The 66,388-nt window shown below is 44.1% G+C and overlaps 1 protein-coding gene across 1 annotated transcript; it reads left to right on the top strand.

Annotated features, from left to right (window-relative positions):
- The first annotated feature begins 10,793 nt into the window (after window positions 1-10,793).
- Fbxo28 (F-box protein 28) lies at window positions 10,794-39,711 on the top strand. The gene is made up of 5 exons (XM_051148043.1): window positions 10,794-11,095; window positions 23,782-23,891; window positions 25,474-25,612; window positions 36,550-36,745; window positions 37,249-39,711. The coding sequence occupies exons 1-5, from the start codon at window positions 10,829-10,831 to the stop codon at window positions 37,641-37,643; spliced, it is 1,107 nt and encodes a 368-aa protein (XP_051004000.1). The 5' UTR covers window positions 10,794-10,828; the 3' UTR covers window positions 37,644-39,711.
- Window positions 39,712-66,388: the final 26,677 nt, after the last annotated feature.

The raw sequence follows: 66,388 nt of genomic DNA, 5'->3' as shown, positions 1-66,388 counted from the left end.
CAGCAAAAGTGTTCAATACATGGTAAATGGACAAATTAATTATAGATAATATTGTAGCAATTTATCGCTACTGTCTGAATAATTGTGCCCTCCTACAATTTATATGTCAAAACCTAATCATTGGCAGGATCATACTGAAAGGCGGGAAGAGGCTGGGGAAATGACTCTACTGGCAAAGTGCTGGCTCTGTGAGCATGAGGGCCTGAGCATGGTTCACCAGCATCCACACGAGAAGCCCAGTGCTGGGGTGCACACCAGTGATTCCTGTGTTGGGAAACCAGAGGCAGGAGCATCCCTAGGGCCTGCTGCAAAGTCAGTCCAGCTGAGCCAGTAAGCTCCAGAGACCCTGTCTCAAGCAATAACATGGGTAACACAAAAGTGAAGGCACACACTGTCAAGCCTACGAACCTGAGTTCAACAACCGCTGGGACCGCATGATGGAAGGAAAGAAGCAGCTTTTCTATTTGTTGGTTGCTTCCTTGCTTTGTTTTTTGAGACTTTCCTGGAACTCATTCTGTAGACTTGGCTGGCCTCGAACTCAGAGAGATCCACCTGCCTCTGCCCCTGAGTTCTGGGATTAAAGGCATGTGCCACCACCGCCTGGTTGAGAACCAATTCCTGCAAGTTGTATTTTGAACTCCGTATCCATGGCAACAAATGCATGTGTGCACCTGAGCATGCATAGACACTCCCACATGCACACACAAATATATAAATAAGCGTAATTTTAAAAATCGAAAACATAAAGGCCAGGCACGGTAGTGCACACCTTTAACCACAGTGCTTGGGAGGCAGAGGCAGGAGGATCTCTGTGAGTTCAAGCCCAGCCAGGGATATGTAGAAAGACTGTCTCAAAAAGAAATGTTAACAACAACAACAATAATAAATAAAAATAAAGTTGATGACATTGAGAAAGACAATGGACATCAAAATTCTGAACTTCACATGCACACACGTACATGTTTGCACACACATGAACATGCACACATATGCAAAAAAAGGTGAGGGCCTTAGTAAGTTATTACCTTGTGAGTGTGGAGCCCTCATGAATAGGATTGTTGCCCTATCAAAGGGGCCCAAGATATAGTGATGTACATCTTTAATCCCATTACTTGGGAGATGGAAGCAAGCAGATCTCTGTGAGTCTGAGGCCAGCCTGGCTTACACAGCAAGTTCCAGACTAGCCAAGGCTATATCGGGGGCCTTGTCTCAGAGCATAAAACACAAAACAACGATGACAAAAAGAGGCCCAAGGAAGTTTGTTTTTCCATTTCACTATGGAGGGCACGATGGGAAGGCATCAGCCATGAAACGGTGTGGGATAGCTGTAGACACTGGCTCTGCTGGCATATTTAGCTTAGACTCCTCAGCCTCCAAGACTGTAGGAAGTACCCTTCTGGTGCCAGGGAATAATCCAGGTTATAACACTCTGTTACAACAACCCCAGTAGACTAAGTCGCCAGCTTTATGTGACATCAAAGAAAAAGTATTTCTGATGTTTAATGTAAAATAGAAACAAAGGCTAGGGACGGAGCTCCGTTGGGAGAGTGCTTTCCCAGCATCCTCAGAGGCTAGGCTTCTGTTCAGGGCATTGCATAAAGCTGGCTTGGTTGAGCGTACTTCAGAAATACAAGGTCAGCCTCACTACAGAGCAAGTTCAGGCTATACAACAAGTTCAAGGCCAGCCTCTTTTCTTTAAAAAAAAAAAAGAAAGAAAGAAAGCCTTGAAAGAGTCTGAATTTGCATCTTTTTGTCTTTATGTAGACATATGAATACAGTTGAAAATAACCACGGAAAGGCGAAACTGATATAGCAGAAATATCCTTTAATGTTGACTCGATACATTTCCATAAGAAAAAAATGCGTGCCAAATAAAATACATACTCAGCTCCTGGGGCCACTATTCAGCCATGTACTCCTAAAGACAGAGTTCTCCAAACCTGCTGGGACCCAAGACTTTCTTCTACTTCAGTGCAGGTTCCTAGGACCCAGACCAGCCAGATCCACCAAACCTTAATCTCCAAGGGAGGGACCCAGGAAGCTCTGTCTCTAATAAGCACCGATGACTTGGTAACCACTAATTTAGGGCACCAAATGACGTCATGGTGACTTGAAAGAGTCAATATAATCTTCAGTTCACCAATGGATTTCCCCACTAAGTATACGTTTCTCATTCCACTGCGTTCCCTCTTATTAAAGAAGCACATCCTGGTTCTCCCAGGCGCTCACAAGGTAGCAATGTTCTCAAGTAATACTTGGTGACAGGAGAAATCGGAGCTTGACTTGGGTTACTCGGTGAATTACAGGTATGGAGTATATCAAAATAGTACTTAAGGCGTCTGAAGGCAGAGGGGGAAAAAAACCTACTTGTTCCCTTAAATGGTGTTAAAATGGTCGCACTGGGAGATGGAAGACAGAGGGCTGCAACAGGAGTAAATATGAAAGCAGAACTGATCTTCCTGTGAAGAGGAGAGTCTGTCTCACTTCCTCCACATCCTCAACCCGAGGCCAGTTTGAGTGGCCAAGTGACCAAAGCCTGCCCAGCCACTCACCTCAAGGCCTACTACGATGAATTCTGTGCTGCAGTTCCACTGTGTGCTCATGTGGCAGTATGTCAATTGTCTGCCAAGTGAACTGTGAAAGGCTGTGGATGTAGCTTAGTGTGCACAAAGCTCTAGGGAGGGGCTGTGTGGTATATAATAGGCGAGTCAAGAGAAAAAACAGGTCTGGATACTCAGTGGTTAGGGCCTCGAAGGAAGCACTCCCCTTTCTAGGCAATGGCCAAACTGACGGTAAGGGCCACGAGTCACTTCATATCTTTCACAGTATTGTACAAGACCGTCCTGTTTCTTTTATCTTTCTGGTTCAGCCAGTAAAACTAGATCTTCTCCTGCCCTGGTTGCTACAAACACCCATGTTTGTTGTCAGAGTCCAGACTAGAACATGTGCTTTTTATCATCATCATCGTCACAGAATTTCATACTTGCATAAAATGTATTTTTATATTCACCCCCTACTCCTCTAACTCCTTTCATAGCTACCCCTAACTCCCTCCTAATTCTAGATCCTCTACTTTTATGACCCACTGAGTCCAATTTGTATTCCCTATATACATATGAATATATATATGGACATATATATTCATGTGTTCAGGGCCATCCACTGGGGCATGACAGATCTACCAGAGGCCATACACACTCCCCTCCTCCAAAAGCGATCAGCTGTTAAAAGTCCCTCACACAGGGTTGGCGCTCAGGAACGTCTCCTCTCTCGGTCCATTTTGGAGCGTTAACTGGCTTGATCTTGCGCAGGTCCTGTGCAGGTGACCACAGCTGCTGTGGTGTGAGTTCATGGCTGCAGTGGTCCTGCTGTGTGTGGACGACACCGATTTGCTGCATTCCTCCTGGACCTCTGGCTCTTACCATCTCACTGCCCCCCTCTTCTTTGATAATCTTTTGCACTTTTTTTTTTTTTTTTTTTTTTTTTTTTTTTTTTTGTGGTGGGGAGGATGATATTGTCCTACTTGTGGCTGAGCATTCTTAGTGGTGACTTCTTACAGTTTCATTCTGACAAAAGGTACTCCCAACCACTAGGTAAAATGTCTTGCGAAAAGAATAACGTGGTTAAGACTGTGAAGCCCTCCGGGCGGTGGTGGCGCACGCCTTTAATCCCAGCACTTGGGAGGCAGAGGCAGGCGGATCGCTGTGAGTTCGAGGCCAGCCTGGTCTACAAAGTGAGTCCAGGACAGTCAAGGCTACACAGAGAAACCCTGTCTTGAAAAACTAATAAATAAATAAAAAGATTGTGAAGCCCCCTTACACTATTGGATTGCCAGATGTTCTATCCTAATACTTTAGTCAGCATAAAAGATAACCGATACACTGACACCATTTGAATGACATTCAGACTATGAGCCCCCTACATGCACCAAGCATTTTGTAGCAGTGCCGTGCATAACAATACCCTTTGAAGGGTAATGATTCTTTTCTCTTTTGGAGAAAACAGTGCTGTGTAAGAGGCTCAGAGCCTGGTCAGGAAAGGAGGCATCTAGCTCTTTAAAAGGCTCGCATGGACTCTGTTTTCTAAGATACATTCATGTCCAATAGTTCAGACCCCCAACAGCCAAACCAAGAATATTTCAGAGCCTGCAAAATGGCTCAGTGAGCAAAGGGGCTAATGCTGGCGACTTGAGTTCAAGTCATAGGATCCGTGTGGCAGGAGGAGAGAACTGACTCTTGTAAGATACCTCTGACTTCTGCACATATGCTGTAGTCAGTGCCTGGCTAGATGTGTGCGTGTGTGCGCACAATAACACACACACACATGCACTCACACATGCACTCACGCACGCACGCACGCATGCACACACTGAATGAAGGTGATTTAATTAAAAAAGAAAAGAAAAAGAAATATCTCAGGCACCTAGTTTTCCCCATCGCTTCTCTTATTTCATGCCTCCAGCTCTGCACGCCACCATTATCAGCTCTTGGCTTTTTCTGTCCTGATGTTTGGTGGACTCACTTGGCTTGACTGCCTTCTCATGTATTCCTATTGCTCCTGTGTTTGATACTGAAGTCCAAAATAAGCCCTTCCCCCCACCTCCCATCCTCCCCACTTCCCCATCCCCCCCACCCCCACTTGAGGAGGACAGTGAACAGAAGACATTAGAGACACTGGAAGTGCTGCTGTGGGATTGTGTCCACTTAAAGCCATGCAACATTTCCAGTCGCTAATTCTTTATTTCTGTGTGGCTTTAGCATCCCAAGCAATGGTGGCACATTTAGAAAAATATTAAGCAGCTAATGAGACCATAATTTTTTGTCAAACTTTCAGTAGAGGCCCTTTCTAGTCAATCTTTTTCGAGACAAGGTTTCTCTGTGTAGCCCTGGCTATCCTGGAACTCTCTTTGTAGACCATTCACAGCGATCCGCCTGCCCCTGCCTTCCAAGTGCTGGGATTAAAGGCGTGCGTCACCATGCCTGGCTGGTTAATCTTAAATCAGAAACACTGTGATCCTGAAGTTTGATTGGTTAGGACTTCTCTTGGAGAATAATGTCCTTCAGGTTATTGATAATTTGTGGTTCATACTGCTGACAGCAACTCTACCATTGCTCAAGTCTTGAAAAGGGTAGGCCACCGTGCTGAGCCTTCCACTGTTAGGTAGCAGTCACCCCATCTCCTTTCTAGAGCAACAACTAATAACCAAACATTCCACCAATGGACTCATAGATATTTAAAGGTGTGTGTGTGTGTGTGTGTGTGTGTACACATGTGTTCTAGGTTTGCATGCATGTTCTCCTGTGCACCTGTGTATGTTTCTGTGTATGTGTGTGTGTATAAGTGTATTTGTGTCTCTGTGTGTTTATACTGCAGTGTGCAAGTGGGAATCAACTTTTCAGCGTTGGTTCTCTCTTTCCTTGTTCTGAGGTAGGATTTCTTTGTTTCTGACATTGTGTTGCATATAGGAACTTCCAGCGGATTCTTTCTCTGCTTTTTTTTTTTTTTTTTTTTTTTTTTTTTTTTAATGCTAGGAGCACTGGGATTCAGGCACACACCACTGCATCTCTCTTTTCTTTTCCTACCACGGGTCAGGGCTCAAATTTATGTCATCAGGATTATACAACAAGCACTTTTATCTGCTGGGCATCTTCCCAGGCTCAAATTCATAGACATTTATAAGCATCTACTATACCAGTGTGTAGAGGAATTTTAATCCAGCAACATGGCAACAAGACCGTCTAGGCTTGTGTGATCTGGCTGGAATACAGATACTCCCTTAATACACACCTTTAATCCCGAACAATGATGTCTAATTGAGGAACAGATGAAGTGACGAATCAGAGAAAGATTTGGCAGAGTAGGATGCGTCCAGCTCTCAGGAGAAAAGCACAGGAAACAGAGGCTATTTAAGAGAGCAGAAAGGGGAGGCAGAGTTGAGGGACTGAGTTGAGTTGAGTCCAAGTCAATCAGTTGGCAGTCAGCAGGGAGTCAGTTGAGAGGCAGTGCATCCAAAACCAGCAGCTCCCCAGATGGTAGGAAGCAAACACACACTGGACTCTGCAATGTGCTTATGAAACAGGTATAGGCTTGTGTACACTCAGGGAAAACATGAAAAAGTTCCAGTTCCTGATTTAGTAGATCTTGAGCAAGGCCTGGGAAACTTAACTTTAAATAAACACTTCAGACACATCCGGTGCTAATTTCTGGCCACATTTTTGAGCAATACTAATCTTTGGACACAGGGACACGTTGTGCCTAGTTGGTCTGAGGTTAAATTGAGATACTGAGATTCAAATATCCATTTATGATTCCTTATTATCTCCAATTAAAACACTCTTAGAACTGAGAAATAACTCCCTATTCTTCATAATTTACTGTCTCATATATGCATCACCACTAGCCCAAAGCAACTGGACCAACTAAGCATGTACTGAAGCCTCAGAAACAGTGAGCCGAAATCAACTTTTCCTTTTTATAAGCTGATCGACTCAGGTATTTTGTCACAGTGTCAAAAAGATAACACCTCCGTCTTTTGAGACCAAGTGAACGTTTAACCTCCTTTGTGTAGGCTCTTCTATTTCCGTGTGGTTTGCATTTATACACCTTTTTAAAGGGAAACACTGTTAGCTGAATCATTTTCTGAATATATAACTTCAGGAGGATGCTCTTAGAGAAATAAGGAGATGTCAGTCCAGCCAGATCAACAAGACCAAGTCAGCTGCTCCGTATGGACCTGATATTGCAGCCAGACTCCTCCCACCCCTAGATGCAAGAAAAATTATTTATATCTTAGCATCATCCTAGTGTTTCACCCTTTAGCAGCCAGCCATGTCTCCTGAATTGAAGTTTAGTGGATTCTTTTCTCCGTAGTCACAACTTTAATATAAAAAAATACATCTAATAATACATTTTTATATATTAGTGAAGATAGGAAAAGTCATTTAGCCAAAAGATTAGGTGTGTGTGTACATGTACATGCAAGTACATGCACAACTATACATATATGTGGCGCCAGAGGTCACTGATAGGTGTCTTTCTCAACACCTTATTTTTTAAGACAGTAGCTCTCACCAAACCTGGAGCTAGCCTGGCTAGGCAGCAAGCCTCAGGAGCGCTGCTGTCTCTGTCTCCCACTGCTAGGATGCTGCAGTGCCTCACTTATCGTGTGGGGCCTGGGGGTCTAAACTGTAGCTCCTGTGCTTGCTGGCAAACTCAGTTTAGCAACTGATCTATCTCCTCATTCCCAAAAGATGGATATGGGTGGAGCTGGAGAGATGGCTCAGCAGTGAAGAGCACTGGCTGTTCTTCCAGAGGACCCAGGTTCAATTCCCAGTACCCACATGGCAACTCACAGCTGTAACTCCAGCTCCAGGGGACTGCATGAACATGGTGAACAATCATATACACAGACAAAACACCCACAAATAAATGAAAATAAATATTTTTTAAATGTAGGTGATCAAATTCACAAAAACTTAAAACCTCATATTATTTAGGATAAGAGTTCCTTTATTCCTTCCAAATACATTGCGAGTCTGCTAACACGTAGCAGGAAAAAGGTATGGCTGCAGATTTCTCTTTTATACATAAACCCAACTCCTTCTGCAAGTGTTGTTCAACAGGTCAGCTCTCTTCTCGTCATATTTCACCAGACCCAGCCTCACCATATCCCCCAACACACACCCTCATCAGCAAGACAGAAAGATGGGAAAGGATTGAGTGGAACGACACAGTGTCAACATTACAGTACATTGATTTTTAAGGCTGTGGACCAGATGAATACAATACCTCATGCATAGCTGTGTATGGTGGCGCAGGCCTGTGTCCTAGCGCACAGGAGGACTGCAAGCTTGAGGCCAGCAATCCCTCCCTCCCTCTCTCTCTCTCTCTCTCTCTCTCTCTCTCTCTCTCTCTCTCTCTCTCACACACACACACACACACACACACACACACACACACACAAAGCCAAACTAAATTGATAAACAAACAAAAAGGCCAGGGGGTAGCTCGGTGGTGGAGTACTTTACTTGGCTATCATAAGCGAGCTCCTGGATTCCATCCTCATCACCAAACAACTAAGTACATGCGTAAAAAAACTAAAAGTACCGCTCGCTTCCTGTCTCGCTTTATCCTTGTATCAGCTACGGAGGAAGATGCTGTCCTCTTTTGCATTTTCACAAACCGGAAACTGGAAGCATATGGCTCTCAAGAAGTGTGTGTCCCTTCCCTACTTGAAACCGCTGTCTTGTGAAGTACCTTTGAGAGCCAGTCGACAAGTGCTTCCAAAACAACAACAACAATACTACCCCAAACAAGCATGGGAAAGGTAGGAGTGGAAGTCAGTTGGGGGAGACTATAAACAGTCCAAGCCCACCCTTAGGGACATACCTCCTTCAGTAAGACTCCCCCCACAAAGGAACTCCAAACAACAGCACCAACTGGGAACCAAGTGTTCAGATATCTGAACCTCCAGGAAACATTCTCATGCCAACCTCCACAAGGTCCGGCCTGAATTTGCTTACTTCAGATATGGACTATGCGTTTCTATGTGTGAGCACTACGTTACGTTGGGTTGCTGAGAGAGCACCATAGTCAGAGGCGCATGACGGTGGCTGCTCCCACAGCTGGGGTGGTACACTCTTAATCATGTGAGTATGAGCCTGTTGCTTGAGTTTCTGTTTTTGTTTTCTGTAATTAATGTGTGGCATGAGGTAGGTTATGTTGAGACTGTGTGCTACACCTCACCTCATGTCTGCCTCCTTTTCGGCATCTTTTCTGTGGTTCTGGTCTAAATTGATTGTTTTGTTCAGTAAGTCACATTTAATAAAAGGCATTGCTTTTAAAGTGCACATTTCAGGTGCTGGAGAGATGGCTTAGAGGGTAAGAGCACTGGCTGCTCTTCCAGAAGACCTGACTTTGGCTTCCGGCACCCATATTGGTCAGCTCACAACTGCCTATAACTCCAAATCTAGGGGATCTAACATCTTCTGGAATCTTCGAATACCCATATCCAGTGAGTAAAGACATGTATACATAAATCAAAGACAAAATGAGCCAGGTGTGGTGGTACACGTCTTTAGGCCCAGCACTCAGAGAGGAAGAGGTAGGTGGGTCACTGTGAGTTCAAGGCCAGCCTGTTCTACAAAACTAGTACAGGACAGCCAGGACTACACAGAAAAACCCTATCTCGAGAAAGAAAAACAAGATACATCCGTAAAGCACGAAATTTGGTGGTTTTAAATATTCTCACGAGGTTATACACCACCACCACTATTTAATCCCATTAAAATATTTTAGATTTATTTCATGTGTATGAGTGCTTTGCTGGCATATGTGTCTGTGCAACAAGCTGCCATGTGGGTGCTGGGAATGTACCACAATTCCTCTACAAGAACAAGTAGGTTGGGTGTGGTGGCACACGCCTTTAATCTCAGCATTCAGGAGGCAGAGGCAGGTGGATTGGTGTGAGTTCGAGGCCAGCCTGGTCTACAAAGTGAGTCCAGGACAGCCAAGGCTAACACAGAGAAACCCTATCCCGAAAGGAAAAAAAAAAAAAAAAAAAAAAAAAGAACAAGTGCTCTTAACTGCTAAGCCATATCTCCATCCACCAAATCTCATTTTAAAATTACATTTATTTGTCTGGGTATGTGTCAGTTCTCTCCTTTCATCATGTGGGTCAAGGAAATCAAAACTCAGGTAGTCAAGTTTGGTAGGAAGTGTCTGTACCCACTAAGCCATCTTGCTGGCCCCTAATTTCACTTTCTCATCACCCACAAAAAGAAAGAATGTACACGTTAACTGTCATCTTCCACACTTCCCTTGTTCCCAGCTTCCAGCAACCACTAATCCATTCTGTTTCAGCTAATCAATGGTAAGCTGCCCAATGTGGGTGCTGGCAACCAAACTTGGGTCCTCTGGAAGAGCAGCAAGTGCTGTAAGCGCTGGGCCATCTCTCTGGCTCCTGACTCCATGGATTTGCTTATATGAGACATATCATACGAAAGTTGCCATATAGTATGTGACTCCTTGTGTTTTTATTTCATTAAGATGTTTTCAGGGTTTAACTACTGTCATGTAGTTTGTTTGCTTGTTTGTTTGTTTTTGAGACAGGGTCTCTCTGTGTTATCTTGGCTGCCCTGGACTCACTTTGTAGACCAGGCTGGCCTCGAACTCACACCAATCCGCCTGCCTCTGCCTCCTGAGTGCTGGGATTAAAGGCGTTCGACACCATGCCCAGCTTCTGCCTTGCAGTGTTTAAATAGCAATATTTTATTCCTTTTTATATGCTGAAATTATTACTACTTGTCTTGGTAAATGCTGAGCTAAATACAATTTTCCATCTAAACTTATAAAGGTAAAGTGGCTTTCATCATCCTTTGTCGAGTTGCTTTTCAAGAAAACTGTTCCAGTGTCATTCATTTTAACAAGAAAAGCTCCGTTACTCTTCTACACGGTAGTTCCCAATCAGATAAAAGGGACTATGAAGACCGCCTTTCTTGGGGTAGTTTCCGACTTTTTTTTTTTTAAAGATTTTATTTATTTATTATTTATACAGTATTGTGTCTGCACGTGTGCCGGCATGCCAGAAGGAGGCACCAGATCTCAGAATAGTTGGTTTCCGATTTTAGAGAGCTACAAACGACCACTTTTCTGAAGACCCTACAGTACCTTCCCTCCTTTCCACTGAACACAGAGCAAGCTAACGCGATCATCCCACGAGCTCCTCCCTCTCCTTAGGCTCCCCCGCCCCGGGGAGGCAGGAGGAGGAAGTGACGCGCGGGAAGTGTCCTGGTCCCCTTACAGTGGAGGAAGGAATCAAACTCCCAAGATGGCGGCGGCGTCTGAGGAGCGGATGGCTGAGGAAGGAGGCGGCGGCCACGGCGACGGTGGCTCCGGTTCGGCCACCGGCTCCGCTCAGCGACAGGCCCCGCAGCCCCCGTCGCAGGCCCCGCAGCCGGGGTCCCAGGCCCCCGCCGCGCCCGCGCTGGCTCCGGACCACCTGCCTCAAAACAACACACTGGTGGCGCTGCCCATCGTAGCCATCGAGAACATACTCAGCTTTATGTCCTACGACGAAATTAGCCAGCTCCGCCTGGTGAGGCCCCCGCGGGACCCCGCCTCTGTGTCCTCCGGGCCTTGGACTGGGGAGGGCCGGCGAGGGCGGCGCGGTCCTAGGGGAGGGAGCCCCCCGCGCGCCCCGGGCCACCGGGAAGTGTCCCTGGCGACGGTCGGCGGGGATGCTGCTGCACTGGCACCCCGACTCCGGGCGGGCGAGGCTCCGCGCCATGAGGGGGGTCTCCTGGGGGACCCCCCAGCCTGGGACGCGCCCGCCAGCGAGAAGTGAAGGAGTTGGGCTTGGTGCCCGCCGCCTGGCTGAGCCTAGATCCCCGAGGGGGCTGGGGGCTGCTTGCCTCGACTTACCGCCCTAGCCCCTCGCCGGGCTTTTGAATCCCGCCCCCCCTCAAGCTGGCAGATGATCCCAGCTAGGCTTGGGTTGTGTTCAAGAACGGTGCATTCATTGTTCCTCCAGCCCCCCACCCCCCAGCTTCCTAGTTGAAAAGGATGAAGTAGGTTTGGTCTTGCTCTCCTCCCCCTCCCACCCCCCCGCCCCCCGCTTCTCCCTTGAGCCCCAGTTGAGGTTCCAACATTGCAATTGTGTTTTGGAGGCTTTAACCCGCAGAGCCTTAGTTGACCACTAAAGCAGAGCCCTGGGGAAATGACCTGTCCGGCTTTGCCTCCCTGACACTTCCTGACCATAGCAACTTGCCCCTTGACAAGCTGTTAACTCCCTCTTCCCCAGATCTTGCCATGATTTTTTTTAAACTAGTGCTTCAAGCCCACCCTCCTGCAGTCGGAGTGGTTTAGTTGCACCCTAAAAACAACATGTTCTATCCAAGATGTAAAAAGAGAGAAAAAAAAAAGCGTTTGGAATTTTACTGCATCCCCAGAGGTTTGACTGAAGATTTGATAAATTCCTTGGTTCAGGAAGATATCTCACTTCCTTCCAGGGAATTTATCCTTAAGTGGTCAGGAAATTGGAGGTGGTGGACATTTTGGAGTGATTGTGAGCTGGTTCTGTGTAGTCACTAACTGTGCTGGGGATTGTTTATAAAAGGACAAAGACATCTGTCTGAATGTGCTGCGTGTAGCATTTTCTTGTGAATCGATATCTTAGACTTATACCTTCGGCTCAAAATTGACCATAATTGCATTTCAAAGGAAATCATCCTTAAAAACAGCCTGCAATCATTCATTCAGACGCTGGGCAGGTTTTGTGTGTGTGTGTGTGTGTGTGTGTGTGTGTGTGTGTGTGTGTGTGTGTGTGTGTATGTATGTTTCCCTTGGTCTGTAGCATGGAAAATTTCTTCAGTTGGAAGTAAGTATTTCTGAATACAGTGCCCTCCATTTTCAAAACACCATCCTGGATTTCATGTAGAATCGTAAATATGTCTATATTTTATAAAGAATGGTGTTTGACCAAATTTATGCTGTATTTACATGGTGCTTGGTGATTGGGCATAACATTTGATTGAACTGAGCCAGTCGGCCAGACAGTGGCTTTAGAAAGCTTGGAATGTTCACAATCGTTTTGTTACATGTTGAGAAAAAAATGGATTTTATTTGCTTGTTAGTCATTTTCCTTATTCTTTCTTCTTTCATTCATTTTTGTTTGTTTGACTGTTCTGGAGTTCACACTCAGCCTTGCACCTGCTAGACAAATGCTCTATCGGCTCTAGCTTTCACATATCTCCCCCCGCCCCCTCTCAAGACATGTTTAAAACAGAGAAAATAGACTGTGCTTGAAGACCTGAGATTAAAATGGATCCCACAATTTATTAATAACTGGCATCTCTTTCATGTGAAATGTATAGTTTTTTTTTTTCCTCCTGGCCTTTAGTGTTACAAATATGTAATTTAAAACATTTTCTTTAAGGACTCTTTTTGGCGCTCCCTTTCCCACTTCCAGCCAGTTTTATGCCTGCACTTGCACATACGGCTTTAGGAACAGAGAGGCCGCGTTCCTCTCTTTACCTAATGCTGCTGGGCCTTTATGGAAATTAGGATGCATCTTTCTTGATTTTAGATTCATTGGTTTCAGAAAATGCCACTTAAGTGGCATAAATGTTCTTCCTTGTGACTAGGGGTCAGCATGAATTTATTTATGATCTTTTTGTAAGACTGCTGGAACAGAGACGTTGCCTGGTCAGGCTCTCTGTACATATCTTTTCAATTTACGTGGTTATTTTTATTCAAATTGTTTGCCAAGAAATCAAGAAACTTAAGTGCACATACTGACATCTGCTGTGTACATTACCTAGGTTTATTGTGCTCTCTTGAATAAGAAGTAAGGCTGGCCAAGCTCGAAAGGGACCGATATTAAGAGCACAATTGACTTCCATTTAGCATAATTGTGACCCATGGTCTAGTTTATACATATTGAAATAGATACCTTGCTTTTTTTTTTTTTTCTTCCTTCACAGTTTTTTTTTTTTTTTTTTTTTTTTTTTTTTTAGTTTTAAAAATAATTTATTTAATTGTATGTGCATTGGTGTGAGGGTCTCAGATCCCTTGGAACAGGAATTACAGACAGTTGTGAGTTGCTATGTGGGTGCTAGGAATTGAACCCTGGTCCTTTGGAAGAGCAGACAGTGCTTTTAGCCAGTGAGCAATCTTTCCAGCCTCCCTTCCCACTTTTTAAAAAATTTTATTTAAATAATTCATTCCAATTACATCTCAATTGTTATCCCCTCACTTGTATCTTCCCGTTCCCCCCTCCCTCCCTCTTTCACCCTATTCCCCTCCCCTAGACCTGTGAGAGAAGGGGACCTCCTCCCCCACCATATGACCACAGCCCATCAGGTCTCATCCGGATAGCCTATTTACCCTTCCTTTGAGTGCCACCAGGCCTCCCCTTGTAGGAGGCACCAGAGTTTATGTCAGGGTCTGTCTCCACTCTCCACACAACTGTGGAAAATGTACTATCCATTGACTAGATCTGAATAGGGGATCTAGGTTTACTGCATACATTGTTGGTTGGAACAGTAGTTTCAGCAAACCCCCCCACCCCCCCACCCCCCACCCCTCGGGTCCAGATCCGCCAGCCTTGATGGTCTTCTTGTAGGGTTCCTGGACTTCCCAGTTTTCTTTCTTGCCTCATCCTATAAGGTGTTAGTGTTCCCTATTCCTAGCACCTAACTTAAAGGGCAGTTAGATAATCCAAGTACTTACTATTCTGTGTTTTTTGTAAAAGCTCTCTAACCTGCAGTTGTTACAGTAACATTTCAGTTATTTGTCCAGGTTAGTCAGTAATAGCCTTGGCCTCCTGTAACCATCAATAATTGAAATCTGATTTTCCAGTCTGCTGATTTCTAAGGATTGGTCTCAATACCTTATTAAATTGGCTATTTTTCTACCACTAAAGTTTGTTGCCCAAATGTGCAGCCTTGAAATCCTGGTTCCACAGACATAGTTTTAAATACTTGATTCCTACAATGTATTAAAATGTATTTAGCTGAATACAACTTTTCAAATGCCAAGATGTATACTTTGAGTTGATTGCTCTCCCTGTAAGATAGACAAATTAATACTTGGTGTGTCACGCAGACTCCTTAATAAGTACCTGAGAGACTTTGAAACAAGTAGCCAAGGGTAAGAATTGAAATTCTACCCTTAGGGAGCAGATCAAAGTTAACTTTGAACATGTTAGTTTGGTTCATGAGCCCAGTGTTCTGTATAGGAGGATTTTCAAGATTGCAGAGACACTGTCATGGGTTTCCCCGGTAATTCAAGTGGTGCTCATGCAGATGGAGTGGAACTGTTAGTATTTCAGAACATAAATATGACTGCATCAAGAATTCTGGTTTATTATCTGGGATAGAAATTTGCAGTCAGTAACCAACACATAAAACCATGCTCTGTCCTGAGATATTGTCTAGATCACTCTAGAGAGTTGAACCTGCGGCTTACAGTTCCCTTTGTGGTTTTTCCTAGAACATTAGAAAGCTGTAGTTAGAGATTGGGTTGGCAGTAGACTACGAAGGAAACGAAGAAGGCTTTGGCTTTGAGTTGGGCGTCTTTGTCAGCCTTATTTCTCACTGCATGCCAGATGTTCTTGACCTTTTTGTCTCCGTGTACCTTTCTACTCTTTAGAAGTCATTGATGATCCGAGCTTATCTTGGAAAATTCTATAAAACACAAGAATACAAAGCACATATCTATTAGCCATCAGAATAACAGTGCATCACAGGATTACTGTATTGCTCTAGAAACCTCAACTGGATACCTGTGAGTGAGTGAAAGAGTCACCTCTTTCCCATTCTGAGAATAGTTGGCCATGCAAACTCCTGAAAGGGTCTTGGAAACTCCAGGGGTCCCGCTGCAGACCTTGAGTGCTACCACCCTGTTTTACAGAGAGTGTACTGTGTTGTGGATTTTGGTTTTCCTCCAACTTTTCTTCTTCAGACTGTTGATCTTTTGAGGACAGTTTCTCCCTTCTGCTAATTCTTCCTGGTAACTCAAAAAGTTCAATCAGCAAGCCTGCCCCAGTGTCATTATGGAGACGTAATGGACATAGCTTTCCCAGCACATGTACAAAGCACCAGAATCATAAAGGCACAAAGCATAAATGAGAGTGTTGAGTAAGAAACACTTCTTCAGGACCATGGCTTTCTACCAGGTAGTACAAGTGGAACACTCCCCCCAGGAAAATCCTAAATAAAGCACTGAAGAAACGGGGTGCTTGATGAAAGGGATTGGGATGAGCTTGGATCTGGAAGTGGAAAGTTTTAAGTGTCTACTAGGTAGTTTCTGCCTATACTTGAACCTTATTCCACAGAATAGTGAAGTATAAGAAGAAACTGATGCTCTCCAGGGTTGGCGTCTTTGATGAGGAGAAACGTCTAAAAACATTAGCAGAACAGGGGTTGGAGATGGGGCTCAGCAATCAGAAGAATTGGTTGATCCTCAAGACCCAGCTATATGTCAAGTGGGTGTGATGGCCTACTCGTAAGTCTAGCGTGTAAAGGTAGAGATCCCTGAAACAAGCTAGCTATCAGGCCTAACTGGGGTTGGCAAGCTCTGGGTTTAAGAGACAGTGCTTCAAAAGAATAAAGTGGCTGGGCACTGTGGTGCACACCCTTAATCCCAGCACTCAGGAGGCAGATACATGTGAATCTCCGAGTTCGAAGCCAGCCTGGTCTACAGAGCAAGTTCTAGAACAGCCAAGGCCACACAGAGAAACCATGTCTCAAAAAAACAACAACAACAAGAAGAAAGAATAAAATGAAAGAGGAATTGTAGAAATTTACCAACAGTAACCTTATTTCTCAGCTGGACATAAGCCTAGACAAGACCAACAGTAACCTTATTTCTCAGCTGGACATAAGCCTGGACAGGTTAACACACATGCACACAAAACATGAAAAGAAGGAGATTTTTAATCATTTCATAGATGAAGCCAGATATATTTGTATCCCTTGTACCATCATTTGGGTCTGGAATGTCTCCTAAAGGTGCATAGTCTCCAGTTTGGCACTGTTAGGAGCTGCCTAAAACTAAGAAGTGGGACTTGCTATGGCGTCTTAGCTCAGTGGAGCTGTATCCTGGAATGGGTACAGCAACCCTCTGGACGGATGCCCTTCTTCCCAGCAAACCGTCTGCCAAGTCTGGCTTATCTTTTATGACCCACGGAGTTTCATTTGAGTCGCTTGCAAAAGCATGGGCTTTTAAAGTGGGTGCTGGCCATCCTAGCTCAGCCTCTCGTGCTTGTGCACTAGGCCAGCTCCCCAGCTCACCAAGGTCATTTTTTTAAAGTGAGGTATTCAAGCAGAGTTTGTTTGTTTGTTGTTTTGGGGTGGGTGTTTTTTTGTTTTTAAGTAGGGTCTCATGTAGCTCAGGCTAGCTTCAAACTTTCTGTATAGCCAAGGGTACCCTTAAGCCTTAGGTCCTCTGAACCCTTCCACCCTCATGGAGCTTGAACTTATTGGAAAACAGGCCCTTTTAAAAGTAATTCTAATACAGTAAGTATAGTCAATTAGAATACTGAAGTCCAAAGGAGAATCACAGAAAACCTTGGTAAGGTGCCATCCCCTCACACATTGAAGACATGTTTTCTACTAGGGAAAAACAGGAGGAAATTGCCTGGTGAAGAGAATGGCTTGTTTTGTATCTTGGGGTTGTAGTTCCTTACTATGCAAAAAACCACTGGGGCTAGTGCAGCAGTGTTCACACTGTAGTGGGCGAGGAGAAAAGCGGCTGGGTTCCCACAGCCCCCTTACAGCTTACAGCTCCAGCAATCTACCACACACTCGTGGGCCCTCCTCTTCAAGGTCTGGGCAGTTCCTAACAGTGCCATGCTGGAAACCAAGTCTTTAACACTGGGGCCTTTAGGAGACATTGCCAGTCAAATGACAGCACAAGGTGTGCAGGTGCTTCTGAGTTCTTTTGCGAAGTAATTTTTTTTCATGTTTCGTGTGCGTGTATGTTTACCTGTGTGGGAGCACATGCCTGCAGAGAAGGTCAGCGTTGGTAACCCTCCCCATCCCTGCTTCGCCTTGTTCACCTTGGACTGTCTGAGCCTTAAGAGTCTGACACAGGGTACGCTTTCAGGGTTTTGAACAATGTAGTTCTTAAAACATTTCACTGTTGCGAGCAAACAGTAGAAAGTCACGTCATTGTGAAATAAAGGGGTTTTCTGAGTAACTTGCACCAGCTACTGAAAAAGTGGTGCTTTTTGCCTGAAACAGATGAGCTTTTTTTTTTTTAATTTAAGGTTTTTGATTTGCCCCAGCATGAAGTTAATATTTTACAAGACTTTAAACTTCTTTGTGAGCATGTGTGTGGGTGTTATGCTTATATATACCAGTGCATTCACGTGTGTGCATGTGAGTGTGAAGGCCAGAGGTTGACAGGTCCTCCTGCCAGTACCTCCCATGTTCCACTACTCTTAGTTCAAGGAAAAATATTTTAAGATTTATTTTGCGTGTGTGTGTGTGTGTGTGTGTGTGTGTGTGTGTGTGTGTGTGTGTGTGTGTGTGTTTTGGCCACAAGCATGCAGGAGCTGTAGAGCCCAGAAGGTGTTGAATTCCCTGGAGCAGTTAGGCACGCCCATCGTTTGGGTGTGGGAACCAAGTTCAGGTCTTCTGGAAGAACAGCAAGCACTTTTAACTGCTGGGTCATCCTCTCTCTAGCTCCGCACACCCCGCCCCCCAAGACAATTCTGAGACTAAATTAGTGTGCTATAAACAAGACAGTCCAGCGCACCCTCATTTGCTGACATAAGTCATCAAAGCGTCTTTCTCTTTGGATTTTGGGCTGCTTAATAGGAGTCCTCTTCCTAACTGTTTCTCTCAGGCTAATGTAAAATGAATTCTTTCAAGTGAACTGGGACAAACCGTACAAGATAGACTATTTCTTATAATTCTATCTGCTGATGATTGAGGAGTCTGATCTACTTGTGTATGTGTAATATAGCACAGAGGCTAGAGACTGGGTGGTTAAGTGCACTGACTACTCTTCCAGAGGACCTGGGCTTGCGGCCCAGCACTCACTAGGCTGGCATCTCATAACCGGCTGTGACCCAGTTGCGAGGGATCTGATGCCCTCTTCTGGCCTCCAAGGACACATGGTGCACAGAGATGCATGCAAGCAAATCACCCACATGTATAAATACACTATATAACAGCACGAGTGCACAGGCAGTCTATGTAGGGTGGACATATTTTCTAGGAAACATTAAAATACTGTTAGTAAGACTTGGTAAGTCAGTCCTTCTTAGGGTGAGGGGAAGTGAGTTCCCTGAAAAAGTAAGTAGGAAAGACAACAGATAGAATGGATGTACTCATTCATGATTCACTTCCTCAATGCCTTTCACCTGGCACTAACTTCAGGCATATTTGCCTTGCCATCGTCACTTGTGTACTCATTCTCTTGCTCCAAATGGGGGTAGAGCAGTTTCAGTGCTCAGGCACAGGCAAAGATGTGCCCCACCTTTTACTGACCCATTTGAAGAGCACAAAGATAAAACGTACCTCTCAGTGCTTGCCCCGTATATCCACAGTATCATCCATTTCCAGGGGACTTCGCGTCCCAGCTTATAGTCAGCTTTCTCCGGTTTCCTCAAAATTGTCCTCTATAGCTCTTTTTTGTGGGAGAAGCACCTTAGATCTAATGAAGAGTTGAACTCTAGAATATTCCACATTTTCATTCTCCTTTGCTATTGATCTTTTGAAGAGCTCAGGGCATATAACGTGTAAAGCTATTTCAAGTCAGGTGTAGTAGCACATAATTATACATTTATTTTTCCTTCTCAATAAAATTAGAAAACTGGGACTCGAGAAACAGCTCAGCAGTTAAGAGCACTTGCTGCCTTTACAGGGGACCTGGGTCCCATTCCCAGCATTTATGTGGCAGCTCCCAGCCATCCGCAACTCCAGTTCCTGCGGATCATCTGGCCTCTGGAGGCATCAGGCTTACACAGAGTACACAGACACACATGCATGTAAAAACCCATACATATAAAAATTTAAAACTATGGAAATTACTAATTAACAAGTATATATCTGCTATGTATACTTGGTTTTACACCTGACATGTTTAAATTGACGGTGACTTCAAAACCATGAGTCCCGCCAAAAGCTATTTCCTACATCGTTTGGGGTTGTTTTTTTCAGCCTTTATTCTTTTTTAAGCTGATGCATAAATGTTGTATATACTTGGAAAACTATTAGTTAGCTTATTAAGACAGAGTCTTTCTGTGCAGTCCAAGCTGGCCTGGACTTGATATGTAGCCCAGGCTGGCCATGCACTCTACACTGGCTCTTCTTCCAACTGCTGAGATTACAGGCATGTACTACCATGCTTGGAGCAGGTTTGGGCAAATATGTCTGTTGTGTAATGTCCAAAATAGGATAAACATGGACCTTAAACCTTTATAATTTCTTTCATAGTGGAAACATTTTAAATCTTTTTGTAGCGTTTTGTAAGTGCACTCACTGTATATGATTCGTGTCTGTAGTAACCTTGCACTCCAGGACATCTGTCTGTGCCTCAAAATGGATCTTAGTGCCTGTCGATCAGCCTTTCCCTACTCCACTCAACCCTTCTCAGCCCCTCCTCCTTTCCATTCTAGCCAGTTCCTGTGAGCCCTGATAGTTTCTAACTTATGCTCTATATTTTTAATTTGTGTCTTAGGTAAACTACCAATTTGCTAAGATTAACATTATGGTGTTAATAACCAGAGAAACAACATTTTCCCCCTTGAGCCTTGGAAAACTATTAACGTACCCCTAAATTTATAGGTATACTTTAGCTGAGGCAGCTCGGCAATTGTGCTGTGCTGTGCCGCGCTGTGCTGAAGCCCCTCTGCGCTCTGCCGCTGTGCTTGTCCTCCTCCTTAGTGAGGTAATTAGAGTTGCAAGTTACCCTACATTGGCAGCAGTGATCATTAAAATGTTTGCCATGGGGAAATTCAGTATAGTCCAGTTTTCCTAAAATGATTTGCCTCTTTTTGAATCCTAAACAAAAGATATGTGTGTCCTGCTGTATCTTTTTGTCTGTGCTGTCAGTGTTTATTGAACATGCATGAAAGGAGAAGAAGCAATAAAACACTGTGGGTCACATGCTGTTGCCTAATGCTTCGCGTGGTTTTGATGTTGGCTTCTGTGGTGCTCTTCTCATTTGTCTTTGTGACGTGATTGGTTTTCTTTCTGTTTTTTTTCTGTTAGCTTCCATCTACAGATGTCAGTGGAGACTTCATTTATAAGCAGTCATTTTTGTTTGTTTGTTTGTTTTTTGTTTTTTTATCTTTCACTATTTCCTCTGGGGTTTGTCCATATCGATTTTAGCTGTCTCCAGTGAGTTTCCAGAAGTACATATTTAACCCTAATACTACAGTATTTATAGAAATAACCAGCCAACTGCCCCAGTATCTTTGAAAAGTTTGCAGACCCTCTTTTTAGAGTGACTTCTCATTATCTGATTTCCAAGCTCAAGACTCAGGAAATCTTCACCGCCCCCTTTCCCTGTGTACCTGATCTGTCTTCAGAAATATTTGCTTGATGCTTTGCTCATTCCAAATCTTGTCCCTTTGCAAACACAGTCGCCTATAGTGTTATATGCAGTCTTGTCATTTCTTCCTTCAGAGCCTAATTCAATCTTTAGTCCTGTTCCTTTTCCCTTGGCTGACTTTTGTGTTTACTCAGGTTCTCATTGGTGACTCTTAATCTACTCAAAGTACTAAAACACTGTAATTGAACGTCTGCTTGATTAAGGAAAGACCATGGAACCCTTCGAACTAGCTAGATCCAGTGAAACAAAACTCATAGCAAATAATTTCAACAATACCTTAAAATTGTTACAGTAATAATCGATTACCTTGGGGATTTTGTAAACCTGTGGTTGTTCAAAAATTATTTAATATCAGAACTTAGCAGTGTTGCAGTCTATAGAGTCAAGTTACACCACTTTGAAATCTCTTGACTACTCTATTTCACACGTTCTCTTAAATTTTTACCATGAAAGATGAGAATTTGGTCCTCTGTTTCCATTTCACACATAAATATATTATCTTTCTCTTACACACACACACACCAGTACTCAGGTTTATTCCATCTTAGGTGGGCTAATGTCTAAAGTGTGTTCTGGAGAGCCCACTGAGATTCCCAGAATGGGCTCTGTAAGATCACAGATCATTCATCCTGTGGGTTTGTCTCTGCTCTTTTATGTGTATGGATGTTTTGTCTGCATGTGTATCTGTGTACCACATGTGCGCTTGGTGCTCAGAGAGGCCAGAAGAAGACGTTAGACCCCCGGAACTGTGTTAGCGGGTTGTGAACCACCATGTGGGTGCGGAACCCTGCAGGTCCTTCTGTTACAGTGCTGAGGTACTGTGCTGCTCACTCCTTCCTTCACAGCTGTGCCTCAGAGGTTTCCAGTACTCACATACACCTTGTATATATGTTCCTAACTACTGAAATATCTACTTGTATATTCTTGTGGAATTCATTTGCAGAATTTTCTTTTATCAAAGAACTTTTAAAAATGTAAAATAATGCCCCTCACCAAACATATGGTTTTAAAGGAAATTATTTTTGATTTGAAACATATTAAGGGCCAAGTGAGGTGTCACATGCCTTTAATTCCAGCGCTTGGGAAGTAGGAAGGTCTCTGAGTTTGAGGCTAGGCAAGGCTATGTAATGAGTTCCAGGTCAGCCAGGGCCACATAGTGAGATTCTGTCTGACTGTGAGCAGGCATGCCCATGTGTTAACAGTCAGGTGAGATGTACATGCCTGAACTTCCAGCACTTGAGAGGTTGAAGCAGGAGGATCAGGAGGAGGTCAAAGCCATCTTCAGATACATACGTTCAAGCACAGCCTGGGTTGTGTGAGATTTGTCTCTGTCTCTTTCTCTGCGTGTGTGTAACACTGAACCATCCCTCCACCTACTTTCACAGTTTATTTAAGGTATAAATGGTTTACTGGGCTTTTATTCAAAAAATGTTTTTGCATCTCACTGGAAAGTAAATCCCAATTACTCTTTTCCTTTGGATGAACAGACCCTTCACTGGGTTTAAAAAGCAGTGGTTTGGATTTTGGGGATAGGTTCTGGCTCCGTAGCCCTGGCAGGCCTGGAACTCACCTGAAATAACCTTCCTGCCTCTGTTTCTTGAGTGCTGGGATTACTGGTGCATGTCACTACCCTCAGCTTATTTTTTACTTTATTATACAGTTGAAAATAACTTCCTTAATATGTTTCATGTGTCATGCTGTGATTTAATGTTAAAACATGAAAGTCTTCATGAAGTTGAGCTTAGTGTGTAGGAATTTTTGTCTTCCTGTGTTCCCAGGAGAAATAAACTTAGGGATTTCATCAGCATTTCATCTTAACAAATGCATAGCAAGTACTTATGCACAGATGCTCTAATGGGATAGAACAGATTAAAAGCACGAGACAGCTTCTGCTGATTGGTGTGGCCTTGGGAGGCGTCTAGCCCTAGACAGTGAGAGGTAACCTTTAGGTTGATGACCAAAGCATTGCAACACTTTCAGAGTTGGGGGGACGACTAGGTTTCATGTGCTGGATTTAAAATATTAAAAGATAAGAAAGATACTAGGATTACTCAGAAATATAAAAATTAAATCTGCAGAACAGCAGCTTCAAGTTCATTTTAGGAACATTAGCGTGTGTGACCTCATCTCGCTCTGTGATTGTCTCAGTTGTCCCCGGGCTGTACAGCTCAGGCTTCCCGGCTTTCAAATGGCACACTGCTTCTTATGAAAGACCTCTGGCTTCAGCACCCCAGTGGTTGCCTTCCCAATGTACACTAAGATGCTTTGGAGAGTGTAACTGCAGTAGTCTGAAAGCCTTGGACATCATGAGACAAATCACTAGAAGAAATAAAAACTCTTACATTGCTTATATTGTTGAGATTAGACTACAAGTTGGATTTGCCTTTTTTTTTTTTTTTTTAACAAAAAGGAACTTTTCAAGCTATGAAAATATTCACGTGCGTCATTTTACTGATCTTCCACACTAAAGACAGAGTATTCACATCACACCTGAGTAAGTGGTAACTGCTTGTCGCAAACATTAATTTCCTGGTGAGATGCCATAGTGATTCCATGGCACTTATGGCACTAGCAGTACTCAGGTTAGATGTCGCTCTGGGAACAGAGGCCTTCCCACCTCCGTCATCCCTCCCGAGCTCATCAGTAATGACTTGGTTACTGGTTTTATTTATCTATTTATTTATTTATTTAATTCTGTCTCCTTTCTGCTTATAGGTTTGTAAAAGAATGGACTTGGTCTGTCAGAGAATGTTGAATCAGGGGTTTCTGAAAGTGGAGAGGTACCATAATCTGTGTCAGAAGCAAGTTAAAGCACAACTCCCGAGGTACGTTCTAGCTAGCCTGGCCCACACTGGGGACAGGGTGGGCTTGCTTGTTGTTTCCCCACAGATTTCTCATATGTAAGTTTCAACTCTTTATAGCAAAGGACATCCCATCACAATAAATGCTGTCACTTGTCATCTGTTCTTATTGCTAGTTTTGTTCAGCATTTTATTGGTTGTTCTAGCCAGGGCAGGAAGCAGAAATGAAGAGGACTATGTGTCCCTCAATGTAAAGATGACATGTTCTTGGATACAAGGAATGTACTAATAATGTGTTGTTAGAGGTAATAAATTCAGCAAGGACGTTAGGTTCTAGTACACAGAGAGCAGCTTTATTTCTGTGCACTAGAAATGAATAGCCTTGCTTGGGTGTGGTGGCCCACACACTCGGGAGGCAGAGCTAAGTGAATCTCTGAGGCCAACCTGGTCTACAGAGTGAGTTCCAGAACAGCCAGGGCTACACAGAGAAACCCTGTCTCAAATTGTTTAAAAAAATTTTAAAAAGAGCTGCAGAGGTGGCTCAGCAGTTAAGAACACTTGCACATATTACACAGACATGTTACAATAAAATAGTTTGCCCCAAGTGTGTATTTAAGAGAAATTAAAAATGTGTGTTCCTATAAAAACTTGAGAGTAAGAGCTAGTTAGAGCTCAGCGGATCTCTTGACTGGCATGTACACTTGACATCCCTAGCACAGCAAAAACACATACTTGCACACAGATGGTCTTGGGATCTGTATTCATAACCAATATAGAAACAGCCAGGTGTGCGATGTCATGATGTCTGACAGGTCAGTGAGCTCTGAAGCACAGCGACTGTGAAAAGCCAGGGGCAACGAGCTACCCATCTTGATCCCATTTGTTCCAGTGTTCAGAGTAAAGAAAGCATAGAAGCAGGAAGTGGATGAGGAGTTGGCAGATGTGTACAGCTGAGGAGGGAGGGGTACAGGCTTCCTTGCTGTGGCGATGAAGGTGTGCCGGATTTAGGTGATGGTGATGGTTGTGCCGCTCTGTTTAGTACACAGAATCTACTCTGAATAAACTACATACTAAATAGGGTATGGCGTTGGGACAGTGTGTGTACAGCTGCCTTCTAAATAAAGAAATATTGAACTTTACATGAGCTACTTCTGAATAAAGCTGTTAGAAAAGATTGACGGAGATAAATTGTATGGGGAAAACAGTCTTGTCTGTGTGTCCATGTTTAATTCCTTCACTTAACTGTTTCCTCTGATTTAGTCACCGTTGGGCTTGGTGTAGGCAACAAAAGAAATGTAATGTTTGTGTGTAGGTATGTGGTGAGGAGGTCAAACAGAGCCTGGTGGATACTGGGCAAGGAATCTACCACTGAGCTATACTGCCAGCTGTCACCGTGTCTTCAAACAAAGTGATTTTTTAAAAAACAGTTGTCTTGTTAGCAGTGGTTCTTGTTAAAGATAGCTGAGCATTACAGTTTCAACCCAGTTGTAGATGTCTAAATTAGCATGTTAAAGTTCATCTGTTTGAATAAAATGTTCTGATTGGTTGACATTTTATTCTATATTACTGCTTTAATGGTTGCCACTGACTTTTATTGTTATTTTAGGAGAGAGTCGGAAAGGAGAAACCATTCGTTAGCTCGTCATGCAGACATACTTGCTGCCGTGGAAACGAGGCTGTCACTGTTAAATATGACCTTCATGAAGTATGTGGATTCCAATCTCTGTTGCTTCATCCCAGGAAAGGTAACCAGTGCCACATACCCAGAACATTGGACCAGCCCATGTAGGCTGACTCTTAACAAATGTTGAAGCAATTTTTGTGATGTCAGAATTATTACTACTCTGAATGAGTTTCTATTAGTGGCTATATTTAGCATTTCTGTACAGTTATAAATATGTATCATTCATGTGATCCCAACATTTAAAATTCTAATTAAAAGATGCACAGAAGATATGACCAGCTTGGTAAGGGTCCATAGTTAAGAAAATATTTTGACCTTTGCAGTCAAAATTGCTGCATTGAACAAGCCGCCTTCAAAGCTGTTGCAATTTGGGGGATGTAGGACAGAGGGCACGCTGGGTTTAGTTTGGTTTGAAATGTGTTTTGTAATGATGAACTTACAAGTTTTCAAATTTGGCCACAAGTATTTGTCGTGTAGCATACACCAGAGCTAAGGAGTAGTCCTCTTTGCCACACTAGGTATGACATTTAGTTACTAAGTCAGTCCCCTCCTCTACCACACTGCATGACCAGAAGCTTCTGGGAGCATCCTCATCATTGATGACGTAGATTCACATGAGTTACAGAAGCGATGGAAATGGATTTAAAGATCACACTGGCAGAAGGGTCCTTTTAGTGGTGGGAATTTTTTAGTACCTCCTGAGATGATTTCCATTAACTGTTCCCATGGCGATTTTGTATGTAGATACTGTTCCCATTTTCAGTTGGTAATAACGTCTGTTTTGATGGTTTAACAGTTTTATTTCAAGCCAGGTGTGGTAGCGCACGCCTTTAATCCCAGCACTTGGGAGGCAGAGGCAGGTGGATTGCTGTGAGTTTGAGGCCAGCCTGGTCTACAAAACAAGTCTAGGACAGCCAAGGCTACAGAGAGAAACCTTGTCTCAAAACAAACAAACAAACAAACAAACAAACAAAACCACAACAGCAACATACACACAAAAAAAAAGATGGAAATTTTATTTCAAATCTTCCCTGTATCTTACTTCCCCATGTGACCTACAAGTGCTTTTGTAAGATACTCTAAGAGCATGTCTACCTAGAAACTTGGAGTTCAGGTTTTTGTACCAGATCTTATCCATTTATAGGCCTTAACTCTCTATGTACTACTGAAAGGTTCTTTGGACCTGTATGTTTTGTCCTTTCCAGGAGATGGTTTTCACTGCACATCTTGTTTTTAATAATAGAAGCAGCCAAGGCACAGCTTCCAGTTTTAACAGAGGGCTGTGGCTAGATTGGGCCCCAACCCCCAAAGATGAGTGTTGTGCCAGGCGTGGTGGTGCACGCCTTTAATCCCAGCACTCAGGAGGCAGAGGCAGGCAGCTCGCTGTGAGTTCAAGGCCAGCCTGGTCTACAAAAATGAGTCCAGGACAGTCAGGACTGTTACACAGAGAAACCCTGTCTCAAAAAACCAAAACAAAACAAAAGCAAAGATGAGCGTTGTGTCTGGCCTGTACAGGGGTTGCTGGTCTTTGTTTGGGTTCACACACTGAAGCATAGATCTCTACCACCTGAGCAACGGCAGCCATGTCCAGTCTCCTCTTCCTGGAAACCACTTGTTGGCTTCTCAGTTTAAATTCTATTACCAAACCAGTAGGCAGCAAAGGACATATCTTCAGGTTTCCAGATGCTGTGGGTCCTGGTGTTGCTAGGACCTTCATTTGTCCACAGTAGAGCTCACCAGAGAGGAAATTTGTATGACCTTCACCTCAGTATACGGATTTCCTCCTGCCCTTCCTTTCTTTCTTTCTTTTATTTAAATAATTTATTCAGATTACATCTAAATTGTTATCCCCTCACTTGTATCTTCCCGTCCCCCCTTCACTTTATTCCCCTCCCCCAGGCCTTGATAGAAGGGGGACCTCCCGCTCCATATGACCACAGCCTATCAGGTCTCATCCAGATAGCCTGCTTCCCCTTCCTCTGAGTGCCACTATCCTGTCCCCTCTCTTGTCGTCACTGCACTGTGCATCTATGAAGCACATCCTCATTGTCAGAGCACTTTCATTACACTTCCTTACTTGCATTTCCACAGCTATGAATGGAAGGTGGTACAAACTTTACTATCCTGACTCATGGGCAAGAAAATTGAGGCCTAGGGTTGGAGCAGAGCTGACTCCAGCATATGGTTTCTCACACACCTACTGCTTCCTTCCAGCCTTCTTCACTGCGTGCCCACTACCTTACAAGGATTTTTTTTTCCCTCCAGCAAACAAGTGCTTCACTGGAAACAACCAAAGAAATTATAATTTTTATTTTTATTCAGATACATATTTTATCATGCTAGGGTTTTTGTTTTTCTTAAAATTCCCTTCTTTAGTAGCTTATGTTTTGCCTAAAACGACAGCATGCATAGACTCAATAATTGTCATTTTTTAAAAAAATATGTTGCTGTTAATATTTGTATCTCTTAATTAAAATAGCTAATTAAAGCCAGGCATGGTGGTGCACATTTTTAACCCCAGCACTGGAGATGCAGAGGCAGGCAGATCTCTTGAGTTCTAGGACAGCCATGACTACTTAGAGAAGCCCTATCTCAAAAAATCAGAACAAAACTAAGTTTAACAAGACTAATAGTATTTAGATGGCTTCATAACCATTCTCTTTTTTAAAGATTTCTTACCCTTAAACTTAACCACATACTATCTTCAGAATAACAGGATGTAGCATCTAATTTCCAGATGATGAACTAAGAACTTTGTGTTCACTGTTATTGCTGTACCCTGTCCCTGAGATAAATGAACTTACAGAGAAGGGCTCATTGGAAGTCACACATTTCAGTTTTCTGTCCATGCTGCCTGGCTGTGCTGTGCAGTACGTCGTGGGAGCATGGCAGTGGGGCCACAGCAGTGTGCGGGGGGGGGGGGGGGGGCGGAGAAGAGGGGAATGGCCTTTGAAGGGGAGGTTACAGTAGCCCCTCCGAGGATATGCCCCAATGACTTCGCTCGGCCTCTTGCAGGCTTTACTGTTTGTAAGCAGCACCTAACTGAGGACCAAGCCTTTTATATGTGGCCTCTGGAAGTCACTCCACCAGATCGAAACATTAATAAACATTCTAACATTACCTCTTAATGTATAATTGGGTTAGTATATTGTTTATTGTACCTAAGATTACATGCCTTTAGATTGTTATAAAATAAAAAGTGAAGTGTATAGTCAGCACTTTATTAAGTGAGAAAAAGAACAGTGTAATTTAATTTGGGTTGCCAGATCCCACAATATTGAGACCTCTCCACTGTTTCCAAAATAAGGATCAGCACGTGTTTTCCCATTTCCTGAATGGCTCTGTGGGGCAGGAGGGTTTTCACAGGTGCTTAGTACTGAGAGACAGCTGGACATCATGGAGTACTTGAACAGATTTGCGTATCTATGGGCCAGAGCAATAGTTGGCTACCTCTTATCCTCCACACTGAGTGCGCTCAGCTTCTCTCAGACATAAGAATGCACCTCTCCTGGATGCATTTCTCAGATCTTTATTTTTTAATTAATTAATTATTTTTATTATGTACACAGTGTTTTATTTGCGTGTCAGAAGAGGGCACCGGATCTCATTATAGATGGCTTTCAGCGACCATGTGGCTGCTGGGAATTGAACTCAGGACCTTTGGAAGAGCAGACAGTGCTCTTAACATTCAAGCCATCTCTCCAGCCCATTTCTCAGATCTTTACTCTGTATATATGGAAGCTGTACTTTGTGTGAGCTTGTGTCTGCAGCAGCAGTTCCCAGGGCTGCTCTCTACAGCATGGTTAGTGGTGGCATTTGGTTTTTCAAAACATGGTTTCTCTGTGTAGTTCTGGAACTTGCTTTGTACCCCAGGCTGGCTTCAAACTTAGATCCACCTGCCTTTGCCTCTTGAGTGCTGGAGTTAATGGCATTCGCCACCACACCCAGCTATTTTCTTTCCTTATTTATTTGTTTGTTTGTTTTTATTTTGAGGCAAGGTCTCCTAGCTGGCCTGGAACTCATAGAGATCCACCTGCCTGTCTCCCAAGTGCTGGTACTGAAGGTGTGAGCCACCATGCTAGGCAGTTTCTTGGTTATCATAGGTCAGATAGGGTTAGGGATAACCACCCAAGTTTATCTAGTAGTTCATGGATTTATTTTTTAAATTAGATTTCTTACAGAATGCTTTTAAACATAGGATCGCTTGGGAATGTTTCTTTATTTTACCAAGACTAGTCCAAATTAAAGGTATGAATGAGCCTTTAAATAAAGAATTGGTCTTTTAAAAAACTAAACAAAGATATATGTTGAGGAATATCAGCAGAGACCAGAGAAGGGTGTTGGGTGCCTTGGAGCTGGAATTACAGGCCCCTGGGAGCTGGGAGCCTAATTTGGTATTAAATAGAATAGCCAGAGCTCTTAATGTCTGAGCCATTTCTCCTGTCCCTGTTTTGTATTGAATTTTTAGATTCCCTCCTTTCCTTCACCATCCTTCTTGGGTAACTAGGAGACTCTGATTTGCTTGTTATGTGTTATAGTCTTAAATATCAGCAAATAACAAAAAATTCACAAGACTACAAGGTAACTGAATAAAACAGGATGAAAAGCTGAGGAATTCAGATTAGGACTAAAGCCACAGGCTGCTGTTGTAAGTGAAATAAGAAAGGTGTTCAGACAAACCCAGGCCATGGAAGGAATGGTCAAAACCATTGTAATTATGGGAAGCAGTTGGAAGGGGTAAGTTGATTTAAAGAAATCCCAGGTAAAAAGACAGAGGTGGATAGCATAAAAATGGGAGAGGGTAGAAGATCTGATGGAGGCTAATCAATAGATCGTAAAAGGTAAACTCTTGCCCACAAATGCCTGACGGCACAAATGGTCAATTTTATTACTTTACAATCTGAACATATGATAATGATTCGCATTAGGGTATGGCATAGTTTTCAACACAAATATCTTTGATGACTTAGTGCGTTCCTGAAGGTCGGCCGGTGGTATGTGGTATTAGGTGACTAGCATGTGTACAGTTAGATAGCCTGCTGGAGGCTGGCTGTATACAGTTAGATAGCCTGCTGGAGGCTGGCTGTATACAGTTAGATAGCCTGCTGGAGGCTGGCTGTATACAGTTAGATAGCCTGCTGGAGGCTGGCTGTATACAGTTAGATAGCCTGCTGGAGGCTGGCTGTGTACAGTTAGATAGCCTGCTGGAGGCTGGCTGTATACAATTAGATAGCCTGCTGGAGGCTGGCTGTATACAGTTAGATAGCCTGCTGGAGGCTGGCTGTATACAGTTAGATAGCCTGCTGGAGGCTGGCTGTATACAGTTAGATAGCCTGCTGGAGGCTGGCTGTATACAGTTAGATAGCCTGCTGGAGGCTGGCTGTATACAGTTAGATAGCCTGCTGGAGGCTGGCTGTATACAGTTAGATAGCCTGCTGGAGGCTGGCTGTATACAGTTAGATAGCCTGCTGGAGGCTGGCTGTGTACAGTTAGATAGCCTGCTGGAGGCTGGCTGTATACAGTTAGATAGCCTGCTGGAGGCTGGCTGTATACAGTTAGATAGCCTGCTGGAGGCTGGCTGTATACAGTTAGATAGCCTGCTGGAGGCTGGCTGTATACAGTTAGATAGCCTGCTGGAGGCTGGCTGTGTACAGTTAGATAGCCTGCTGGAGGCTGGCTGTGTACAGTTAGATAGCCTGCTGGAGGCTGGCTGTGTACAGTTAGATAGCCTGCTGGAGGCTGGCTGTGTACAGTTAGATAGCCTGCTGGAGGCTGGCTGTATACAGTTAGATAGCCTGCTGGAGGCTGGCTGTGTACAGTTAGATAGCCTGCTGGAGGCTGGCTGTATACAGTTAGATAGCCTGCTGGAGGCTGGCTGTATACAGTTAGATAGCCTGCTGGAGGCTGGCTGTATACAGTTAGATAGCCTGCTGGAGGCTGGCTGTATACAGTTAGATAGCCTGCTGGAGGCTGGCTGTATACAGTTAGATAGCCTGCTGGAGGCTGGCTGTATACAGTTAGATAGCCTGCTGGAGGCTGGCTGTCCTCCTGCTACATCTCAAAGGAAATATTTGGGGCTTTTGTTTTTATTACTGTTGGTTGTTTTGAGCTAAGATCTCCAGGTTGATGTCCATTTATGATTAGCTTTTGAAGTGCTGGGATCACAGGTGTGCCCTACCAAACTTCAAAACAATTTATGAGAAATTTTTAAGATTTTTTTCCTAAGACCAGACATGGAGACTCATGCCTTTAAATCCCATCATTTGGGAGGCAGAGGCAGGCAGATCTTAGTGTGTTCAAGGTCAGCCCATCCTACATAGTTCCAAGACAGTCAGGGCTAAGCAGTGAAACCCTCTCTCAAATAAATGAATAAATTTTTTTTTTTAAGGGTTTAATTTGTGGGTCAGGAGAGACGACTAATCAGTTAAGAGCACTGGCTGTTCTTCCAAAGGACCTAGGTTCAGTTCCTAGCTCACAACTGTCTTAAATTCGGTGCCAGGGGACCTGACACCCTCTCACAGGCAAAACATTAATGTAGGCAAAACATTACACTTACACAAATTACCTTTTATTTTTAAAATATTTTTTATTTTATGTGCACTGGTGGTTTGCCTACATGTACGTATGTGCACCGCATGCATGCAGTGCCCACACAGGACTGAAGAGGGCATCAGAGCCCTGAGAACAGGAGCAGTAGTCAGAAGTAAGCACTATATGGCTGCTGGGAACCAAACCTTGGTCTTCTACAGGAACAGATGTGCTGTTAACCCTCCGCCTTTCTCCAGCCCTGAACTGTTCCAAATGTGCTCAGTGCTGTACTCTCTTTGCTGTGCCATTGCAGCCACTCATGGCTGACAGGGCAGAGCATGCAGTTCTGCCACACATTGTTGCCATTTGGGTTTTGCTTGTTTTTCATCATGCCCTCTGTTTTTACTGTTGGACAGAGGAAAGAGGTCATTTCAGGTTTTACTGAAAACATGGATTATGCCATAGCACTAAAGCCTCTGTATACTAAGATTGGAAAATGTGATCTTCCTAATGGAAACTTATATACAAAGAGACATGTCACTTTCACATTATATGTAGAGAATTGAATAGAATAAAAACAAAAATGTTTCATAGTCTGATTTACAAATGCAACCTAATATCTGTCAACAGTCCCCTTTGGTTTGTTATGAAAACCATTAACCATATATTTATTTTGGTTGTTGGCTTTTGTTTTTTAATTTTGAGAACAGGGTTTCACTGTGTAGCTCTGGATGTCTTGAAGCTCACTGTGTAGCCCAGTCTGGCCTCAAACTCACAAAGATCTGCCTGCCTCTGCCTCCTGACTGCTGGGATTTAAGCTTTAGGCCGCCGTGCCTAGCTGCTTGTTTATAAGAGCATGCCCTAGAACAAATGCCTGGCAACAGTGTCACATGTGTTGATCGCCCATCTTGCCACCTATCCATTTATGCCGTCTACCTGCCTCAGCTCCATTTTTTTTCCTTGCTTTGCTGCATTCAGTCATTCATTTGTTCTTTTTCAAACAGGATCTCACTGTGCAACCTGGGCTGGGCCTAAACTCTCAGTCTTCTGCCTTAGTCTCTGAGCACTGGGGTTGCAGGTGTGGGCCACCACCCCTGACTCCATCTTTTCACACTTGCATAAAATAAACACTGTCAGTCTAGACCAAATACATTGCAAATATTAGTCTACAATAAGTGTGTGTCTATACAGAATTTCTAGAGATTTAGTCATAAAACAGAGGACACCTGATTAAACATAGAATAATTGTGTGTTTTGAGAAATCACTCTCAGTAATAATATTGTTGACTGTTGAATTTTGTGTTCAAAGCAACCAGCCCTCTAAAACCCATGTGCTTAATTGAACACAACCCTGAAGCTTGCCCCTAAACAGATTCATCTGGATGTGTCAATATTAAACAATACAAATATTTGATTCTTGTTATCCCTTATTGAGTTAATACTTAGAAGTAGCTGGCATGTGTCAGGCACTGTGGGGCTCTGTGTATCCAGTAGTGAAACTGACCACAATCTCTTCTGTTAACTTTTATATTATGGGAAAGACAGATAACAGAAAGTTCTAGTGTGTAGTGTTCTGAAGAGAAAATAAAAGGTTTGATGAGGCCAGGCGGTGGTGACCCACGTCTTCAATTCCAGCACTCAGGAGGCAGAGACAAACAGATCTCTGAGTTGGAGGACAGCCAGGACAGCCAAGGCTACACAGAGAAACCCTGTCTCAAGAAAAACAAAGTTTGATGAGGATGTTAATGTGGTTTAAACTGGAAGAGTGTTCAGAGATGAATATATTGTGGGAGAATTACTAGGAGAACAGTCTTTAAAAGGAACCAAAAGATGCAAGTATACAAAAGCCAGGAGGCAGATTAAGGCAGAGGGCCTGATTTAGTTCACAGAGCTAGATACAATATGTTAGCCTTTGAGACAGCATAAAAACAAACAGAAAACCCCAAAATCAATCAACTGTTGCAATGTTCTTATTTATAACCCACATGTAAGACTCTCATACAAACAAGAGAAAGTAACTCATTTCACCTAGCACAAGCACGTGAAACTGAACAGCCTTTTAAAATGCTGGGCTCCTGCCTTAGATTCTGTACATTTTTACTGGCCACTTCTTCTTACATGCAGGTGTTATATAAGTTTTTGTTTGGTTGGTTTTGGTTTTGGTTTTCAAGACAGGGTTTCTCTATGTTAGCTTGGCTGTCCTGGACTTGCTTTGTAGACCAGGCTGGCCTTGAACTCACAGTGTTCTGCTTGCCTCTGCCTCCCAAGTGCTGGGATTAAAGGCTTGTGCCACCATGCCCAGCCAAGTTTTAAATTTTTCTATACATACTATTTGAATGTACGTAAAATATGCAGGTTCCATATGTATAACCATCACTGGTAACTTTGCAGAAGTATATTGGATCCTAACGTGTTCTAAATATGTCGTATGAAATACTCCATTTGTCGCCTTTAAACACCTTTGATCCCCTCAGACTTCAGGTAACCAATCCAATATCCGCACTCCTTCTCAAAGATGTCAAAGAAAGTTTCCTGACTCTTCTCTGAAAGTTTCCTGACTCTTCTCTAGCATAGTCCTCCTCCTCTTCTCTTCTTTTCCTTTGTGGTAGTATTTAGGTTTTTTGTTTATTGTTTTGTTTTTTCCAAACCTCATAAAAATAAGCATTTTGTTGTAATTGTTATGGAAACAGACTCTTACTCCGTGGCCCTCATTGAACTGGAACTTGTAAGGCTGGCCTCAGACTGACAGAGATCCACCTGCCTCTGTCTCTTGAGAGCTGAGATTAAGGGTGTGTGTCCCATGCCTGGCTAAGAATAAGAGTCTTTTTGTTTTGTTTTGTTTTTCAAGACACAGTTTCTCTGTGTAGCCCTGGCTGTCCTGGACTCGCTTTGTAGACAAGGCTGGCCTCGAACTCACAGAGATCCACCTGCTTCTGCCTCTCTGAGTGCTGGGATTAAAGGTGTGCGCCACCACGCCTGGCTAAAGAATAAGAGTCTTATCATCCTTATTCATTGGTTTTTACTCCAGGACTTTGAAACATCACAAGCATTAGGAAGCATCCAAAACACACAAATGTTTATTTTAAACTACACTTGCATAATTAGTTCAAGAAAAGGTACTCCATTGTACTATGTACCGGCTTTCTAGCATGATACTTGAATATGTTATTAGAAAAATTAATTTTCTTCAAACCTGAGTCCTGTATGTAGTAGTAATGGCAGAAAAAGATAGCTGTAGCCATTGGTTCCTTGTTTGCACCTTCAACTCCCTGGTCCTTGTCTTTCCCTCTGTGGCCTGGCCCATCTTGCGCTGCTCCCTGCTGGAGCCTGTCACACCTACGTCTGTCTCCTATGCTGCTGTGCTCCTGGCCTGGCTCCAGCTGCGGCTAGCACTTACCACCTGACTGCGCATCGACTTCAACACAGTATGTCTTACTGCTCTTTAAATGTGCGCGGTGCTCCACCTCAGCTCATGCAGTGCCTTTTCAGTCCGTGCCCACAATGCTGGCCACTTTGGTGAAGTCACCTTATCTTTATACAAAGTCCATCACCTTGAACTTGAATCTAGAAAGAGTTAAGAGCTTGGACTTGTCCAGGTACTACCGTGCTAGATTTTGTGTTTCCTTTTTACTAGTAAATGGTGTGTGTTTGTTCTATGGGTCAGGAAGAGAAGGCAGATTACAAGACTGACCCAGAGTTGGAATAAATGCAGCGGGAGCACTGTATGATTGAAGGAAGTTTGGGGCTGGTGGCAGAGTGGTTTGGCTTAGCCCCTGTTCTCCGGAGATAAAGTCCCTCTGCAGCCACTGTGGTCTTCAAAGACGGGAACTTTTTTTTAAGTTGGAGAAGAGGGAGTTAGGAACCCATGCAGCAGGCGTGTTCCTTCTCCATGGCTGGCCTCCATTCTCCCTCGCCACACTGCAGTTGTCAGACAGGGCGCGCCGGGGATGGTGAGGAAGTGTGCTCCAAAGGCTCCTCGTAGAGAAACAAAGCTTTGAGGGATGGAGCGTGTGGTGGCAGAGCACAAGATAAAGGGAATCAGACTGAGTTTTGGGGACAGAAGCAGGGTTGAGTGTGGACTTGGGTAGTCACTCACCCTACTCCATGCATAGTATATGCCTGCATTTAAGTCTCTGGTTCCTTTAGCAATCCTTGTGTTCTTGTACTGTGTATATTCTTGCGTCTCTCCCGTTGCTCTGATTCCCTTCAGGGCAGAACTGTATTTTATTTGTTCTGACTCTTTAGTTTTAGCCCAGTACCCTGGTACAGTAAAGATGCTTCCTAAGGCTAAGCATAAAAATATTGTCATAAGTGCTAAAGCCTGTGCTAAGGATTCTCCATGACAAGTACATGAACTAAGACGTTCTCTAAGACTTGACAGCGGCCACAAGGTGGTAATCCCATCTTTACTATTCAGCGAATCTCTTCTGTTTTAATTTTACAAAGTACTAATGAGAATTCATATTGTAGGTGATTGATGAGATTTACCGTGTGCTGAGATATGTCAATTCTACCAGAGCCCCTCAGCGAGCTCACGAGGTGCTGCAGGAGTTGCGGGATATTTCCTCCATGGCAATGGAGTACTTTGACGAGAAGATTGTTCCTATTCTGAAGAGGAAGTTGCCAGGGTCAGATGTATCTGGAAGACTCATGGGCTCTCCTCCAGGTATCATTTTTAGTCTTCTGGTTTTTCTTTTGTAGTCCGTCTCCATGTGTATCTATCGCCCAGACTGGCCTCGGACTCCTCGTGGAGCCTATGTTGGCCTCAAGCTTACAGTATTCCTCATGCCTCAGCCTCCTGAGTGCTGAGAATATGACTGTGCAGCACCACCACAGCAGCTGTCCCCTGCCGACACCATATCTTCGGTGACTAATAACAATCGTGCATGATTACATAGCACCTTTAGTTTTTCATCTGACCATGCTTTGTTGGTTTGGTGCTAAGGATAGAACCCCGAGCTTTGCACATGCCCTGCTGCCGGGCTACACCCCCAGCTCCCCGCTTCTGGGCTTTGATTAAATTATGCTCTCTAGATCCGTGTCATGCTAACTTTGCATGTGACCACAACTACTGACTTAAAGTGCATTTCAAACCAAGACCCCAAAGTAAGCCAAAGTGTTCTCACAGGAAACATGAATGATTGATCCTTTTAAATGCTTTCTCCACAGTTCCTGGGCCATCTGCAGCCCTGACAACAATGCAGCTCTTCTCCAAGCAAAACCCCTCAAGACAAGAGGTCACCAAACTGCAGCAGCAGGTTAAAACCAATGGTGCTGGCGTGACTGTCCTCAGGCGTGAGATTTCTGAGCTTCGCACCAAAGTGCAAGAACAGCAGAAACAGCTTCAAGACCAAGACCAGAAACTGCTAGAGCAGACCCAGATCATAGGTGAACAGAATGCACGCTTGGCAGAGCTGGAACGGAAGCTTCGAGAAGTCATGGAAAGTGCCGTAGGAACATCCTCAGGGTCTGGGCAGAGTGAGGAGTCTCCTCGGAAACGAAGGAAGGCAACAGAAGCCATAGACTCTCTTAGGAAATCCAAACGACTTCGGAATAGAAAGTAAGTTGGAACACGGCTCTGGCTGCAAAGGAAGACCCCCTGTGGCTGGGAGCTGGAGCAGTCACTCCTGTCAGGGTACTGGAGCAACATGGTGTCCCTTAGGCTTCCAGGCGATCAGACACAACTTACACTTGGCTCTTGTGGTTGGCATCCTTCGCGCTTCTCTGGTGGAGCTGATGCACAGAACCTTCTTACTTTGCAATAGATTTGTACTAACCAGGCCCGTTCTCTCATGTTTGGGGCTAACTTTTCCCCTGTGCAGGTGATGTGTTAAGTTTATTTGTTTCTGCATATATGCACATTACATATGGACTTTAAACAAACCCATTCTTGACAGACTAAAAGTTAAGTTTAATACATAAAATGTCCTGTTCACTTGAAAGAAAAAAAATCTACTTTTTAAATGGACACTATCTTGTTTTTTTAAAAAAGTTGACTTTTTGTTTGTTATAAGTGACCTTTGTCTGGAATGTCTGAGAAGCAGTTCATGCTTTGGTATTGAAGTGATGGGTAACGGAAGGACCGCAGAGTGGGGACTGTAGAGGGGCTCTACAGTGCTGACTATTTTTATAAACTACTGGCGAGGGATGTTTGCAGCCGTTAGATATATGCTTTCAGTTTTCTCTGGGGCCATTCCCTACATCTGCATGGATGGATGCATGCGTTGCCTAGTCAGCTCCCTTCCCAGCTCTTGACTGGTGTTGGTCTTGAACCTGTATCCTCTCCACATGGTGGAGCTGCGCCTTCACTGATGTAAGCGCTTGCCACCTTCCTCTTCAGTCCATTTGTCCTCCAGTTCTACAGGCACAAGAGACTGTTAAAGTCCGTTGACATAGCTCTTCTTTGTAGGGTTCAGGTACACTGGCTAAGACAGAACCCCAAATCCAAGGCTCTTCCTATAGTGCTCAGACCTCGGGGAACTAGTTAGGATCTTGATGTCTGACTGTATTCATGGGTCACCATGACTGAATAGGGACCCAACTGAAGGAAAGTTCATTGAAGAAAAGTGTACCATGAAAAAAAGTTTGATCATTTCATTTCTGGGGGGTGAGCGGAGCAAAGCTTTTTAACACCACTTTCAAGCTCTTGTTAGAACTCTGAGTAGAAGCTTTAGTCTTCTTTGCACTCCTGTCTTGAGCTTGTAACTGGAAAAGCAGGTCTTGCACTGTTCAACCTTCTGAGTGGTCACTTTTAACACCTTTCAAATTGTATAAAGTGGTTCTTTCCCCCAGCTGTATATTTTTGAAACATTCAACTATCACTGTCCTATTTTTATTTTAATGTGCTAAATTATGTAGTTTTGTTCTTTTAAAGATATGTTGCTTTGAACTTCAGTTATTTATAGTAAATTTAGATGTAAGGTAGTAAAAACTGTCCCTTTCCAGGTGAAAGTTGACACCTGTATAAAACTAAGATTTTGGTAAATCCCACCGTGGGAGAAAAGCGCGAGGTTGTCATCCGTCCAACATGACATGTTATGCATCCTTTAGATTACTTTTACCAAGTGACATTCTCCTACCCATTCTTAGTATTGTCCCTTCATGATCCTGCCCTTAGGGTTTGTTCAAGTCTCTGTCTGATTTGAAAGTCCATCTACAATGCAGTGTGTTTTCAGTGAGAAACCATACCGTGGCATCCAAGTGTTTCATGGTTTGTTGGGAACATAATTTTAAAATAAACAGTTTCCTAAAAAGATTTGTCAGCCAAGGTCATCCATAAGGTCCCTGTCTGGAACTTGTTTTCTCAGCACGTACCACTTTTACAGTCCTAGGATGTAGCCGTATCACCATAGCCTTGGAGGAGGCCTCTCGAGTGCTCAGAGCTTGGCTTTGCCAGCTTGCTGTTCTGGTAGAGGAAGACTTTTGAAGCACCAGAGTACAGGTTTTCAAAGTATAACCCTTCTGCATCAAAGAAATAAGCCCGATGTTATTTCTTCAATAATTATTAAAAAATGTCTCGATTTTTTTTTTTTTTTCAAACTACATCTAACTAGCCTAAGTGTAATCTCTAGTCTTCATTGGCTAGTGCAAGAACACGGCTCTCATAGTGGACCTGTGGTCCTCGGCCATCAGCTTGACTGCACTTGTTTCATGAGTGTCTGTAGCTGAGAATAAGCACTATCGCTTACTTGTCTTCGACTTTACTCGGAGTAGCTGACACATGTTAGGAAAGCTGCCTTCATGTATTAAGACAGTATTGGGGAGCTGTAATGCTAGCTTTGGGATAGCAGAGTGGCATTTGAGTTCTCGAAATCATACATTATTTTAATAGCTAAAACTGACTCACCACAGGAAAGCTTAACTAGCCTGCTGAGAGAGACCTCTTGGGTTTCCTGGCAGAACCTTAAGTGTTGTAGGTGGTTTACAGCACATTTCATAAAGTATTTCCACCCAGAAGAGATCCCTCTGTTGGGGTCATTCCCATGCATAAGTTTACCCGTGATACACACTACACACAGGCGTACAAACATGAAAAGACATTGATGGGAGGTGAAGAGGACTGGCCCCTGCCCTGCAGAACCCTGCTCACCTCCCACACACACTTTGCTCACCTGGTTTCTACCCATCTTGAGTTACAGAAGCTCTTCAAACCTCTCTTCTGATGTAGAGAGCCTGGAGGTAATTTGAGGGGGGCATCAATTAACAGTAGTCCAACTGTTGTGAAGACTGCTGGGGTGCCCCAGGTCTAAAGCCACTGGTTTGGAATCAACTTTTTTTTTTTTTTTTTTTTCGGTAAAACATGTTTTTTGGAGTACTGAACTCACAGGGGCTTGCCTTAAATTCAGTAGTTTCAAGATGTATGCGCTAATATTCTATGTTAAAATGGTAAAATATTCTATGTAGCCCAAGAGTGGGTAAAACAGAGTTTAATGCCTAAATAAATAAGCTAAAAGGTGTCAATACAGCTGGATTTTTTTTTTTTTTTTTTTTTTAGAGAAAATGGGCGTGTAAAAAAATAGGCTATGCGTCATGACCAACAAAACGGATGGCACCGTGGGATTGCACTGTTCATGCACTGTTTTACACGCATTTCATAGCCTGCACTTTAACCTCCAAAGAAAGGCTGTGTGGTGCCTGTTCCTTGCTAGCTCACTCCTGGAGTGGCACTCACTCCTTGTTCACTAGGCTGAGTTAGGCTCCTGGAGCTGGCTTCTTAATTTGGGTTCTCTGCTTCCTCAGCCATAGTACTTTCTAGGATCCGAGAACTCCTGTCTCCGTCTATTTCCAACAACGTAGAATTTTAATTTATTGTAAATCTCATCCTTGGTAATCCACACAGTCATAGATCCTCTTCTAGTGGTGAGTACCTTGTTTGCAACATGCACCAGACCCTCAGAAAGTAGACCCTGTAAGATGGGAAAAGCGGTAATAAAAGCCCTGAGGGGGGCACACACAATGACAAAGCTGCTTGAAAATGGTTGATTCTAACAGGAAGCTGAATTTACTGTTCAGCGCTTAAGATTGGGATCCTTAGGAGATCCTTTGTGGTAGGAGAGGTTCAGTTAAGACTACTTAAATGCCTACCATCTGAAGGAAGTGACTATTTTCAACAAACACTAAGTCCACAAAAACAATAACCACTGCTGGAGTGTGACCACCAACTGTTCTCACTCAGCAGTAAGGCAGTATGTCACACAGCTGGGAACTAGGGCAGCCTTGAGTGATGCTGGCCTTTCCCAGGTTCCTAAGCAGCACGGTTACATTTCTGAAGCTCAAGCATTAAATTCACCTTTTCCCGTTGTGTCTGAAGATTGCCACAAGCTTTAGAAGCCTAGGAGTCTGATCAGGCTATTGCCAAAGTCTAGTGGTTCATCCTGCCAAAAGGCTGGACGTGTTCCCTTATGTGGTACCATATGTCTGTTTACCTTACGCTCGTGAGCAACAATAAACCACTAGTTTACCTTCTGGAATTTTCATTGTTACGATCTAATCAATTATTGGAAGCACCTCCCAGCCACACAAAAGGGCACGGAAATAAATGTGTTGTCACCGGGTCTACTTGTTTCTTTATTTCACGTGCCAGAGTTTGGAGCTGCCAAAGACAGACACCATCTCAGTGGCTACTGTCCTGAGCCACTACACTGTGTTTACACACCACTGTACTCAGAGCCGCCATACATAGCTGGGTTGGCTCTGAATGGGGGTAGTGGAACCCTGGTAAGCAATATTTCCACAGTGTTAGACAAGAGATTTTAGTGGGATTTGATCCTGCCCCACCTGCCTGAAGCTTTGTACTTCCTGCTGTGCCATACTCCATCTCTAAAAAGGCAAGGAGTATTGAGATGCCACGTGGGTAGTCGTTCTAGACAGTCCTCAGAGCAAGCCATGCAGAAAGGCCGAGAGCTCTGGGAAGAGCCTTCTACGGTAGAGATGCTTATTAGCATGTACTTACCAGGGTCCAATCCCCAGCACTGGGGAAAGGGCTGGGCTTGGAGGCAGCTTGTAATAGAGAGGTCTGACAGTTGTTTCCCCGAGGTGTACAATGCAAGTAAAATAGTTGCTGACTTGTAGGTCCAAGGCCACTAACAGGTTTATAGTCACTATCATATATGCTGCTGTGACCATCAGTTCTTAGGCTCTACTGGAGGGGAAGAGGAGTTCTCTTCAGATTTCTTTCCTGCTCCCAACACAAACAGGTTTTTTGGTGAGCTAAAATCATACAGATCATTTTTATGTATTTAGTATAAGTGATTCAGAGGTTTCATATAGATGTTTCCATACAATTTACACATTGATGTGTTCACCCCAGGTTGGCCTTACCCTCCGCCATCACCACTTCCCTTCCACTTACTTAGCATCTCCCTTTTAATTCCGTCCTTCATTTCCCTGATTTCCACATAGAAGAGAAAACATGGCTGTGAGGTTGGCTTATTTCACTTAGCTTGATTTCCATTATCCTGCATAGGGCATGATTGTATCCTTCATCGTTGAGTAAAGCTCCTTCGTGCTTATGTCCGTTTTCCTTATCCACCCACTGATAGATACCAGGATCATCCCATACATTGGCTGTTGTGAAAGTGAGATAAACGTGATGTCTCTATACTGACCCGACTCAGTTATTTTTATATGTGTGGTTACTGTTCCTGCATGTCTGTGCACCTTGTAGTGTCTTTGGCGGCCAGAAGAGGGCATCAGTTGCCCTGAAATGAGATACAGCAAGTTGTGCACCTCCCTAAGGTCTGAGAATCCAACCCAGGTCCTCTAGACTAGACTGGAGTCAGTGCTCTTAATCACTAGCCACTTCTCTTGACACTCCCTGCGGGTTTCCACAAGGGCTTAACTAATTACATCCTACCAACAGTGTGTTAGGGTTCCTTTCTCCCCACATTCTTGCCAACATGTGTTTTCTCTTGATGCCATTCTCATGGATGAGATGGAATCTCAATGAAGGTTTTGGGGGTTTGGTTTGGTTTGGTTTGGTTTGGTTTTTTGTTGTTTTTTGTTTTTTGTTTTTGTTTTGTTTTGTTTTGTTTTTTGAGACAGTTTCTGTGTGTAATAGTCCTTGCTGTTCTGGAACTCTCTTCATAGACCGGGCTGGCCTCGAACTCAGTGATCTGCCTTCTTCTGCCTCCCGAGTGCTGGGATTAAAGGTGTGTGCCACCACGCCCGACTGAAGTTTTTGTTTTATTTTGGCCACTTTTATTTTGAAGGTCTCTGTAACCCGCATTACCTTGAAATGCACTAACCCTGAGCTCAGTTAACCCTGAGTTAGCTTTCTGGGAATATGGCCTGAGTTTGAAGCCAGCCTGGAACAAGATCTTGTTTCAAAATGACAAAACAGGCATGTAGTAAGCCCGTTCTTGACATGTAAAGGGGTTGGTTTCTGGCTTCCATCCCTCCCCCACAAGGAAAAAAGCCCTACCCTACACTAGTTTCCCCATGTTAATTTCGGAAACCATTTCTACAGGGTCTTTCTTAGATGACCAATTCACGGCAATATCCACCTCAATTTGCTGGCCTCAGTGCTTCCTCTCAGAACAAAATCAGAAGGAAGTATAAGGAGACAAAACCAAAGTTATGGACGTCAGAGCTAGAAGTACAACTTACATTAAGAAGGAAGCATAAAGCAATGGTGAGCTTCAAGCCAGGCCTGGTGACACAGGTCTGTGATCCCAGCTCAGCTGACTGAGGAGGTCATAAGGTCAAAGCCTGTCTCAGCTACACAGTGAGTTCCAGGCCTGCCTGGGTGAGTAAGTGAGACTGTCTCTCAGAGTGCTGGAGAAAGAGCTCAGTGACATCACACTTACACACAAGGCCCCAGTTCAATCTCCAGCAGTCCAAAACAAAACACACTTCTAGAAAGTTCATTCATATAAACATAGCTGAGTAGATTTCAACTTTTTTTTTTTTTTCTGAGACAGGGTCTCATATATCCCCTCAAACTTAACACTTAGGCAAGGGTGATAATTGGTGTGGCAGTAAACGGCTTTATAGAGTCAAAACTCCAGCTTAAATGGGATCTAGGGATTTAACTCAGGTCGCCAGGTATATACACAAGTGCCTGGACCTGCAGAAGCATCTCACTGGCCCTCAGCCTTTCTGTTGTTTGTTTCGTTGGTTGGTGTGCATGTGTGTATACATGCCTGCGCACACATGCATATGTCTGTACTCTTGACCAAGCCAGTGCATAATGGGGGAACATTGCGTTTATGGAGGTCAGAGGAGAAGTCATGGAGTAGTTCCTCTCTGCCTTTACTCGGGCTCCAGGGATTCAACTCTGGTTTTTTAACTTTGTACAGCAAGCACCTTTACACACTGAGCCATCTCCTTGGCCCCTCTTCTGTGGTTTTAATTCCCTCTCTCCTTGCCAGTCTGTGAAAAAGCAATGCAGCCCGTAAATGGCCCTGGGAATGGGAACCTAGGGTGCACCTCCTGTGTTCAGAAAAAAGCAACACCCCTGCTCTCTTCAGACCAAAGAAGAGCAAGGTGGGTTCGCTCATCCTCTGCTGGGTTGCAGCAAGTTCAGAAGCTCTTGCTCTTCTTTTTGTCATGGAAAATAGATTCTTTTCACAACTACAGTTTACCTTCCCTCAACTTCTCCTTGTTTCTCCCTACCTCCCCTCTTCCCCAGATCAGGCCCCCCTCCACTTCCTTTCAGAAAAGAGAAGACCTCCCAGAGCCAACCACCAAACAGGACAAAACAAGGCAAAGCGAAAGCCCCCGTATCAAAGCTGGACAACCAACAGAATGCTAATTCTGCACTAAAACTGTCTGGTCCTGGGCTTTTCTTTGTTGGGAGATGTTTAATGACTGCTTCTTATTGGGAGGTTTATATGGATTCTGCTTGAGGTTTAATTAAGACACGGAGACATCTATATAATCTAAAGCTGTTGGCGTTTTGCCGGGGCAGTCCCTCAGCTAGCTCCTGACCTGACTAACTTCTCCACCACTGCGTCCCTCCATGTGGTTCTCAGTGCCCGCTTTCCAGCTACTCCACATTTCCTCTCTTCTGCTTCCTCCTGCTTATGTCTGATTCTGCCTGCATCTCTGCCTGCCCGGAAGTTCTGCCCCTACTTCCTGCCCCAGCTCAGGTACCAGCTCTTTATTATGCAAAAAGCCACAGTCCAGTCTGAACCAATCAGCAGCAGGACAGTGCCCATTAGTCTCTTTGGGTGGCCCTTTGGTATTGAGGGCTGCATGACCTTTACCACAGCAGCTTTTTTTTTTTTTTTTTTTTTTAAATGATAACCTCAGAGAATCATCTTCTGGGCAGGTGAGGAAGGACAACCATTTACATATAGAAAGCTTGAGATGGGCTATTGAGAGGACGCCACCAAATATTCTGCCAGGACTTAGCTCTGCCAGCACAGCACAGCAACCAGCAACTGAAAATACACGGACACACCTTCATACAATGTGGGGGAAGGCCATTCCAACTTCTCCTCCCTTTAGTCCAAGAAATGGCTTTGTCTCTCACACCAGTAAACAATATACAATAAGAAAAATTATAAAAACTAACAGGGTAAGAATTTATATTCACAATGTCCAGTCCATTTGTAATTGGCAACTTTAGAGAAAATAACTCCACTATATTGCTGAATCCAAATTTCTATACCTTAAATCATTTTATCTCCATTTAAGCTTTCACACCCTCTAGCCTTCACAACTTATATTAATCAACCTTAAAACATCCTTTTAGACCCTAAAACACTTTCTTAGATCCTTTACAACTTAAGTTTTTGTATTTAGCCTTTAACAAAAAAACCTGTAAGACTATAATTATCTCATCTTTAATCCCATCAGAGATCTGAGGATACATTTTATCTGAATAAACAGAAAGTGCAGAGTAAGTAGCTTCTGATTTAAAAAAACAAAACAAAAAACAAACAAAAAAGACAGACACTTACTGGCTACCTGGATAGTCACCCGTGGTTCCTCTGTGTTGGTGGGACATCTATCTTCAGCCACCAGACCCAGAAGATTTGACAGACTTTCTTGGGAAGCAGGAACTCGGACAGACTGTCCAACCTTGTCTAGGCAAAATGGGTCAGTCTACTTCCCAGTGTCTTCTTTGTCCACCTTTTGGACAGCATGCTGTCAGCAGTTGAGGTAAAGGGCAATTCATAGCCCCATGGCCAGCTTTGTCACGTTGGAAGCAAGCTCCAGGGGAGGCTCTTTGGTGCTCATCTTCTTCTTCAGAGGAGATTGGGGCTGCTGCTACAAGCTGATATGTCTCTGTCAGCAAAGTCTTTTACTATTAAAACATCTTAAATGCCACATTCTGCAGATGTCTGAAGTGTGTGAGGACCGTTTATCTATCTAAAGTATATCTAATTAGACAAACAGGTTACATAAAGATTACTCATGCAACCAACTATATTAGTAAAGAATATGATTATTTATAAGTGACTGATGACTAACTTGTATTTCATAATTGTTCTAAACAGTTTATGACAGTAGCTTTCATAAGACTGGGACTTTACATTTTAAAATGAGTTGCATATGTACATATGCCTTAAACAAGAATTAAATCATATATACAGTATGTTGTAGCAAATACAACCTTAAATTTCCTTTAGCAGCCGGGTGTGGTAGTGCATACCTTTGACCCCAGCACTTGGGAGGCAGAGGCAGGCAGATTGCTGTGAGTTCAAGGCCAGCCTGGTCCACAAAGTGAGTCTAGGACAGCCAAGGCTATACAGAGAAACTCTGTCTCAACAATTTTTTTCTATTATCTTACAAAATCCATATCAATCTAAAAATATTTGAGACTTGTTACCTTCTAGTCTAAAAGGAGATATAACAATCTACCTTTTTACCCCTTCACCTGAGTGGGTTTGAAAGGCATCTGCCAATCTTTATAAGTCTATTTGGACTGCATAAGCAAACTGTAAAATGGTGTTAGAAATCCCATCCATGCCATATGAAAGGTTGGCATGTAATATCAGTGATATGCACAGGGAGATACACACCTGAAGATGTTCCTGTCCCCAACGTAACTTAATATCTCTGAGGTTCAGTATTCTTATTTGTAAATGAGAACTCAAGGGGCTAGGGAGATGGCTTAGTGGTTAACAGCACTGATTGCTCTTCTAGGGGATCAGGGTTCAATTCCCAGCACCCACATGGCAGCTCACAGCTGTCTGTACCTCCAGTCCGAGGGGATTTTCTTGACTCCCAGGGCACCAGGCACATAAGAATTTGGTATACAGACATACATTCAAGCAAAACATCCATATGTATAAAAATAAATAAATAAAAATTTAAAAGACAACAGTGTGACCAAGATATATTGTGTATGTGTATGAAATTGTCAATGAATAAATAAATAAATATCGTGTTAAAATTTCTCAAGAAGACAAAACTATACAATGGAAAAGAGAAAGCATCTTCAACAAATGGTGCTGGATATCTGCATGTAAAACAATGCAAATAGATCCATATGTATCACCCTGCACAAAACTCAATTCCAAGAGGATCAAAGACCTCAACATAAAACCGGATACACTAAATCTGACAGAAGAAAAAGTATGGCATAGCTTTGAACTTATTGGTACAGGAGATGAACTTCCTGAACAGAACACCAACAGCTCAGGCTCTAAAATCAACAATTAATAAATGGGACCTCATGAAACTAAAAAGCTTCTGTAAGGCAAAGGACACTATCAATAGGACAAAATGGCAGCCCACAGACTGGGAAAAGATCGTCACCAACTCTACATTTGAGGGCTGATACTCAAAGTATATAAAGAACTCAAAAAACTAGACATCAACAAACCAAAGAACCCAATTTTAAAATGGGGTATAGCTCTAAACAGAAATCTCAACAGAGGAATCTAATGGCTGAGAACCCCTTAAAGAAATGTTCAGTATCATTAGTCACCAGAGAAATGCAAATCAAAATGACTCTGAGATTCCATCTACACACGTCAGAATGGCTAAGATCAAATATTCAAGTGACAGCACGTGCTGGTAAGGATGTGGAGAAAGGGGAACACTTCTCCATTGCTGGAGGGAGTGTAAACTTGTGCAACCACTTTGGAAATCAATCTGGTGCTTTCTCAGAAAACTTGGGTTAGTTCTACCTCAAGAGCCAGCTCTACATTCCTGGCCATATACCCAAAAGATGTTCTACCACACCACAAGGACACTTGTTCAACTATGTTTATAGAAGCTTTATTTGTAACAGCCAGAAACTGGAAACAACCTGGATGTCCCTCAACTGGGAGGAATGAATAAAGAAAATGAGGTAAGTTTACACTACTCAGCTATTAAAAACAATGAGATCATAAAATCTGCAGGCAAAATGGGTGGAACTGGAAAAGAACATCCTGATTGAGATAACCCAGATTCACAAAGGCCAACATGGAATATACTCACTTATAAGTGGATATTAGCCATAAAGTTCAGGATAACCATGCTGCAATGCACAGACTCCAAGAGGCTAAGTCACAAGGAGGGGAAACTCTTGAATCTCACTGAGAAGGGGAAATAAAATAGACATTGAGGATGGATGGAGAGAGTGAACTACATTGGAGAAAAGGTATGAAGGGGAGCAGGAGGGATAAAATTGGGGAGGGGGATGGAGGAAGAGAGAACTGGAACGAGGGTGCTTCTCTGGGAGAAGGTAAGAAACTAGGACAATGGAAACTTCTCAGGAGTCTATGAGGGTGACCCTTTCTAAGACTCCTAGCAATGGGGGATATGGAGCCTGAACTGGCCATCTCCTGTAACCAGAAAAGACTTCTAGTGGAGGGATGGGAAACCAACCCACCCACAAAACCTTTAACCCACAATTTGTTCTGCCTAAAAGATGTGCAGGGGTTAAGATGGAGCAGAAATTGAGGGAATGGACAACGAATGACTGGCTAAACTTGCGATCTGTGTCATGAGAGAAAGCCCACCTGACACTATTAATGATACCCTACTATACTTACAGACAGGCACGTAGCATAACTGTCATCTGAGAGGCTTCACCAAGCAGCTGGGGGAAACAGATGCAGAGACCCACAGCCGAACACTAGGTGGAGCTTAGGGAATCCTGCAGAAGCATTGAAGGTGCCAGAAAAGTCAAAGATACTACAAGAAAACCTGCAGAACCAACTAACCTGGGCCCATAGGTGCCCACTGAGACTGAACCACCAACCAGAGAGCATGCATGGGACGGAACTAGGCCTTCTGCATACATGTAACAGTCGTGCACCTCTGTCTTCATGTGGAACTCCTAACAACAGGAGCAGGGGCTGTCCTTGACATTACTGCCTGCCTTTAGGTCCCTTTCCCCTAACTGGGCTGCCTTGTGTAGCCACAACAGAAGATGTGCTTAGTCCTACTGTAACTTGATACGCCAAGGCAGTTTGATATCCACAGGAGGCCTCTGAGGAGAAAAGGAGGGAGGGAGGATGGGCATGGTGTGAGGGAGGAACTGGGAAAAGAGGAGGAAGGGGAAGCTGCCTGCCATCAAGAGGTAAAGTAAATCAAACAAACAAACAAACAAATAAATCTTTGAACATTTCTCAAGTGAAGCCAGGAGCGATGGCGCTCACCTGCCCCAGCACCCGGGGAGGCAAAAGCAGGTGGATCTCTATAAGCTCAAGGCCAACCTGGTTTACAAAGCGAGTGCAGGACAGCCAAGGCTACGCAGAGAAACCCTGTCTTGAAAAACAAAAATTTTCAAGTGAAGCCAGCACCCAAGGCACCAGGCGCAAACCCTGTAGAAGCATCCCGAGGCACCTCCTGTCTCACATCCAGACTTGTAGGCTCATCTCGGTGGAGTTCCTTCCACCCACCTCCTCCTGCCACCGGTTCGGTTCTTCTCTCCCATGAGGAACAAGTTGATCCGGAAGCCGCCCTGTAGCAGTAGTCAGGAGGAACAGGAGAAAGACATTCTGGCAATGGGAGAAGTCCCCATTCACACCAAGACCTGGAGATAGCTTCAGGAAAAAGAAGATTAAAAGACTCACTTCAAAAAAATTAAAACTGTGGTGAAGGTTCTGATCCTCTGTGTCACTTTCAGAGGAGAGTCCTGACATTACTGACTGGCAGATACTCTGAGGTTATTAAACACTTCCAGTTTTGAGTAAGGGACAGAGAATAAAGTCACCAGCCAACACAGATGACTAACTCAACAGGTTAATAAACAGGTTTACCAACTTCAGTTTTTTTTTTTCCCCAGTGTTCTAACAAGCTGTTCTCATCAGGGACCGTGAGGACTCATGTTAACTTGCACAAAGCAGCTTGGTGAGTCATGTGGATGCTTCCTTCTTATGAAAGCCCATCCAGATGCCCTGCAAGGCAATGCTTTCTCATCAGCAGCCTTTAGTTACTGATGGGCATCTCCAAAATCTGCACTCTCAGACCACAACCTGGGGTGGAAATCTTTATTCTAACAAGATCTCCCGATGAATGCTGACTAAAAGCAGTAGGAAAGGACACCTTGGTGGCTGAGTTACGGTCGCTGTTGCTGCGATGAAAAACAGGGACCAAATGCAGCTAGAGGAAGAAAGGGTTTATTTGGATAATGCTTCCCCATCACTGTTCAAAACTGAGGGAAGTCAGGACAGGAACTCAAACAGGCCAGGAACCTAGAGGCAGGAACTGGTACAGAGGCTATGGAGGGGTTCTGCTTGCCAGGCTTCTCGTGGCTTGCTCAGCCTTCTTTTTTATAGACCTCAGGACCTCCAGCCCAGGGATGACCTCACCACCATTGATCACTAAGACACCGCCCTATGAGCTTAGCTACAGCCTGACCTTACCCAGGCATTTCTCAGTTGAGGCTCTCTCCTATTTTAGTGACTCTAGCTTGTGTCAAGTAGAAAGAAAACAAAAACAACAACAAAAAACTAGCCAGCACAGTGACTCTGAAACTAAAGGTCCCAAACTCCCTATCACTGTAGCCAGCAACAAAAAGAATGGGGAGAGTGAAGGGAAGAAATAAGAAACCTGGCCTCAGGGATGGGGGCTGTAGCTCAGTTGGTAGAATAAATTGCCTGGCTCGCCCGAGGCCCTGGGTTTGGGGTTTGGGGTTTAATCCCTATTAGGCCTCTGAGTGTGGTAGAACATACCTGTAATGCTCAAACTCATCCTTGGCCAGAGTATGAGTTCAAGGCCAGCCTGGGACACTGTTAAAATGAAAATTAAGCATAGGCCACATACAGCATTTACTGAGAGCCATTAGCCAACCAAACAAGAAAGCATTTCATCACTTCAGTGTCATAAATAGAAATTTCTATTAAAATTTCTACCATCAAGCTGGGCGTGGTGGTGCATGCCTTTGATTCCAGCACTCAGGGAGGCAGAGGCAGGTGGATCACTGTGAATTCAAGGCTAGCTTGGTCTACAAAGCAAGTCCTGGACATCCAAGGCTACACAGAGAAACCCTGTCACCAAACAAACAAAATTCTTACCATCAAGGGCTAGAGAGATAGCTCATTGGGTAAGAGGACTTACTGTTCTTCTAGACAACCCAAGTTCAATTCCTAGCACCCTCATGATGGCTTACAACCATCTAAAACTGCAGTGTCCGGTGATCTGACGCTCCAGTCATGCACATGAAACACAGACATACGGGCAGGTAAAACACTAATACACATAAAATAAATAAATCTAAAAACAAATATTGAGAATAAAGAAACTTTTTTAAAATCACATTGTCCATTAATGCAGAATTAGTTAAATAAACTGTGGTATATCCTTGTGACAAAAGTTTAAGCAGCTATAAAATGAGAAAGTTCTTTATGCACTGTGAACAAAAGGTTCTAAAACAAAACTATATTGAATCTCATATAAAGGCTGATTAGCAGGTTAGAATTTCAGTGATTGTGAAGGCGTACAATTAGGAGCCTAATTACAATTTATCTTGGGTAACAATTAGGCCCCGGGAGCCATTTATTCCTACCTCTGTCTATGATCTAACACCCTGTAACTGTTTGGTAGGTTCTTTTGGAATGTATAAACAGGTCCCTATCTCCCACTATCAAGGTCCAGCTTCGACATCAACTGGGGAAAACTGACTCCTGTGGCTAGCTGGCTGGTGACCCTGTTTCTCTGAGGGCAACCTTCCCGGCTGCAACTGATAGTGACCGGCAATAGCTTCCACTGATGGTGGCAAACTGAGACTGAGACTAGAGCTGATGGCTCCTAGCGAGGGGCTTGCACTGATGGTGGCAAGCATCTAAAAATGAAAGGGAACGAAGAAGAAAAAAGAAGCGCGTGCACACACACACACACACACACACACACACACACACACATTTACACTAGACAACGAAGTAAGACAGACTCCAACAGGTAGGTTTCAACAAGCTGCTTCTTCTTCTTCTTCTTCTTCTTCTTCTTCTTCTTCTTCTTCTTCTTCTTCTTCTTCTTCTTCTTCTTCTTCTTCTTCTTCTTCTTCTTCTTCTCTTTTTATTATTATCTTCTTATTTTCATCCTTCTCCTTATTCTCACAGTTTATACACCCCAACAAAATCTTTCAAGCAGTATAAAAATCACAATGTGTTTACATTCTATTTCTCTATAGATAAATGATTACAATGCATGTACATAAGAAAATCATGTCCACAATACCTTCACATGACCAAGTGTTTTATGGATTATGGGTAAGGAATAAACATGAATAACAAGTTACTTCTGAGAACCCACATACATTTGTACATAAGCAACTTGTTACATATTAACAGAGTATAAGCAAGCAAGGGAATTTCTCAGTCAGCTTTTCTTTACTGGCAAGGCTGCAATTTGCAGTTACAAAGAAGGAATCAATTATCTTAAGAAGTAATCTTAAAAAGATCTTAAAAGAGTCACAAATCTAAACTCATATGTAAAAGTAATCAGCCATTTCTACTTTAAGTCCTAAAAGTGCTCATCCACTCATTAATATGTTTTATTAAATTATATCAGGAAGCTGAGGGCAGAAAAATAGAGTAAGGAAATCAATTGTCATCTCAGTCACCAGCCCAGCTTGAAAGAGTCACGTCAGCCAATGCTGCTATGGGCCATTGTCCTTGCTTCGCCAACTTCAAAAAGTCCCTGGCTTTACTAATAAGAGTGTGCTTTCTCCTAATTTCAATTGACCCCTAAGATTTCCTGCATCAGGGCCAACAGCAAAAACATCTTTACCTTACTTTGCTAAGCAATCTATTTTTCCCTAAGACTTTCTAGGTTAGAGTCACCAGCAAAAACATCTGTATCTAATCTTGTTGACCAATCTATTTTTCCAAATCCTTTCTAAGGGCAATGATCATTGCTAGCAAGCTACATCTGCAAGGTGTTTTTAGAGATGGTGTAGAGATGTAGAGATGGTGGTTGAATCACTCATCTGCTCCAGCAGCAATGCCTGAAAGAGATCAAGCATTGTTATTGTGTATGTGAATGATCCTGCCCAGTGAGGGGCTGGGAGCCCCCTTTAGTGCTCACACAATTGACATGTTAAGGGGATTATAAGGACCACAAAGGTAACAAGCAGAGCTATGCTCCATAACAGCATAAAGTCCTCGGGACACGCAGTTCTCTGGGTTATGCCTCCCGAGACACACCCATTGTAGCCTTGCTAACCAGTGGGCCACATTCCATGAGTTCTAGAGCTGTTTTGCTGAGGCCACCAACAGAGCTTCCCCACTTTGTTGTCATCTGCCTATCCAATGTACCTACCAACGTATTCTAAAGGGTCTTGATTTGTGACTTTCTTCTGTTTCTATAGAACATCCCATAATCTCCACCACATTCACATAGCTTCCCAGCCTTACCTCGGCCTCACGTAATCACTGACCTTCTGTGCGCTGTCAATTCACCTGGCCTTTCAGTGTTTTCACAAGCAAGGGGCCAGAGAGCCTGCACTCCTTGGAGAAAGGCTTTGGTCCTATTTAGAGTTCTGTAGCTGTGGCTAGCACAAAGACCAGAAGCAACGTGGGGAGGGAAGGCTTTCTTGGCTTTCAAGTCGTAGTCCATCATGGAGAAAAGCCAAGAACCTGGAGGAACGCTGCTACCAGCTGGTTTTCCGTGTCCCGCTCCACCTGCTTTCCTATACAGCTCAAGCCCTCCTCCTGCAGGGCCCTCCCACACCAACCACTCTGTTAGGGCTTCTATTGCTGTGATAAAACACCATGACCAGCCAGGCATGGTGGCACATGCCTTTAATCCCAGCACTTGGGAGGCAGAGGCAGGTGGATCTCTGTGAGTTCGAGGCCAACCTGGTCTACACAGTGAGTCCAGGACAGCCAAGGCCACACAGAGAGACCCTGTCTAGAAAAACTAAAAAACAAACAAACACACAACAACAATGAACCATGACCAAAAGCAACTTGGAGAGGAAAGGACTTGTTTCATCTTACAGCTTTGTAGTCCATCAGTCAGGGACATTAGAGGAGGAACCTGGAGGCGGAAGCTGATGCAGAGGCCATGGAGGAGTGCTGCTTACTGGCTTGCTTCCTGTAGCTTGCCTAATCTACTTTCTTATACTAGCGAGGGCCTCCAGCCCAGTGGGTGGCACCACTCAGGGTGAGGGGGCCTCCCCACATCATTGATCAATCAAGAAATCATCCAAACAGGTCAATCTGCTGGGTGCCTTTTCTCAATTTCCTCTTCCAAAGTGATTCTAGCCTGTGTCAATTTGACATTAAAAATTAGCCAGCATGATCACCATTTAAGATAATGCCCCACAGACTTGCTTACAGGCCAGTCTGACGGAGGCATGTATTCAACTGAGGTGCCCGATGGATGAAGCAGCCTGCCTTCGCCTTAGGCTTAACAACCATCTTCTAGTAAAAACAAACTAGGCTCGGTCCTATTTATGATCAAACCTCTGTTTCCCAGGACTGGGCTAAGCCCCACCTGTAACCTTAACTGCAAATGGCTCTGGACTGTCTGTTTGAGGTCATGGCAACTATGCCTATGTTTCAAAAGGTCTAATAAACCCTCTCGAAACCCTTCATTTGTTTCAAAAGGTTACTTTGACTATGTGCCACCACCTCATTATGACTGCCTTGTTACGCCCCCTTGCAGCGATCTCTTTGTTTCGGGAGATTGTTATGACTAACTTACTAATCTTACATTCTTCTCCCATAACCTTGCTAATTTTGCCTTCCAAGTCGCCCATTTGGAAACTCCTACTTCTGAGCTATAGAAACCATGTCCAATGAGGATCTCTTAAATCCCACCTTAGAGAGAGACAGCTCAGCTCAAGTACAGAAATTTTTAAAAGCTTCATTTAATTAATTGCTTGCTTTAGTTAATTTGGCCATAATGATTTTGAGTCAGTGGTCTTTCTCCTTGAATCTTTGGGATTAACAGTACTCTCTTCCCAGAGGACTCTTGCTTGTGTTAAATTGAAGTGGGGGGAAAAAAAAAAGAACCTAGCCAGTACAGCTCCTTCATCCAGTGTAATTGGTGGGTGGAACGTTACAGAACAGGTATACTGGAGCAGAATTCATCTATTTTGCCACCTGCTGTCAAGCAGACATCCACATGGCTGTCTTTTTGGCTATGTATGAGACTCTGCACAGTGGTGCTGGGAAAGCTGGCATGATGGTTTCTCTGACCTCCCTTATATATCACTGAACCAACCCAAATGCTGTCCCAGAAGTACAGGTGCTGTGCTGTGGAGAAGTGTGTGAGGGGAAGCAGTCCTCATCACAGGCAGTAAGTTTCTGACCATCAATAGGATCTTGGACTTGGGAGGTTGTTTGGTTTCGGTTCTTGGTTTTGAGTGCTGGCAAGTTTACATCAACTTGACACAAGCTAGAGTTATCTGAAAGAAGGGACCCTCTAATGAGAAAATGCCTCCATGAGATCCAGATGCAGGTCATTTTCTTAATTAACGACTGATGGGGGAGGGCCCAGCTCATTGTAGGTGCTGCCATCCCTGGGTGGCCCTGGGTTCTATAAGAAAGCAGGCTGAGCGAGCCGTGAGGAGCAAGCCAGTAAGCAGCATCCCTCCATGGCCTCTGCATCAGCTCCCGTGTAGTGGTTAAATTAAGAGTAGGGTCTAGTAATGTTTGCTATTAGTCCTATAATTATTGTAGCAGTATTATCTAGCCTGATGTCACAATCAATAAAAGACACAGACACCTGATAGATTGTAGCCTTATATCACCTGGGGCATGACAGGTGTTACCTCCTAAGCTATCTTTATCTGCTCGAGCCCCCACCGCATGCCATCTGTTCTAATAATTTCTATGGGCTACCTCCCATGCATAATCCCATAAACACTTGCTTATTCTCTCATCTGGGATGTTTCTCTCCGTCCCTGCCGGCCATGCTAACCCATCACCATCTCTCCCTCCTTTGTCCTCCGTACTTGTCTGCCCCTCCCCTTCCCAAGATCTTCCTCTCCTCAAAGCCTGTGAATTTCAGCCATGCCTACCTTCCTTTGGCCTGCGCGCACGGGTGTCAGCATTTTATTATTAACTGCCCAGGAATAGCTTCTTAGGCAAGGTCTACAGAACAAGGACAGGTGCGCATGAGAATGTGCTCCTCTAGGCAGCAATCTGATCTTGAGGACTAGGCCAACCCCCAGCACCCCAGGTTGCTGCCCTGTTTGAGTTCCTGCCCTGACTTCCTTCACTGATGAACAGCAAAGGGGGCTGGAGAGATGGCTCAGTGGTTAAGAGCACTGCCTGCTCTTCCAAAGGTCCTGAGTTCAATTCCCAGCAACCACATGGTGGCTCACAACCATCTACAGTGAGCTCTGGCGCCCGCTCCTGGTGGACAGGCATACATGAAGGTGAGACACTGTATACTTAAATAAATAAATCTTTAAAAAAAAAAAAAAAAGGGAAGTGTAAGCCAAATAAACGCTTTCCTCCTCAAGTTGCCTTAGGTCAAGGTGTTTCATCACAGCAAGAGAAAGACTAGCTGAAACCGCGAATAAACCCAGGGCAGCCTTGCACATGCTGGCGAGGCATCTGAAGGTCTTTAGGAAACTATCTAATCTTATGCCCATTTCAGGAAATTGCCTCTTTTGCCATTCAAACCCTTTTTTAAGACCACAGTTCAGCATGGTGGTGCATGCCTTTCATCCCAGCACTCAGGAGGCAGAGTCAGGCAGATTTCCATGAGTTCGAGGCCAGCCTGGTCTATGTATAATGAGTTCCTGCACAGCAAGGGTTAAATAGAGAAATCCTTTCTCAGAATAAAACAGGGGCGGGGGGAAAGACTACAATTGGATGCTATTAAGGGCATTCACAGCCTTGTGTACCAACCACTATTTCCAGAGAGATTTTACCATTCTGAACAGAAATTCTGTATTTATTAAAGCAAAACACTCCCCCCCCCAAAAAAAAACATACCTCCTCATTAGTTACAATTATTATCATTTACTTTTTCTGTCTCCAAATCTAGCCAATTTTGGGGGGGGGGGAAGGACAGGCCAAAGTAAAAGTTCTTTAAAAATCATATGACTTTGAGGAAATAGCTGCCTCTGTTTAGAAGCCGGGGAAAGAGAGGAAGTTATTGCTGGAGGTGAGGACTGTCACTCTCCCATTCTCATTAAAGGGATTAATGCCCCTATGAAAGAGGCCCCAGAAACAGTATGGTGGTCCTTGCCTGCAACCCCTGTAATTGGGAGGCTGAGGCCAGCCTGAGGCCAATTGGAAGGCCAATCTGTGCTATATAGTAATAGCCCTTCCCCAAAGCAAACAAAAGCAACAAGAAACTGTTGCAGGATATTTGATCATATTGTGAACCCCGAGACTGTGAACTGTAAAAACCTGTTTCTAATTGTGGTATGGCTCAGTCTTTCACCCTCAGGAACTCTCTGTTTATTATAAACAGGTGGTTATGGTGTGGTTCGGCCCTGCACACACCTTTTATCCAATAGCTTTCTGTACAGGATTAGGTAAAGTTAACCCTAGGTCAAGAGGCAGAGCAAGCATCCAAGTGACTGACATAAGAAAACAAAAAAGGAGGGACACTGAGTTGAAGGGTATTTAAGACAGTGTGGAAAAGCAGGAGAGGCCTTTTCCTTCTGAGCTGTGAGCTGAGTAGGAAGGTCAGCTGCGTGCTTTCTCTGCCTCTCTAGTCTACTAGGCGTTCACCCCGCATCTGGCTCCTGACTCTGTATTGGGATTTTTTTCTTTCTTTATAACAACAAACTCCAGGCACAGACAAATACAAAGACGAAATAGACTCTAGAGGTCATGGAAAGCAAGCCTTCACCAGGCTCTGACCGCCAGCTAGTCTTTCTACCTTCCAGAATCATGAGAAATAAATGTTGACTGTCTATGAACCCCTTCATTCACAACATTTTGCTGTATCGCCCAAACAGACGAAGACACCTAGAATAGCTTACTAGGCAGTTTCTGATGTACAGAATTTGGGAAGCCTGTGATCAAAAAACAAACGAAAAAGAAAGCCCAAAGTTCTTTCCATTATAGACTATAGTTAGACTTAAAAGTGTGAGCTTGCGGCCTGGCAACGTTCTCGCAGGCTCCATCAGGAATTCCACGGCATAGCTGAATTCCTCTACTCTGCCAGCCCTTGTGCAAATGAGAACATAAGGCCAACACAAATGCTGTGTCATGCATATGCTGAAAGTGCATGGGAGGTTATGTGTAAGAGCAGAGCAACAGGAAAAGGAATCTGGCTACTCTCTGCAAAAGGAAGTCGCCGGCCACACTCTCTACATTGTTTACTAGAGTAGGAGGCAAAACTGTACCTCTAGAACCTTCTTAGAAGTGTGTGTGTGTGTGTGTGTGTGTGTGTGTGTCTGGCTCCCAGCCCTATAGGAGTAACAGGAAGGAGTGAATGTGAAAATACAATGGTCCTTTTCTACACTCTGCTCTCTCGGTAATTTTCCACACAAACACATTCTTCTCTATAAAAGATACCTAACTTTTGTTTTCCAGATAGAGATAGGTGGGGGTAAAATGCCCAAAACTGGGTTGCCTATGCCGTGCATGAGCCCATCCTGAGAAGCATTTCTTACTCACTATGACGTCACTTAAAGGCTCACCTGATGTACTGGCTGGTTTTGTGTGTCAACTTGACACAAGCTAGAGTCATCAGAGAGGAAGGAGTCTCAGTTGCGGAAACACCTCCCTAAAATCTGGCTATAAGGCATTTTCTCAATTAGTGACCAATCGGGAAAGGCCCAGCCCATTGTGGGTGGTGCCATCCCTGGGTTCTATAAGAAAGCAGACTGAGCAAGCCGTGAGGAGCAAGCCAATGAGCAGCACCCCTCCATGGCTTCTCCACGATTCCTGCCCCGTTTGAGTTTCTATCCTGACTTCCTTTGGTGATGAACAGAGACGTAGAAGTGTAAGCCAAATAAACCCTTTCCTCCCCCCCGAACTTGTTGTTTGTTGGTCATGGTGTTTTGTTACAGTGATAGAAATCCAAACTAAGACACCTGACTTGGCTACATCTTTTTCTCATTTGAAAAGGCATGTTTACTGATGAATTATTATGAAACCCTACTGATAGGTTCGAATTCTGCCATGGCTGGAAAGCCCCGAGCTTATTGTGAAATGGAGAACTCCCTTTGTCATAGAGATTTCCTGTTCTCTGGGCAGAGGTCCCAGACGCATACACCCTCTACCTGAAGAAACTCACACAGTCCTCAGGGAAAATACAGGTTCAACTCCCTTTTTCCTGATAAGAGCCCATTCAACAAGGACCTGGGATTCCTGGAAAGCTTCCTCTGTGTAAATGAGGCATCTCAGTACGTTAGCCCTTCAGCCAATGACCTTTGCCCACCCTGGATATCCCTACCCCATCCCCAAACTTCTATATAACCCCCATTCACTCGGAATAAAGTTGATCTGCCTCCCTGAAGCTGGTCCCGGAATGTCATTTCTGTTCCTGCTTACAGGGCACCACATCCGCAGTTCATCACTTCTGCTCCCTTGTTCCTGAATCATGGTGGCCAGAGAACCCAGGAACAAGAGAGAGCTATAGCCAATATAAAGTCTTGGAGGCTGAAGATGTTATGGTCAGACTTCAAACTCCCCAAAGGCCACTCAGGAGCCACTCCTGAAACAAGTGCATGATGGGTTGTTTATTCAAACCCGTGCAGGGACTCCCTCCTCTCCCCCAACATAGTATATTGGGAATAAGAGCCCCGATCTTAGAAAATTTGTAGGTTTTGTAGGCTTTAGACAAAGAAATGGGTTTTACAGTATATATAATTGGATGGCATTTGAACAGACAGACATGTCTGTCCCTAAATAGCTGTTTATTGTGCCAGACCATTTGCAGTCAGTTTGACCAGCAGAAAGTATATTTGGACTCTGAATATTTTCCCAGAGTAAGTTAATAGTCTGTTGCTGGGGAATTATATAAGGAATGCAAGGCTGAGGTACATGTTATGATTTTCTTCTAGACCTGAAATATAGCTCCTGGTCAGGCTTAGTACGAATGGAGTCTCTTTTTCAAAATGAAGTAAATCAAGTTCCACATTCCTTCCTTCCTTCCTTCTTCTTCTTCCTATTTTCCTTTTTAAAATTTTTATTAAATATTTTTACATATGCATTTATATTATTACACTTCTATACAATAAACTACTTACAGCAAAATGGACCACAAAACAATCAGGAATTATATATGTTACATTCATACTGCTTTGGCTATTTGTAGTTGGCAGCCTTAAAGAAAACATCTTTCCTATCTTGGTGAGTCTGAAATTCTGAATGTAAAGCCTCCTTCTTTAAATCCTAGAGACACCCAATCATGGGTCTTCAGTAAGTTCTGTCATGTCAGCAGATATAAGTTTATATTGTGATCTAAGAACCATGAGCTGAACTGTACTAATTCTATCCCTGACAAAAGTAACTCATCTATTAACAATGCAGGGTCCAAATGTTAATAATAAGAACAACAGGAAGAATGGGCCTGCTAAGGCAGATATTAAGGTGGTCAACCAAGGGGACTGGCTGAATAAAGATTCACACCATCCCTGGGATGTTTTCATTCCAGTTTTCTCTTAGCCAGTCCTATGACCAAAGCCATAGATTCTTTGACTACCCCTGAATGGTCGACATACAAACGGCATTCTTCTCCCAGCACAGCGGCACATAATCCGCCTTGTTGGAGAAACAATAGATCAAGCCCCTGCCTGTTTTGCAACTCAACATCTGAAAGTGATTTAAGGGATTCTTGTGAAGCCCATATGGATTGCTCTGTTCTTTCAATCAATGGCTGTTCTTAAGGCCCCAGAATTTTTGTCTTGTAGAACTAATACTGAGACCCCTGTTCTGGCTCCCACCAGCTCGAGCCCTAGAACCACCGCTAGGGTGAGGGCAGTAATGGGTTCTTGTTGTAGTTATTTTATCAGTAATGCTTTATTAATGATTATTATTAGGCCTATAATTATCATTATGGCAGTATTTTTTTAACCCGCTAGCAATTAATCAAGACACAGACACCTGTTATACTTTAAAATAGTCTTAGTTAACCTGGGACAGGGCAGATATTAATCCCCTAAACCATGCCATCTGGTTCTAATAATTTCTATCAAGCTACCTCCCATCCATAATCCCAAATACTTGCTAATTATCATCATCTGGGCCAAGTCTCCATCCATGCCAGTCATGTGCTTCTCCTCCACCTAACCCATGGCGCAGCCTCCTTCTTCCTCTCCTCCCCTCTGGTCTCTCTCTCCCAAGATTTTCTCTCTTTCCCCAAGCCCTGGAACCTTAGCCATGCCTCTCCCATTTGCCCTGCCCAGGTGTGATGGCCTTTTATTGGTCAAACAGGTTAGGCTCTTAGGGAAAGTACAGGTGGGGCAGAGATAGCAAGCGGGAATTCGCCTCAAAACACATCAGACCAACCTCCAACAGGTTCTCTCTTAAATCTGTGACCATGATTGTCTAGTCTTTGATAAACGTCTTCTTCTGAATGGTAGGTATACGAACTTTGGTATCAGTCGAACTAAAATGCAAAAGTCTTGGGATCAATTAGGTACCTTGGTGTGAGCGCATGAGGTGAGGCCTGTTGAACACGCCCACCAGCAGTTTTCATGGGGAACTATATATCCTTCAGGGTCAGGGAGCACCTCAGTATGGTCGCAGAGATGTCTGTATTCTCCACCAGTCACTGAGGTCAATTTAGTTAAGGTCTCTCTTAAAGTTCTGCTCTTCCTCTCTACCTGTCCTGAACGCTGGGGCCCATAAGTACAGTGTAACTTCCAATCTGCCCCAAGTACTCCTGCTAAACCCTGACTTACCTTGGACACAAAAGTAGGCCCGTTGTCTGACCCGACCTGCACCTGGAACCTGAATCTGGCCAAGATGTCCTCAAGGACCTTCTCGGCCACCACCCGAGCCATTTCCTATTTGGTGAGAAAAGCTTCCATCCATCCTGAAAACATACCTAGAAAAACTAGCAAATACAGATAGCCATACTTCCGGGTTTTCCTCAGTGAAGTCTACTTCCCAAAATGTTCCAGGTCTATCTCCTAGCTCCCCGGGTTGTCCTGATTGCGGGTAACATTGATGAGCCGGCAGGCCTTGCATTCAGAAACAATCTTTTCAATTTTTGATCCTGTTTCCTTGATTAAGATCTTTACATGCCTAATCGGATCCTTCATTTTTCTGGTCCCCATATGACTGGACCTATGCATTTTGAGTCACAATTTGTCCTCTAGTTTTTCTGGGAGAATTACAGGACAGCTGAACGCCACGGCTGTTACAAACACTACGTTCTTGGCAGTTGTTGTATCTACTTTAAATCTTCCTCGGAGTGTTTTGGTTCTTCGGGCAGGCTAGTAGGGTCCTGGATAAAATCTGTGTTGGTGTCAGAGCAATATCTCTAGCTGTCTTGACAGCCAGGTTACTTCCCGTGGCTGTTGGGGCATCATCTTTTTGGTGCCCTAGGGAATGAATGATGGCAAGCCTTTGAGGTGGCCATAAGGCAGCCAACAGGGCCTGGATTTCATCCTTGTTCGTCACAGTTTTGCCCTCAGCAGGAGGCCACACTCTATATAAAGTGTTCCACGTATATGGGCCAATGCACATGCATAGCAGCTAACAGTAACCACGTCTAGTTTTTCTTCTTTGTCCATAGTCAAGGCTTTTGTTAGAGCAGCTAGTTAGTTCAGCCTTTTGGGCAGAGGTGCCAGCTGACAAGGGCTCAGCCCAAACGACCTCCGTCTCAGTCACCACTGCCGCTGCCCCAGTGTGCCTCTGTCCATTATGAACAAAACTACCGCCATCAGTGTACCATGTGATCTCAGCATCCAGTGGTTGATCTTTTAACTTGAGCCAGTATCCCAGCATAGTCATGAGGTGGGGCTTCTGGGTCTAGGTCTGGCAGGAGCGTGGCTGGATTTAGGTAGCTAGAATCGGAAAAATAATTCTGAGGGAGTTAAGCAGGAGACTTTGATAGGTGAGCTGGTCACTGCTGAGGCAGCGGTCTGGTGGTTGTTTTAGGGCACCCTCTATGGCATGGGGTGTGGCCACATACAGTTCTTGTCCTAAAGTTAGTTTATTAGTATCTTTTACCAGTAAGGCTGTAGCTGCTATCATTTGCAGGCAGGGAGGCCATCCAGCCGCCACCAGGTCTGGTTTCATAGAGAGATAAGACACTGCCTGTTTCCAGGGCCCTTAATATCGGGCTAACACTACCTTGGTTATTCCCTCTACCCTCATCGACATATAGGTGAAAGGGCTTGGTGATGTCTGCAAGCCCTAAGGCTGGGGCCAACAGCAGGGCAGTCTTAATCTGCTCAAAAGACCTATCCATATCCTCAGTCCAATGGAAGGGCTGCCCTTCCTTGGTGGCCTCATAAAGGGGTTCCTCTAGCTCTGCAAACCCTGGTAGCCATAATCTGCAGACTACGGCTGATCCTGGAAAATCTCCAAACCTTGCGGGGGGGGGGGGGGGGGTTGGTATCTGGTCTGGGGATTTTAAGCAGTTTCCTTCCTGGCCTTGGTGAGCCATCTCCATCCTTCCTTAAGTAAAAGCCCATGTAGCTCACCCTGGGTTGGCAGATTTGGGCCTTTTTTGCAGAGACGCGGTACCCTAGTTCCCCCCAAGGCTCAGAGTGGATCTTCTGTTCCTCTTAAGCAACTCGCGTAATTTACAGCTAAGACGAGGAGGTCACTCACATATTGCAACCGTGTGGTACCTGGGTGACAAGAGCGGTACTCACGCAGGTCTTCATGAAGGCGTCCCATCGAAAATGGTTGACGAGTTCTTGAATCCTTGTGGTAGCCTGGTCCATGTTAGCTGCCTGTTTATGCCTTTTCCAGGATCAGTCCATTCGAGAGCAAACAATTCCTGGTCTTTTGAGGGGCTAGGGCAGGCTAAAGAGCATCCTTTAAGTCCAGGTTGGTGTACCATTGATGATGAAGGGGGCAGGGGAGTAAGCAAGGTGTACGGGTTGGAAATCACAAGGTGAATGTGCATCACTTGCCTACTTATGTCTCATGTCCTGGACCAGCCTACAATCATTAGAGTGAGGCTTTTTGACTGGTAGTAAAGGAGTGTTCCAGGCCAACTGACAGGGCCTCAGTATCCCTAGATCTAGCAGACATCTGATGTGGGGTGTAATTCCGATTTTGGCTTCCAGAGATACCAGTAGTGTCAGAACCTAATTGGGTCAACCTCTGGTTTGAGCTCTATGAAGACTGGGGTTTGGTGTTTGGCTAGTCCCATGTCCCCAACTCTCCACCCCGGTTTAAGCCCAGACCTGAGGGAAAGTCTGGAGCCATTGGTCCATGTTGGGTGTGGGGCCTGAGGGAGTCTGGTATAGCCGTGTTCATCTTCAAGCTGAGGTTAATATGTAGATAGGAAGCTCCCTTTGGGCGGAATTGAATCTGGGCTCCAATTTTAGTTTAAAAAAAAAAAAAATCTCTCCCCAGTAACGGGTGACGGCAATCAGGGATGATCAGGAATGAGTAGGGTACCCAGCCCATACCTGGGTCCTCTGTTCTTCGGGTAGCCCACGAATAACGTTTCATCCCAGCTGTCCCTTGTGTCCAAGCCTTTCTTTTGGACATTGGCCCATTGAATTCGGGTAGAACTGAATGTTCAGCCCCTGTATCTACTAACAACTAACTAAGGGTTACCTTGGGCTTGGGGAAGAGATTCAAACACTGTCCCCTCTATTCACTGAGTTCATCTGCAGCTAGAATCAGGGCTTCAGGCCACAGGATCTTCCTGTCTGGGCAATCCTTTCTCCAGTGTTCCTCTTCCTTACAGTGTGCACGCTGATTTCTCCCTGGGTTTGGGTGCCCGGTTGGAAGACTCTCCTTACGATGCGCTGTAATCTCTTCTGTTTTTCATTTTCATCCTTGATGTGTGTGGTGAGGAGACTCTTTGCCAGGTTTCAGGTCTGCTTGTCATTCGCCCTTTCTAACCTTTCCTCTGGGGATTCCCTGTTATTATAAACTTTTTCTGCCACTGCTATCAAATCCAGGATCGCCTTGTCATTCATCCCCTCAACCCTCTGCAATTTACATTTACTATCTGGAGAGGCCTGACTACCAGAAGCCATGACCACCTTGGCCTTGTTCTCTGGGCCCTGGGGGTCCATGGGTGTGTATTGTCTGAAAGCTTCCATAATTCTTTCTAGAAAAGCCACTGGGCTTTCTTCCCTTCCTTTTTGGACATCCCCTATCCTGGCCAGACTGGTCAAATTGGTTCAGGAGTACAGGCGGCTCTTAGTTGACTAACAAGCACCAAGTGTTCTGGATTGCTGAGCTCCCTGTTGCTGATTCCCCCCCCCCCAATAGATTAATCTACTACAGACTAAGTGTTTGTCTACCACCCAAATTCATGGCTTGAAATCTACCTACCATATAATGATACAGATATATATTTTAATTTTTATTTATACCTATGTATATATGTGTGCATCTATATGTGTACATACATGCAGGAACCCATGGAGGCCAGAAGAAGGCATCAGATCTCCTGGAGATGGAGTTACAGGAAGTTGTCAGCTACTTAACTTGTGTTCTGGGAACCTCATTAGAGTCCTCTACAAGAGCAGCAAGCACTCTCACTCGGTGCAGCCTCTCTCCGGTAGTATTTTGAGGTGGAGTCTTTGAGAACCAAACAAATCACAAGAGCTAGGGTTCTCAGGAAAGCCGTTGTGGGGATGTGACAGCCGGCCCTCACCTAATGCCACTGTGCTATTGCTTGTCTATCCCAACTGATTAGTGACGTTTCCCCAGGGTGCTGAGACCTGTGTAAGAATTTACACATCACTTCCTGTGATGGCTAAAGAAAGGTGAGACGGTGTCAGGCATCTTTACCCTGGCTAGCCTGTGAGATGCTAGTGACCTGCAGGTAAGATACTAGTGACCTGCAGGTGAGATGCTAGTGACCTGCAGGTGAGATGCTACTGACCTGCAGGTGAGATGCTACT

This window comes from Acomys russatus, chromosome 6 (assembly GCF_903995435.1).
Source record: "Acomys russatus chromosome 6, mAcoRus1.1, whole genome shotgun sequence".
NCBI classification, from domain to species: domain Eukaryota; kingdom Metazoa; phylum Chordata; class Mammalia; order Rodentia; family Muridae; genus Acomys; species Acomys russatus.
The sequence above is the reverse complement of the archived record's forward strand: the minus strand, read 5'-3'. Positions and strand labels throughout refer to the sequence as shown.

Excerpts from the sequence above, each read along its gene's own strand:
- Fbxo28 (XM_051148043.1), top strand. The coding sequence starts at position 10,829 with ATGGCGGCGGCGTCTGAGGAGCGGATGGCTGAGGAAGGAGGCGGCGGC. Across the intron at positions 23,892-25,473 it reads GTTAAAGCACAACTCCCGAG|GAGAGAGTCGGAAAGGAGAA; the intron begins GTACGTTCTAGC and ends TTGTTATTTTAG. Across the intron at positions 36,746-37,248 it reads ACTCATGGGCTCTCCTCCAG|TTCCTGGGCCATCTGCAGCC; the intron begins GTATCATTTTTA and ends CTTTCTCCACAG.